Genomic DNA, 53,804 nt, shown 5'->3' on the forward strand with positions numbered 1-53,804 from the left:
TCCCAGGGCTGCTCCTTGCGACCCTGAGCAAGTCACTTAGCAAGTAAAATGTCATAATGTACTGGATTGTTGGTTCAACATTGCCTTGATAATGAATGTGACTTTTGGGCAGATTAGATAAGACTACGTAGGTCTTTATCTGCCATCATTTACTATGTTGTCATGTTAAATTATATAACAAAGGAAACTTACCACAGCCAGAATACGTGCATACAGGCCAAACCTACCCAGAGTAGAACAGTAATGCCCAACTTTCCAAAATGAACCTGTCCTGGGAGACCACCAGCCAGCTGTGATTTCATGACCTCTCTAATGAAGTGGAGCCGATTTCCGTCTTAAGCACCCAATGACGCCTTAGGCGCAGGGGTGTCCAACCTTGGCACTCGTCAGGATTTCCCAAATGAATATGCATGAGATCTGTTTGCTTGCAACGGAAGCAGTGCATGCAAATAGATCTCATGCAAATTCATTGGGGAAATCCTAAACACCTGACTGGATCGAGGACCAACATTGGACAACCCTGCCTTAGGGTGAAACACAGAACTATGTCGAGCTAAAACATACTCAAAGATCAAGTTTGATTGCATGAAAGTGGAGGCAAATCCAGTAGACAACGGCATGCCGAAGATAATTGAGAACTGACCCAGATAAGAAGATGAGGCACTGAAGACAATGTTTTATTGAAAGGATGAACTTTTCATGAATTTTAACTTTTTCTATGTGTTGGATAGATTGAGGGGGGGGGGGGTTGCTTCACTGTTTGGGAGAATAATTGTGTGTATGTTTAGTATGAAATAATGTTATGTTTTAAAGGTTTTGATGGTGCTATATTATAATAAATGATGAATTATTTATAAGCATAAGCAGCAGTGTGAAACATAGCTCTTATCTGGGTATTTTGTTCATGAAGAAGCATGAGAGATTTGCCTACAACAAAGGTAGTACTTATTCATTGCGGATATTCTGAATCCTCAGTTGGTTGGTGGTTCTCCAGAATGGGGTTTGAGAACCACTAACAAGACAGGTGAAATGAAAAAAAACAAAAGAAAAGAAAAAACACAAAATCTTCCTTGTTAGAGTCGCTTTCCCTCTTTATTTTAACATGGAGGTCAAAGAATAACTACAGAGTAAACTTCTGCATCTGACTCACCCATAGACCTACTGCATTTCTTAACTTCAACTGCACATCCAGATTGAACGTTATTTCTTTTAATTAAAGGAGGAAAACCCTGCAATGTACAATCCCATCTCTTCCAACCACTGTGCAGAACACATGCATTAAAGCATTAACTATGCTTTCTCAAAGGAGAGTGGCGTTTACGCGCGATATGCACATTAGAAAGCAAATGTGATCATTATTCAGGAAAAGGCATGAAACCCCTCCCCCCAATCACTTCTGCATTCGGGTCCTCAAACAGAAAGCACACGCTGGCGAGGTGACCGATCTGTTCTAGTCCTTCAGGACCAAGGGGGCCTTCACTTGATCCGCCACCTCCTTCCCCACCAACGTCTCCACAATCTTCAGACCAAACAGGAAGCTGGTGCCAGGCCCACGGCTGGTGAGGAGGTTCCCGTCCTTCTCCACTAGGCTCTCCGAGTACTTGTAGTGTTCTGAAGCAAAAAAGGACGAGGACGAGAAGACAGGCAAGGCTAGATTATTTTCACGTTCAAAAATTCCAAAAGCAAAAAAAAAAGTTCCACCTCCACCCTGATAGTCAGTCAGCAGCTGTCAGTGCTTTCAAAAGGACCTGGTTAAATGTGACCCAGATAATCCATGCTAGGCCTAATCAGGGCAGCAATACTGAACATCCGGGGATCAAAGGCAGCACACCAAAATGTCTAGGTCAGGGGTCCTCAACCCAGCCTGGTTTACAGAATTTTTACAATGAATATGTATTTGCATGCCGATTTTGCACACATTCATTGTGGAAATCCTGGAAACCAGACTGGGTTGTAGACCTTGAGGACTGGATTTAAGAACGTACTGGAAATATCTCGATTGGAACATTGGCAAGTGCCTGGATCACTGGTGTAGCAAGGGGGAAGGCAGTCCGCTCCGGGCACCATCCGCCCTCCCGCACCTTTCCCGCCCCCCCCCTACAGCCACAGGTGCCCACCGCTTCTCTTCCCCCGTATCTCTAGCGTTCCTGGCGCGAGCAGCAACGCTAGCGTCTGCTCTTCCTCTGACGTCACTTCCTGGAAGAGCCCATGCAGGTGAGACAGCAGGTTGGGGGTTACTGCTCACGCCAGGAACATTACAGAGGTACGGGGGAAAGGAAGCGGTGGGCGGCCGTGAGGGGGATTGGAAGGAGTGACACTGCCCCAGGCGCCTCACCCTCACTACGCCACTGGCCTGGATTAAGTCTGCATAGCCTCTCTTGATGTCCTTTCCCGATTAATGGACTAAGAACTCTACCAAACCTCCGGATTTCATACACAGTGCTCAAAACTGCGCATGCAAATTTGGGCAGGCACCCAAGTTGCATGAAGAGTTCAACTGAGTTGAGGTTGCTGAAACGATCTGAAGTGATCGCTTGTTACTAAACTAAACCTTAAGTTTATATACCGCATCATCTCAATTAAACCTTAAGTTTATATACTGCATCATCTCCACGGATGTTGTGGAGCTCGGCACGGTTTACAAGAACTTAAAATATAGGAAGAGAAGGAAAAAAAAGGTTTACATGAACTTATATATAGAAGAGAAGAGTAAGGGGGGATAGAATTACATTTTAGTGAAAAGCCAGGTTTTCAGTTGCTTGCGGAATAATTGGATGGAGCCCAGGTTCCGCAGCGGGGTAGTAAGGTCGTTCCAAAGACCTGTGATTCTGAAGAGAAGGGATTTTCCCAGTTTGCCTGCATAGCGAATACCGTGTAGAGAGGGGAAGGATAATTTATACCTTTGGGTGGGTCTGGTAGATTCAGAACTCGAGGATTAAAAGTTTATTGTGGGTTCTCGGAGGAAGCCGGTCTGGCGAAACGCATCGGAACCCGATACCGCTTGGGCTTTTGAAGATCATTTCGGCAAACTCGGCTAAGTGCCAAGTAAAGAGATTTTGAGAAAGTTTATGGTTCTCAAAGAAACAGTAATGATTTATTGACATGGTATCTCTAAAGACTGTTGTGCAATGATAAGACTAAGAAGCTGCATTTAGGGGGCTTGACCCCATTTGTGGTCTTTCTACCTGACTATGGTTCTGGGTACATCTGAGTCATCAAGAGATTAGTGAAAGTATAGGGGTGCCTTTTGTTGTTTGAATACAGTACTCCCCTGAAATTCGCAGGGGGTTACGTTCCAGGAGTGACCTGCGAATTGCGAAAAACGGCCAAAAATGGATGTGGTACAAAAAATGCCTAGATTCTTTTAGGGCCCACCTCCCCCGCTATGTTTGTGGCTTCTCGTTGCCATGGTGATGGCGCATCGTTCTCAGACAAGCAGCAGCTGCTGCCGCCGCCGCCATTGGCTGACATCGGCTGGAAGGCTCCATCACGTGTGCACATCCACCAATCGCCAATCTCTCTCTCTCCCCCCCCTCCTCAATCTCCCTCGCAGCGGCCACGCTAATAATAATCGACAGGATGAGGTGATGGTGTGTGTGGATCAAAAGCAGCAGGAGGAATAAGAAAAAAAAAAAAAAAAAATCCGCAAATGACCGAGGCCGCAAACTCTGAATTGCAAATTCGCAGGGGAGTACTGTACTTTGGTTACTTTACTTTTGGCTCACCCGTTCTTTTTGAGATTTTTTCCAAGTTTAGTTTGCTTTGGGGACAATGTTTACTTCAGCACAGATTTTATGAACAAATATAAGTCCCCAATGTATTGCATTATTGTTCTACTACACATTTAAATTTACACTTTACCAAAGGATGTGGCAAGAGCGGATAGCGTAGCTGGTTTTAAGAAAGGTTTGGACAAGTTCCTGGAGGAAAAGTCCATAGTCTGTTATTGAGAAAGATATGGGGGAAGCCACTGCTTGCCCTGGATCGGTAGCATGGAATGTTGCTACTCTGTGGGGTTCTAGAATGTTGTTACTCCTGGGATTCCAGAATCTTGCTACTTTTTGAGATTCTCTATGGAATGTTACTACTCCTTGGGTTTGGGCCAGATACTAGTGACCTGGATGGGCCACTGTGAGAATGGGCTATTGCTCTGGCACAGTAAGGCTATTCTTATGTTCTTATGGTGCTAGTGTGATTTATACTCCTAACAGGAGACAGGACTAAGAATTTGCCAAAAACTGTTACCTCCTTGCATCATCTTCTCTTTGGCCAAGGGGTGGGTGGTGACTTTGCTTCCATAACATATCCCATGAGCGAGAAGAGCGGTAGGACCTGCAAATCACAAGAGAAGCAGATGGTCGTCAGTCTGATCCATGTGTTATTGCCAGGGACACAGTTTGATTATACAGATTTCTCAGACTGCAAAAAGTCCACTTACATTAATAAGTATTTCCTTAAAAATAAAAAAATAAAAAAAGGATGAAAGGAAGATTTTCATCCACAAGAGAGGGAGATCCAATTCCTGGAGTACAAAATAATTCAGAAAGACAATAATAATGCCCAATAGGGAAATGTAAAATCCTGCTCTACACAATTTCAGCTACATGTTGATTTTGGCTGAAACCAAATCTCCCTTGACCAACGCCTAACTCTACAGTTCTGGTGGCCTAGTTGGGGCTGGGGCTGGAGCAATCCTCAGTTGTCCCTGCTCAGGCCTGCTGTGCTCTCTCAAGAGGGTTAGGCAACATGGCCAAGATCACAAGGAGCAAGTGCGGGATTTGTACCCTCACTTCTACCTTCTCAAAGCCTGTTTGAGTTTAGGTCACACCCGTCCCTGGAGGACTCATAATCTAAAGTCCTGTACCTGAGGCGGAAGAGGGTTCCATACTAGGCACACAAGGCTCACAGTTAGTGCAAGAACCTGGGGTATGGGCTATGAGAGAATGGGGAGTATGAATTAGAGAATGACACGGGAACAAAATCCGCCCCCCACACACCTTTTATCTAAGTTAGGAATTAAGATATTCAGCTATGCTGATAATATAACTATCCCGATTCCTATCACAGTCTCAATTTCCCATTCAATGCTTACAATTGCTGGGGTATTCTTTGAACAACGGCTGATAAGTTTTAATTTAAATTTCAAACTCAAAAAAAAAAAAAAAGATTCTTTTTTGCAATTCCACGTCAGAATTGCACCGAGACTTCTTTGACTTTGAACGCAATAACTTGCCCTATTCACTCTACCATTAAAATATTGGGAGTAATTCGGGATCAGAATTTAACCATGAAAGATCAGGTGGATGCTTTGGTACAGAAGGGTTTCCACACATTGTGGAAATTACGCACCATTAAAGCATATTTTGACGTCTCGTCTTTTAGATTATTGGTTCAGTCATTGGTTCTGAGCCCGTTGAAGTTTTGTAATATTGTCTGAAAAAGTCCATGTAAATTGCGCATTATTCAGATGCTGCCATTCAACTGATCTTTAATCTGAAAAGGTTTGATCTTGTCACCCCTTTTTTCCATGAATTGCACTGGTTGCCAGTCGAGGCTCGTGTGAAAATTTACATTTGGTTGCATTTGTTATAAGGTATTGTTTGGCCTTGCACCTAATTATCTTGTAGATTCATTCACATTTGTTAATTCAAAGTACTCTCAATGCACAAATACTGTATTTACCTTTCCTTCAATCAAAGGTTGTCAATATAAAAATATATCAACGTCTCCTGTCATTTCAAGCTGCATTATGGGATAAAGATCTGAATTCTCTAATAGTGACCTCTTGCTCATATCAGCATTTTAGGAAACAATTAAAAACGTTTACCAGATTCTTAGGAAGTTAATTTATTACATTCATCTGTATATTTGCAGTTTAATTCTATTTTGTAAACCACATAGAAATTAATGGTATTGCAGTATAGAAATAAATTTTTGTGTTATGTTCCAGTCTCGGCGAGTTATTTTCCTGCCCCATTGCTACAAGCTTTGCCCTTATCTGCACAAGCCTCAAATACTTTTAAATCATAAGTGTTTGAGGCTTGTGCAGTTAAGACAGAGCTCACAGGAATGGAACAGGGATATCGACAAAATTTGCGGGGTGAGGGATGGGGAAATTGAGTTCCTGCGGGGACAGGGAAAAATTTGTCCCATGTCATTCTCTACCTTGAAGTACAGTAGAGTCATCCAAGCATCAGTATTTTATTCAGTCAGGCTTCTTAGCTATAGGCCTGGTTTCCTGCATACAGGTAGTGGCATTTAGCTTCAGGTTTAGATTTTCCTGATTTGCAAATTGTTACATTTTATCTCCAGTCTAAGGAAAGAGGGTGGGGAGATGAAAGGACATGGTATTCCAGATGCTTGGTCACAAAGCAAGAGTCCTCGGCTCTCAACCCAGACTTTGCAAGCTACTACATAGAGGTGCCAAGTTTACAAACAGCATTAACTGCGCCAAGTCTAGTTTGAGACCAGAAGGTTAAAACTGTGAAGCTTAATGCAGCTGTAACACGATACCTACAGCCTTTCCGAAGCTGCTGCTAAAGGCCAACGGGTCAAATAGCTGCTTCTTAAGGTCAGAGATTCAGACTAAGGAGGAGGAGATGGCAGATTTAGGCCTTTAGAAGGTACAAGCAGCCAGACATTGTCAGAGGAAATAGTGCTTTAGAAGGGATTTGCAGGTTGTTCTCTGGCTGCCAGGGCTCCAAAAGTATTGGTCGGTGAGCCAAATAACATTCCCTTGCTTGCCTGCAAGCAGACTGAAAAATGTTAAGTGCCGGTATTCAGCACTTAACCACCAAGTTTAACGGTGAAAAATTAGACCATGTAAGAAGTGTTGTTTATGTGGATAAGTGTTCAATATATCACATTTAACTGCCTAAGAGATAGCCAGCCGCATAAACCCTGATTTCAATGCCAAACATGGCCTAGCACTGAATACCTGGGAATACCACCACCAGCAGGGTTGACCCTAGACGGATCAACTGGGGTTTATAGTACTGAACAATGAACGAATCAGGCAGATCACAACGTCAAATAGTTTTCATCTGCCATCAAAACTCAAAATATTGTATGGCTATTGCAGCAAAGCTATAACCCTATTCACATGACCACAGAAAAAAAGTGACCCCCCACCCCCACCGCAGGTTTCACACTTTAAGAAGCCCTTGACTAGTAAAACCTCAGCAACTCCCACGTTGCATAAATTCAGTTAGTCTGACACAGGGTAGAGCAATCTTTATTTTATTTTTAGGCCACCATTCCAAATGATAAATAATGAAGAATATAGAATTCAAGTCTCTCCCCCTCCCCCTCCAAAGAACTTACAATTGTAGAGGGTACCTGAGACAAATGGGGTATAATAAGACTTGGACAAAAATCACATAAGTATTAGAGGAAATGGGAAGAAAGCGCATTATGAAACCCACTCCAAAAGCGGCACAGCTCTCACGAGGAAGCCTGAATTTGGCTTACAAAAGAAGAAGATACAGAAAGAACTGCAGAATCAAGTCCTTTACCTGCACAGATTGCAGCGATGAGACGTTTACCACTCTCCTGTTCCTTCAGCACATCCTTCACAGCAGGAGACTGGAACAGAAAGCAACCATGCCAAATAAACACTTCTTTTTAAGCCCACTAATACAGCCCCAATTGCCTCATCTCTTGAAGTGCTATACGACCAAGAACTTCCTTCCCCCTCTAATACATTCTTAGATAGGAATATAGTCTTTTTCCCTCGTTTACAACCAGGAATACTGTGATCAAGTCATACAGTTTATTCAATGGAGCCAAGGTTTATCCCAGTCTGGTCAGTTCTTTTACCATTTCATTATCACACCTGTCCAGAGTCAGACATGGGCTACAGATTATGGGCTTCCACCGGGCTTCTGAAATCATGCAGTGAGGACTGGAGGGATCTGAGCTCAATGCCTGTTTTACTTAAGTGCTTCCTTGGGGTTGAGTAACCCATAAAACCACTGGGGCCAAAAGAGAGGGGGGTTCACCCTCTTTATACTCTATTATAGTGCATGCTTCTTGCTATGTGTCAGCAAGATGTATATAAACCTTTTGTGGTGTTTCCATTTCAGAGAATTTTCTGTTTCATATCTCCAGATTAGAGCAGTAAGGAAGTCAGCTCTCCCAGAAATACTTTAAGAATGAATGATATGTTATTTCTGGCACCAAAACTTATTAAGGCACAATGGCAGACACAAAGCATCATTCCTCCCTCTAACCCCCCCAAAATAAAACCACACACACACCCCTTTTACAAAACCGCAGAAGCAGTTTTTAGCATAGGCCTGCACACTGAATGCTCTGCGCTGCTCTTGAAACTCATACAAGCTCTATAGTGTTGGGAGCAGCGCAGAGCAGTAGAACATACAGACCGCCAGCCTGCGCTAAAAACCGCTTTTGCGGTTTTGTAAAAGGAAGGGTAAATCTTTGCCTTATTTTTGTCTAAACAGAATCTCTAGCCCACCCTATAAAATATGAATCTTCCACATTTAGATTAGGAATTTACCTCAGACAAATTCTGAGCTCCAAGGTTACCTCCTGGAAGAACCACCACATCATAAGGCCCCTGAAGAATAAAAAGCCAAACACATTTCAGATTCTTTTTAAAAGCCAAGGAGATTTTGTCTTTCTACCTTTGGTAAGGGGTCACTGCACCACCATATCCCCAAAGGGACCAGACCTTCATCCTCCCAAAACTGTAAGGTTCTAGATTTCAGCCAAAAGGCATCTACTTTGGGCCACAAGCTTCCCAAAACTTACCCTCACTAAAAAAAACCCCAAAAACAAAAATGGCAACCCAATCAAGACAGTGGTTAGAGCTACAGCCTCAGAACCCTGAGGCTGTGGGTTCAAACGCTGCGCTGCTCCTTGCAACCCTGGGCAAGCCACTTAATCCTCCACTGCCTCAGGTACATTAGATAGATTGCGAGCCCATGGGACAAATAAGGAAAATGCTTGAAGTATCTTTTATGTAAATCGTTTTTGAGTATGTTTGTAAAACTACAAAAAGGTGGTATACAAGTCCCAATCCCTTTCCTTAGGGCATATCTAACCAGTCAAGTTTTCAGATTATCATGACAAATATGCTCAAGATATACTGGAGATCTGTCAAATATAAATCTCTCTCATGCATATTTATCATGGGAATCCTGAAAATCTGACTGGGGGAAGAGGAGCACTGGTTTATATGGTTAACCCCGTCATGCTGTTTGGGCAGGGTTATATGGTCTTTACACCTAGGGCAGGGGTAGGCAATTCCAGTCCTTGAGAGCTGGAGCCAGGTCAGGTTTTCAGGATCTCCACCATGAATATGTACGAGATGGATTTGCATGCACTGCCTCCTTGAGATGCAAATCTATCTCATGCATATTTATTGCAGATATCCTGAAAACCTGACCTGGCTCTGGCTCTCGAGGACCGGAAATGCCTACCCCTGGCCTAGGGCCTAGCTTTTCTTCCATTCTCTGTCTGGGGGTGGAAATGGGACTTTGCAGATTAGGCCCTAAAATAGAGCTGAAATTATTCAAGGGGCTCAAGTTACTATGTGTAATAACGGAAAATACTTCCAAAGTCCAGGATTAGTTCCAATGTAAGATAAAGATACTCGTAAATGAGCAAACCTCCTTCCTGGCTTCTTCCAGGCTTGTGTCAGGACAGATAACGACATCTCTGCTGCATTGGACAGGATCCTTCCCTGTCAAGCCTGCAACCGTCACTTTGATCTGACATTTATAAAAGGAGAAAAATATTAGCTTTGAAAGCAATATGTGCTGGTCACAAGCTGGCTCATAGACTGGCCTCCCACTAGAACAGAAAAATTGCACAACCCATCGGATTACCCAAGTCAGCCATCTCCTATCACAGACCTCCACCTTTAATTTCATATTTATAATTCTACCCGTTAACCCATCCTTCTTTTTCTGCAGCCATATGGTAACCCTAGCAAGGGCCGAGTGCCATGAAGTTTTATTTCCACACGAGAGATTGATGAATAATGCATCCCTTGCAAGGGCTACCAAACCCTAAGGGTGCATAAAAACCATGCCTTGCTTAACAGTGCAAAGAGCTTTAGCCTCTGGACCTGTTAAGCTCGTGCATAAAACGCCTAAGGCGCGTCCAAAAGCCAAGCACTCACTCCAGCCCTCCTCATGAGATCGGTAGGGATCACCGTCTCCATTTCTTCAGCTCCCTTAGCCAGGATCACCAGAGCTTTCTTGCTCGCCATCGTTCAGGCTATTTTAAGCAGAGCCCAGGTCCCTCCTGCAGTAAAGTTCCCCTTCACAGTGCAATGTGGAGCTGGGGCTGACCCTTAATAACTCAGCGCCTTGCCAGGAGACGGGGAGCCGCCGGGGACAAACTTCCTCAACCTGAATATTTCACACTCTCTGGCAGGGGACAAACTTCCTGTACTTGCGCAACGCAACTTTGAAAGAGACGGGAAGCCGCCGGGGACAAACTTCCTCAACCTGAATATTTCACACTCTCTGGCAAGAGCTGGCTGTAATTATTCAATGCCTTGCTCGGAGACGGGGAGCGACAGGGGACAAACTTCCTCAACCTGAACATTCACACTCTCTGGCAGGGGACAAACTTCCTGTACTTGCGCAACGCAACTTTGAAGGAGACGGGGAGCCGCCTGGGACAAACTTCCTCAACCTGAATATTTCACACTCTCTGGCAAGAGCTGGCTATAATTACTCAGTGCCTTGCCATGAGACGGGGAAAGACAGGGGACAAACTTCCTGTACTTGCACAACGTAGGGCACTGACTTTGAAGGAGATGGGGAGCCGCCGGGGACAAACTGCCTCAACCTGAACATTCACACTCTCTGGCAGGGTACAAACTTCCTGTACTTGCACAACGCAGGGCACTGACTTTGAAGGAGACGGGGAGCCGCTGGGGACAAACTTCCTCAACCTTTCTAGCAGGAGCTGGTTGTAATTACTCATTGCCTTGCCAGAAGACGGGGAGCGACATGAGACAAACTTCCTGTACTTCCACAACGCAAGGCACTGACTTTGTAACAATCCAGCGCTTAGTCAGGAGCCGCCGGGATTAAACTGCATCTGCCTGCATAATTCAGCTTGTCAGGCCTGGATGTGCAAGTTTCTGCTAAGTGGCTTGGTCTCTGTGTTGGAAAACTTCAGTTCCATATCTTGATACCTGTGGTGCTGATTTCAAATAGAAAAACTAGGTTTAAAACAGTTCTCCAGTACAAGGGGTCTGAGCTGTCATTCACACATTTCTAAGAGGGAGACTTTTTTGGCCATGTGGTATTTCTGGTCCCTGACTTGTATTTATTTATTAGGATTCATTTACTGCCTTTTTGAAAGCATTCACTCAGGGTGGTGTAGTATACAGCAAGAATGGCTCCAGAAAAAGAACGGATTGGGACATCCAGGTTTTACTTTTTTTTGCTTTGAGTGGAAGTAAAACCCAGATGTCTCAAGCCATCCTCCTTTTTTTGGAGCCATATGGTAACCCAGGTTACCAAATTTCATCCTTAAAAAAAGAGGATGTGTCGCCATGCCCTGTTCTGCTGACCCTTCATCCAACCACGAGCGAGCCCTACCTTCAACCGAAGCAGCGTCGGGCCGGCAGCACTCTAAACAGGCTGCTTGGCCTTGTCCATCAGGGATTTCACTCTGCCGTCATCAGTAACGCGTGAAAGGTAGGGCTCACTTGGCAGGGAGGGAAGGATGGAGGGTCAGCAGGGGTTTGGCGTTCAAGGGTTCTGCATAAGGGATGGGAGGGGAGGAAAGATGCTGCACATGTGGGGAAGAGAAAGGATAGAGGGAGGGAGAGAGAGATGATCATGTGAATACCCCAAAAATAAGACCTAGTGCCTTTTTTGGGCCTGAAATTAATATAAAACAGTCTTATTTTCAGGGAAACACGTTACCACCTTATCATGTATTTCAAGGTAGTTGTACAATAAAAAAAATGTAGGGTAATACAAACAATCCTCTATAATAAAACACTAAGCGCGCATGCGAACTTAGGAGGCCATGATCCCTGACAGTGTGGTGTGTGCTTCCGTGGCCGTATTCTATTTGTGGCACGTGCACCGGCTTGAGCGTGTGCAGTGATTTTAGCAGCGGTGGCGGTTTGACTCCTGTACTGCCGGGATGCCTCTTCTCATTCCTGGACCAGCAAACGCAGCAGTAGCCGCGAGGCATTTGCTAGGCTGGCCCACTTCGATAATGCAAGGTGGGCTGGCCTAGCAAAAGTGCCCAGGCTAGTGGATGTTGGACAGGGGGGGGAGCAGGGAAAGTAGAAGGGGTACTACTGGATAGGGGGAGCAGGGAAGGGGTGCTGCTGGACAGGGGGGAGGTAAAAGGAAGGTAGAAAGGCTACTGCTGGACAGGGGGAGCAGGGAAGGGGTGCTGCTGGACAGGGGGAGCAGGCAAGGGGTGGTGGTGGACAGCCGAAGAGAGAAAGAGAAAGAAAGACAGACAGTGGCCAAGGAGAGAGAGAAAGAAAGACAAACAGACAGACAGCGGCCAAGGAGAGAGAAAGACAGACAGACAGCGGCCAAGGAGAGACAGAAAGAAAGACAGACAGACAGCGGCCAAGGAGAGACAGAAAGACAGACAGCGGCCAAGGAGAGACAGAAAGAAAGACAGACAGGCAGCGGCCAAGGAGAGACAGAAAGACAGACAGCGGCCAAGGAGAGAGAGAAAGAAAGACAGACAGACAGCGGCCAAAGAGAGACAGAAAGAAAGACAGACAGACAGCGGCCAAGGAGAGACAGAAAGACAGACAGCGGCCAAGGAGAGAGAGAGAGAGAGAGACAGAAAGAAAGACAGACAGCGGCCAAGGAGGGAGAGAGAGAGAAAGACAGACAGCAGCCAAGGAGAGAGAGAGAAAGACAGACAGACAGACAGCGGCCAAGGAGAGAGAGAGAGAAAGACAGACAGATAGCGGCCAAGGAGAGAGAAAGAAAGACAAACAGCGGCCAAAGAGAGACAGAAAGAAAGACAGACAGAGCGGCCAAGGAGGGAGAGAGAGAGAAAGACAGACAGACAGCAGCCAAGGAGAGAGAGAGAAAGAAAGACAGACAGACAGACACATCTATTCTAGCACCCGTTAATGTAAGGGGCTTAAAGACTATAGCATAAAACAGAGAACAAGACTGGACAAACAAGCACAGAAGGGAAATAGGGAGAAGTGTGATTCTGTGGAAAGAGAGGAGGATACCAGGAGGGCCAATTAAGATGGACTATGAAAAATGTAAACTTCCTTATAAGGACAGGGGGGCGGGAGAAGGAGAGACATAACAGAGTGCGAGGGTGGAGGGAGGGGCCGGCCCTGACTTTCAATCGTACGGGGTGACGCAATATGGCCTTCCCACGCCGTGCGTGACGTCAGGCGCGTGGGAGCGTGCGAGGTCTGGGCGCGCGGGCTCGCACGTCACGCCTGTGGTTTGGGCGGCCGCGCGACGGAGAGGCGGCCGGCGTTCTTGCGGGGTGGAGTGTCCCCGGGTTAACGGCCTTAGGAGAGACCCCCCTCCCCCCGCCGAAAGAGCGGCTCAGAGGGAGGTTATTTCGGGGTCACGTATGCCCAAAAGCGTATGGGGCGGGGGAAGGGGTTACGTATGAGCCGTGCGCGAGGAGGCCGCGGCCGTGCTGGACAGTGACTGCCATGGCTCACGGTAGGCCGCGCATGCTCCTTCCTCCAAGCGCAGCGCTGCTGGTCCTACGTCCTCCTGTGGCTTTCTGTTTCCACGTGGCATCTTGGCCTTCTCCCCAACAAATCAGAATGATTAGAAAAAAGAGGCTTTAATGTAAATGGGGGGGGGGGGGAGTAGAAAATTCAAAATGCCTGGCCCCCAGAGTGGAAATGATGTTCCCGAGATGGATTTTACTAAATCGTACTAAAACGATATTAAAACTTGGCAAACCACATAAAAACCTCTAGGACGCCGTCCGCTGAAAAGCTGTGGGCCCAACTCGCTCCGTGTTTCGACAGAATGTCTTCTTCAGGGGTCCCTAGGAAGTCCTAAAGATGGGATAAAAAGGCCAGTCGGAAATAAACTGATCCGCAAAAGCGGTGCGCGGGACATGGGCTCAAAAAGCACACCGCTTTTAGGGATCGGTTTATTTTCGACTGCGGTTTGCCGAGTTTTAATATTAATAAAGTCCATCCCGGGAACGTCATTTCTCCACATTGTTTTTTGTTTCTTCTTGGATTTCTCTGTGGAGATCATTGGGTCAATTCTCTCTGTTTTCCTTTATAATCTTTTTGTACCCCAGGCAGTGGGATTTGATTGAGCTTCAGCGCACACATTTCAAATGTACTCGTTGAAAAAAATTATTTTAGGAGTACTCCTGATGCAGTAATGGTATGCAAATGGCAGCAGCCTTAAAATAAAATGTGTGCTGACAGAAATTGGGTGTTCAGTCTTTCTTCCACTTGGTGTGTGAGTGGGAATTGTCTCCCTTTTCTGTCACTTTCGGTTTCACATCTGCTGTGAACGCCGCAATTCAGCTGCACTGTGTCCCCTGAGGAAGGCGTATTTTACACGCTGAAACAGGGATCCTTGTTGGGACCACTGCTTTGAATAAAGACTAATCATTGGTTGAAAAGACACCTCCCTTGCCTTTTTTGCTAGTCCCTTTCTGTCAAGATTTGAGCCAAAACAGGTCACACTTAAATATATATTTATATCCCTGGTGTCATAGTGGGTCTTGCATTCCTGAACCCTTCTTCTCATCCTCAACCTGCAGACATTACCTGGGGACTCAGTGGGTTCACTCCCACCCCTTTCCAAAGGATTGGCTGGAAAGTGGTTTCACCTGATTCCTTGCAGTATCTCGGGACATTCTTTTAGTGCAGTGGTTCCCAATCCTATCATGGAGGAACACCAGCCAGTCGGATTGTCAGAACAGCCCTAAAGAATATGCATTGGGCAGATTTGCATGCCTGTCACCTTCATTATATGCAAATCTGTCCTCCAGGACAGGGCTGAGAACTATTGTTCTAGTGGCAAGTCTGCCAAATAATGGGAGGCGATCCCTTATTTGATAAACCAGGGGTGGGCAACCATGGTCCTCTGCTGTACATTTCCTCCTTTTGTCGGCTGACAAAAGGGCAGTCACTCAGACCACTGCCTCTTTCCAGCTTACATAACCTAATGTAAAGTATTAAGAGAGAATTTAATTCACATACTACTAAAAAGGTATCTGCTGTCTTCTAGCCTATGGTGGCTCACATAAGTGCACCATGAGGTATCATTTACCAGCCCTTGCAGTCTGGCATAGTGCAGTATTAAGAGTCTTGCCGAGTGGGCAATTCTGATCCAAGGGTATTAGGCAAATCTTCAAATTTGCACTGTCCCACTACCTCCCCCTCACAAAAGTGAGGCTCAAATGTCATTATGATCCCATCATCACCTCTCCCAGACCAATCTTATAATAAATATCATGTGTTCAAATAAACATAATAAGAATATGTTTCAGAAATTTTAAAATTAAACACATATTCCTCTTGTTAAAGGTATTTGCTAAAGCATCTGTCTTAGCTGAAAGATGTTTCAGGTGCGTTGTGGTGTGTAACAAATCCTGCAAAACAACCCCTCAAACCTAATTATAACAAACCAAAATAGTACTAACTCAGAGCTCAAACAGAAGCAAGACTGCAAATATTCACCACGATGTGAGATAATGCAAAACGTGCCAGAAAAGGAGAATGCAGAAGTCAGATGCAGGCTGACTTTAGTAGTTCAACCGGTTCACTTCTACAGTTGTTAATTTGTAATTATCTGGGATTGCACAAAGCAAGGAGATATTTCTCCAATCCCAGTCAATTTTAAAACAGCAAAAACCCAAACTTAAACATATCTAAGAATGTAGTGTAAAGGCTGAGCATACATTAATGTATGTTCATTATTTACACAGAACAAGGTGCAACTTTTTAGAAACTGTTGATGATGCTTTTCAAGACAATAATACTTGACATATTCAGGTCATATTCCTTTGTGTTTTAAGTCTGAAACAGAGATTAAAGTGAGCATGAACATAAGACTAGCCTTACTGGGTCACACCAATGGTCCTTCTAGCGCAGTAGCCCATCTTCACGGTAGCCAGTCCTGGTCACTAGTACCTGGCAAAAACCCAAATAGTAGCAGCATTCCATATATACATAATTGAAGCAGTACATGCAAATTCATCTCATTTTTATTCATTGTGGAACTCTTGAAAACCCAAATGGACTGTGGCCCTTGGACTGTAGTTGCCCACCCCTGTGATAGACTGACCCCTAGCAGTGCAAGGGATCCAGTTCTGCCATATTTCAAGATAGGCAGCTGAAGGACAGGATTTTGGCATCTTCTGGACCAAGTATGCAGCATTGGTTCAAGGATACCACATCATTAATTACATTACATTAGTGATTTCTATTCCGCCAATACCTTGCGGTTCAAAGCAGATTACAAAAGAAGTTATCTGGCCATTTCCAGAGGAATTGAAGAGTAGAGCGATTTGCTACAGAGAATTGGGATAAGTCTTGCGGTGTTAGTTTGTCTTCAAGGATGCTCTCGTCTGTTGGGTGCCCTGATCCAGGATTTCTTGGGCTAGATTAACACAGGAGGTCAGGTAGCTTCCAGACCCACAGGCCACAAGTCTTCTTAAGTGGAGAGCAATACTTCACTTTAGATGACCCTGCTGCTCTCCCATAACCTTGAGCTGAGGTAGAGATTCTGTGCTAAAATGGAAGTTTTATGTTTTAAAAAAATGGGCAGCTAAATTTAGTGGAGGTGTTTTGTTTTTTTTTATTTTGGGTTTTTTCAAATGCATCAGGAGCACTTCCTTATTTTGCAGGTTTACATGCTGACCACACTACCATTTTTACTGCATTAGGAGTTAGGGTAGTGCAGGAAAATCAAGAGTATATCACCATGCTAAAGGTTATTACATCTAATCCTAAGTTTTATACATGAAGCAATGGTTGAGTGATCTACCCAAGGTCAGTGGGAGAAGTGGAATTTGAACCCTGCTGCCTGATTCTCAGCCTGCTGTCCTAAACTGATTTACTAAGCTTTCTTTTCCCAGGGAAACTGAATGGGGAAAAAAAGACTTAGTAAATCAAATCAATAAAGATCTGCTGCAGAAGTATCTTCCACTCCTTGAATTTGGATATGGAACCCTGATATCCTAAAAAGCAATTTAGCCCTTTTTGTTACTGGAGCATAAGGGAGCTCTTACCTCCTAGGTAAAATTTGGATCTTATAGCCTTGAACATCAGACTCACTCCGTGTTTAGATCTCTCATCTGCGTTCTACCTGAGAAAGGTCTTTTCTGCAGATCCAAGCTCCAGGATAATGGCTCTTATATTGTACTTTGGGCACAGACCCATATGTCTTTCCCAATTCAGACTCCTTTCAGGATGACATTCATCAGCCCAGTATCAGTAGGTTACTTTCTCTTTGGGAGAATGGAAGGAGCCTGAGCAGGTGACTTTTAACCGTTTTATGTTGCAAGGAAAGGATTTGAGAGCCTCTTCATTATTATTTTGCATTGTAGACTTGCCTGATAGGCTGGGAAGCAATCTGTGGTCTGACTCATTTGGCATGGTGATAGTAATCCTGGTGGATCAAGTTTAGGACAAGGGCCAGAATCTCTAGCAGTCCTCGCCTTTAGCTTGAGAGAAGGCAGGCCAGGTGATGCAGGTAAGACGACGACAGCTGAGAGTAGAGCTCACCTGCAGAACTCGGCAGCAGCTCTCATCAACAGCATTATTGGTCAGAGGAACTTTTGGAACCTTGACGTTTAAGGACTTGAAGTGACTGGCTGTACTAGGGGTCAGATGGAGCACCTCTCTGAGTGACCTCCTATTGGCTTGGTGAAACTTCAAGAGAAACAAGTTCTTTAGACAAAAAAAAAAAGCAAGAGCTAGGGGGCTCTATATCCTGGTAGAACTAGGACTGGGATCCAGTCTCCTGCACATGTTCCTGTATAATGCCCTGATCTTCTTGCTAAAGAAGCCAAACAGGGAGTGATATTTTACCTTTTTTTCTCCAGTCATATACTGTACTCCACCTTGAGGATCCCTTCTACTTTCATCCTTGGTTTTATTTATTTATTTCTTAACCGCCTATTTACAGCATAAAACATTCACAATGATTCAGAGAGCAACATATAACAATACTTTTAGTACACACATTTAACCCACTAAAAATAGCAGGGAACTACAGTAGGATTACATATTATCAATCGTTAATGAATCAAGAGCATTATTGATAGTTCAGATTCCTCTTTAAACATCTCTCTTCCACATAACATCAGAGGAAGGCATCTACATACAATTGAGTTTTTAGCATTCGCTTAAATTGTAATCGATCCGAACAGGTCCTCAGGATGCCAAGGAGGAGATTCCATTGTTTTACTCCTGCTATGGACATCATTGCTATTCTTGATTTTTCATACCGGACAGTATTCTTCTTTGAAATTAATCTAGCTGTGCCTTCAGACCTTAAGTATCTCCTCGGTTGGTATACCTCCCATAGAGTTTGAAAATTCAGAGGAACAAAAAACCATACAAACTCTGATGTACCACTGATAGAACTTTGAAGCAGATCCTTGGTTGTTGGAAGAATAGGGCGACAGCACGGCTACTTAGTGTAAGGTGTTTATTTATATAGTCTCTAGTAAAGCAAAAGAGAGGACCACATAGGAGACTTATTTTAGAGTTTGAAGCCTCTGAGTTCTATTTCATTTTTTTTTTTGGGGGGGGGGATTTATCAAAAAGAGAGCAGCTCTCTCTCTCTCTGGGATGATGTTACTATTTAGAACCTTAGCTTTGTCCTGAGGGTTCAATTCGCCCTTCTCTTAAACCGCGCAGGATAGCATTTCTTAAGTCTTGGGGCAGAAGGTGCTGTTAGGTAATTTTAAAAGAAAGGGTATTACTGTGCTCACCCTCTCTACCTTTTGAGGGTAATTTGCCATTCTGGCAGATTTAGATGTTTCTGATGGTAAGAGGACAAGTGATATAAGTCTGCAGGGGTGGTCACACTTGTCAGATGACGGTGGCCTTTGAGAAGAATGTAGGTTTTTGAATTATGGGATAGGTCTTTGGTCTATTGATGTGTTCTAATAAGGCACTATGGTCTTTAAAGCACTGAGTACGGGAGTCATTGTGATCAAGTTCCAGAAGGCCAGAGTCCTCACAGGCAGAGTTACAATCTTTCAGGCGATAATGGTAGGGCATTGTCCTTGTTTCTGTTGTACCCCCTTCCCTAATTGCCTCACTCTGGGTATGCAAGTCTAGGAGATTTGAAACTTTGGATGTAGGATGTCCACTCCTATGAGCTATTGTGGCTTCTTCCTGTCCAATCTGGGTAGAGCTTAGGTACTTCCCATTTGACTGGTCTGGCATAGATGATGAGGAAGGAGAAATTTGGGTTTACTTGTTAATTTCCTTTGCTTGAATCCTGCCAGACTGGTCCAGAACCTACCCATGGAAGCCATGGCAGTTGAGTTCTTGGTCTGACAAGTTCAGAAAGCCGTAAGTTGTAGCCCACTCTGGAAGTTAGTTGGTGTGTGTGGAATTCTCAATCCTGGGTTAGTGACCATGAAATGATTTGGACTGAACTAGGTTTTGGCTTTAGTGGTGAATTGGAAACCCAAAACATAATTGCATTCTGTTGTGTTAGCTTTGATGTAGGAAGATGAAAAGCTGAAGGCTGCACCAGCCCCTTTAAGGAGAATGAAGTGGACTCTACTTTTTCTCAGGGTCCATCTGCTAGCAGGGGGATTTAACCCACTTGTCTGGGCTGATCTGGCAGGACTCAAGGAAATTATCAGGTAAATCCATAGTTCCCCATGGTTGTTTAAACATCTATTTTTGTGCCTTTTCTTTCCCAGAATTCTCATTGTTGCTCATAATCTTGTTCTCAGTGAGCCATAAGGCATGTTTACTGTACAACCCCATGTTGCAATTGACTTTCCAGACCTGACTAGGTTTCAGTTTGTTCTGTCAGATCTCCACCCTGTATTTCCCCAACCTCACCAGATTGTTTGTCTCAAATGACTCGGTGGTTGTCTACTCTAGTTTCACTAGTTTCTTCAGAACTTGAGAATGACTGGATTACTGGTTGTATCGTTTGATAACTGTGATTTTACTGTGGTTGAACTTTTGCCTTTTGAATTACAACTGTGTCACTAGATTGGGAAATTCATTAAGAATGTAGTATTGAGAATAGAATAGCTTCTCATTGGGTCATCTTGATAAGATGTATGGGCAGTTGGGTGGAGATGTGATATTGTACTTTCCCTTTATAGATATAATAAATCTATGGATCTTGTGAATAAAGCAAATATAGATAGTTGCTCTGTTTCAGACCTGGGCATTGTAAGGCCCCCGGGCCATATCCAGCTCTTTGGCTCTCCCACTTGAGATCAATGGCAAATTAGGACTCAAACATAATAATTTTATATCATACATGCAATATTGTAGGGTCATGAAATAGTTAACTGTTGTTTAAAATATTGCTCTGGCCTACATAGCTAAAAACAGTGTATAATCTATTGACTGCATCTGCCTGAAATGTATGTCCTTGCCCTACCACATTGTAAGCTGAATAGATAAGAGTTTGAGCCATGATGTGCCCTGCCCTTCTGTACATGTAGCATTTAGACCTGTAAGATTTAGATAAGCAGAGAAATGAGCTAGTTTCCTATAGGACTATAAGTTGTATCCCTGAGCCTATCATAAGTGCTGGCTTAGGACCAATAATAATTGTAGAAAGTTATAGAAGTAACAAATGAAAATTGTAGTTTTTGCATATATTAGTTTGCGAAAAGGGCATAAAAGTCCGTGTATTTCCTGTTTCTGACACTCTAGTAGGCAGGCTATTAACTGCACTAGAGTCCCGGCATGCTGTGAATAAAAAACTCTTGTACTTTCTTCACGCCTCTGACATTGTGTGTCCAAGTGACCTTTCAATATAATTATTGGTGGTTTTTACTATGCCTGTTTCACATTTTCATAGCCTAATCATAACATCTACCAGTAGCAAAACCATACCATTTACTGCTTTTTATAAAGAGAAAATTAATGTGGAGCAGTCCCAATTTAATTGCCCACCCCTGCTCCATTTCATTATACTGTATACCTGACAATCAACCAAATGGTTAGGTTTTATTTACTCATCTGCCAGAACTAGGGTTTTCAGTGCTAAAGCAGACACTTTATTTATAAAGAGTTCCATAAAAATAAGGTGAAGCAGCATGTGGTTGTAACAACCAGCAATATCTCGCCCTTATATTGTGTTGCAAACTGTAAAATTGGACAGAAAAGTTGGATATTGTTCAGGTTGTCTGTTTTGCAATTGTGATAGAGCAAATCTTTGATGCAAGTGTGGAATGCAGTAAGTAGCTTTTGTCTTATTACTCTCACTACTGTTTTATTGTAGTGCTTGAACGTGTGGAGAGTTTGCAAATGTTGCTGCTGTTCTTTGGTGTGTGTATCACACTTTCTGGGGCTCACTTTCAACACTCACACAGTCCCAGTAGTGAAGAACATTATGTGGACGGAGCGCACAATGCAGAATATGATAGGGAAGCCTTCTTTGGTGGAGAGGTAAGTGGTTCGTCTTTTATAATGCACACATTTTCAATATGCAGCTTTTCATATGTCATAAGAATTGCCATACTGGTTCAGACTGAAGGTCCATGAAGCCAGTATCCTGTTTCCAACAGTGGCCAACTCTGGTCCCAAGTACCTAGCTAGATCCCAAGTAGTAAAACAGATTTATGCTGTTTATCCTAGGAATAAGCAGTGCATTTCCCCAAGCCATCTCCTTTGGACTTCTCTTTTAGGAAATTATCCAAGCCTTTTTAAAATCCCACTAAGCTAACGGATTTCAACACATTCTCCGGCAACTAATTCTAGAGTTTAATTACAGTACACGTTGTCTCCGGTTTGTTTTAAATTTACTTAGTAACTTCATCGCACACGTAGTATTTCTGGAAAGAGTGAACAAGCGATTCACTTCTACCCTTCCCACTCCACTCAGTATTTTATAGACTTCTATCATATCACCCCTGAGTCGTCTCTTCTCCAAGCTGAAGAGTTCTAGCCGCTTTAGCCTCTCCCTATAGGGAAGTTGTCCCAAACCTTTTATCATTTTTGTCACCCTTCTCTGTACCTTTTCTAATTCTGCTATATCTTTTTTGAGATACGGTGACCAGAACTGCCCACAGTATTCGAGGTGCGACCGTACCATAGAGCGATACAAGGGCATTATAACATTTTCATCTTTGTTTTCCATTCCTTTCCTGATAATTCCTAACATTCTATTTGCTTTCTTAGCTGTCACCGTACATTGGTTAATTTTGACTTATACCAGATCTAGCTACTATGCAGTCATCGACAAAATAGCAAAGATTTAATTGAATTAAAAAACCTTTTCTGCCTAGTGCATCATTTCATTAAATACAATAATAATAAAATCAATTTCTATAGCATCGTGTCTCTACCATCCTGAACTATTGGGCTGTTGTCCCCTCTACCGGCATGAAAAGAAGATGGAGCAACAGTTCAAATTGGGAGGGGGGGGTTCTCTGTTGCTGTAGGCATATAGGCTGCCATTTGAGATGGCTACGTGGCCGAGAGCCATGCTGTAGAGGTGACCTGTTGAAGTCAGGGGTGGGCCTTCTAACTGATGTTTTGTATGATCTGGTGTGCATCTCCTCTTGCTCAGTGACCTCCACCATGTTAGGCCAGAGATGACTTTGTCTGTGCCATTGATCTGCAGATGCTACTTCCCAGAAGCTTCTCAGGTAGCTACTCTTTAGGGGGGGCATTTGCTCTTTGGAGAAGACATGGGAAAAGCCCATCCTCTTTGGCTTCCTGAATTGCAGTAGAAGGGCTACCAGTGGGCCCCTGCGGCTAAAGTGTACATGCAGAAATAAGTTAATAAAAAATTATTTGATAAAAACTTGTGACTATTGGGGCGAAGTGATGCTACATTGCTGATATCCCTGTTCTGTTTCTGTCTATCGACTAGATTCTTGCATCAGTAGCTTTCTTAACTTGAGCAGATTTAATTGATATGTCACAAGTGTATCTTAGCTGTTCGGACTTGACAACATTTGCCTACAAACTGCAGAAGGGCCTAATCTTTCTTAGTGGAACAATATTAGAGAGGGAACATATATTTGATGTTAAAACTAAAATGTATGGTTGTATTGGATACCCAGTGCTAATGATCTATCTATCTATAAGGAGGGGGGCCCCCCACACACATATAAAACAGTCATATATGTAAAATTCTTACAAGCGAATAAATAAAAAATGGGGAAAAATTTGGGACTATTGAAAGCTATTTTGATTTCTGTGATAATTTATAATGGCCAACATCAAAAACATTGTTTTTGAGGAAAAGTAAACATTAAAAAATGTCATTTTCTTTCTTCAAAGGAAGAGTTAGAAGAATTTGCCAAACTCAGCCCTGAAGAGCAGCTGCTAAGACTGAAAAGCATCATCAAGAAAATTGATTCAAACTCAGATGGCTTTCTTACTGAAGGTGAAGTGGTTCATATCTTTTTCGATACTGCAGTAAGCAGCCTAGTATTTTTTCATGATGCATATTCTGGCATACCTCCCCTTTCTCACAGTACCTTTTAAGTGCACATATGCATGAGTTGTCTGAGTTTGCTCAAGGATTCCACCTTGGTTCATACTCGGTTGCTTTTGATTAAAGAAATAGATAAGGAATAGACTAGGGTATGTTGGTTAACTGGTCATTTATCATAACTCTATTTTCTTCCTCAAATTTTAAAAGGGAAGGCAAAATGATGTGATAATTTTTGCTACTTAGGAGTTATCCTGGATTCTCAATTGACTTTTTTCTTATGTAAAAAGATTGGAGAGCTTCACTGTTTAATATGCATCCATATACTTACTCTATATGTTAAGTGTTTTTCAAAGCCTGCAGGTTTAAAATAACCAGTTTGGATCATGGAATGTTTTCACAGATGAGCTGAGTTCCTGGATCCAGCAATCATTTAAACATTATACAGCTGAAGAAGCTAAACAGCAGTTTGTGGAGTATGATAAAGATGGCAATGGACTTGTAACGTGGGAAGAGTATAATATTCAAATGTATGACCATGTGATTGACTTTGATGAGAATACAGTCTTGAAAGATGAAGAGGAGGAGTCATTTAGGCAGGTAGGGAACTAATGTGCTTCATATCTTTCAATGATTTTAGTAACTAAATCTGGGTTATGGCCAGTGCAAAAGCCAAAAAGATTTTCAGTATTGCTACAATGAATATGCATGAATGTATTTTCATGGACTGCCTCTACTGTAATAGTGTCCACAAATCTTTTATTCTTCCAATATCATCATGGTACAATCAATGATTCATTGACTCGACACGTACAATTATTGACGTGAAATGCCACACTTTTTGCGATGTGAGACTGTTCATCAGCTCTTATTTCAAAATTGGTCGCATCCATGTTCTATGCAGTGACGGAACGGAACGGAAACCCCGCGAATATTGGGGGAGTACTGTACTCAATTTCTGCCATTTCTCCACTTCAGTTTATGTAAACTGTAAACCACCTCACTGTAACTTTATCTAAGGTTGACAAAGACTTTCAGTAAAGTAACTATTAAATCTTTTTCTGAAAGATTCACTTGAAAGACAAGAAACGGTTTAATCGAGCCAACAGAGATGGAGATCCTGGTCTAAATTTAACAGAATTTACAGATTTTGAACACCCTGAAGATGTTGATTATATGTCGGTAAGGTCAAAAGAAAATATTTTGTTTCGGTGGGGGGGAGGGGGGAAGGACTTAAGGGAAGTTCTATTTGTCTTGATTGAAAAATTTCTGCTTTATGAGCCCTGTTTCAGACTAATTTAAAAACCTGTTTTTCAAAGCATTCTGCCGTCAGTTTCTATGGAGTGCAGCTAGGCCTTACTCTACTAAGTATATGTAATCTCTTTTCCTTTACCTTAATCTTCTCTTTTGTATTATTTATCTTTATGTAAACTGCTCTGATGTCAACCAGATAGGCAGTATGACAAATAATAAGCCTGCCACTTGATATTTTATTATGCAATATATCACATATAAGGTCTTTGTGGTTTTGTCTTGAACTTTGTGCTTTCACACAGTTTCTTTGGAAATCTCACTAATCTGAGGACCCGCTGTTTTTCTTGAATCCATTTTCTTATGTTCTTTGTTACATTGCCTGATTGCAGACGCTTTTCTTTTATTCCTAACAGCTTGATAGGAGGTTATAAGTTTCTGCCAGATGCAGCCCATCATCTTTCCGAGCTAAAGCCATTATACTAGATCGAGCACTATATCTGATTCCTTCACAGTATAATAATAAAATTGATGCTCACTTCCAGTGGAAATTCAATTTTTCATCTTGAGTCCCTGAACCTTGGAATTAATTGTTTTGCTTAGTACAGTAAGGATGCTTTGGTGCATTTACTGCAGCAGCATCACTAATACAGGTATTCGTAACAAGCACACCTTACATAAATAATTCCATCGTCACATGTTATTCTTTGAACACATCCTGTTGTCTTGCCTAAACATCTTATTTTTTTTTTATTCCAACCTTTTATTTTTTTATTCCCTTAAAAGCAATAGCATAGCAGATGGGTTTACAAAAACAATGCAAAGAATGGTGAGAGAGGAGAAAGACAGAATGAGAGACAGAGGGGGAAACCTACATTGAAAAAAAATGGGAGGAGGGAATGGGATGGGACAGAAACTCAGGCACTCAGGCATCCCTGAAAACTTGCTATAAGAACCAGGTTTTGATTGCGTTTTTTAAATTTAGGAAAAGATGATTCAAACTGAATAGATAGCAGATGTGCATTCCAGAGTGGCAGACCTAGTAAAGGCTGTCTCTCTAGTAGTGTCTGATGTATTTGAACTAGCAAAGGAAGACTGGCCTCAGAGGAGCATAGCGCCCAGCCAGGATCATATGGGGAGATCAGTGTGGCCAAGTAAGTTGTTTTTTGTTTATTACTTAAGATGAGGCATAACATTGTTGTAACAAGATGCCTTGTATAAGGTTTTTACTGCTGCAAATTGAACTATCTGAAGACATTTAATAGATTTAAGAGGTAGGGCATGATATAGTGCATTTCAGTAGTTAACTGATTTCATAATTAGTGCAAAGATGAGGAATCTGAGATGTTTTGGAGTAAGAAGAGCTCGGAGGGATTTTAGCCTATAGAGGGCAAATAATGAGGCATGCAGAAGGGCAACAGTTTGTGGTTGAAACGATAGTGATGTGTCAAAGAATTACCAGATTTTTAATGCCAACGTCGAGCTAGCTAACTGAGCATATTGGACTGTATATAATATAGTCTTAACTATGCCTAGTTACCATCTGGCTAAAGCACTGGTTGTCAGCCGTAACTGGATAGCTTTTGGGTACTTTCAAACACCTAGATATTCAGTGCTGGTACCTGGATAGAGGCCGGCACTGAGTAACTGGAACTACCGTTGCTCACAGCTAAATATTGGGGATTTATTTTTATCAAGTTGACATTTGTACTCCTTTTCACTTACAAACTAAAACTCGCATAAAGATCGTGCCATAAAAAATAAAAGCAATAAGAAAATCTATTTTGGCAAAGGGGTGAGCACAAGACGAGCAGCTTCTAGACAGCACTATCAGTGTAAATTTTCAGAAAGTGTTAGCCACAGTCTATAACTTTTTTTTTAAATAATTTATATTCCGCTTATCCTATAATTCTATTTGGATTACAAATTATTCAGGCTACCGGTGGGCTCCCTGAGGCAATGGGGATTAAGTGACTTGCCCAGGGTCACAAGGAGCCCGTGCTGGATTTGAACCCACAACCTCAGGGAGCCAAGGCGATAGCTCTAACCACTTCAATGTGTTATTCTTTTATTTTGTATTTATTTATTTTTGCTTGGCAGTTTTTACTGCTGTATGTTATTGAGTTTAAGCTCTGGCAGCCTTTCAGTTACTGCACACCATTGCCCCCAACTAGAAACATCTTTTTTGTGTTATGTCCCACTCTCTGCTACCCCCACCCCACCAGCCATACCCATATAGTTCACTTGGCCATAGCAACAAATGTTCTTACCCAAGTGACCCAAGCTGCCTTTTGAAGGCAGGTTGAAGAATGCTCCATAGAGGCTTTTAGGTGTTGCTATTCACTCTCTCTTTCTCCCAGGGTTATGAGTAGAAGGAAGAAAATAAAAAACCCTGGGCTGTGCTTTGCATTGCTCTTGCTCCTACTGCCTAAGTACTTAAAAAAATATTTGGTGTGTTTGTGTTGTACATGCAGTAAAGGTAACATGTAATCTGGAACACTTGTTTTCTAAGATGAAATGTTACTTTATTTAGAAGATTTGCTAACTGATAGATTTGATACCTTTGATGTATGCTATAGGATTTTGTGATTGAGGAGGCTTTAGAAGAGCATGATAAAAATGGCGATGGATCTGTTGACTTGGATGAATTCCTTGGTGACTACAACAGAGATCCAGGCAAGTGACTGAAAGAAAACTGGTTAAAGGAAAGAAGCATCTCAGACTCTGAGATTGGGCTTAGGATGATTTTGGGCTTCTTTTCTTGTGTAGTTTATTTATTTATTTTAAAAATTTATATTCCGCATATCCTGCAATTCTATACAGAGTAGAATGAGACATCCAAATGAGAAATAACAAATTTACAACCTTCACATACAACACATATATCAATAAGACAACAAAACAACATGATACAATAAACATATTACAATACAACCCACAAGCATATAACAAAGCTACCGACAATAAACATACACAGAAACACTTATTTGACTGAAACTTGACTGCTGCTTCATTACTCGCTGTTACTGACTGCAAAAGCATGCAAGAACAGAGACGTTTTCAGCTTTTTTTTTAAACTGTAAAACCGAAGCTGCTTGCCTAAGATCCATAGAAAGCCTGTTCCAACAAATAGGGCCCTGAACCGAAAACATCACTTTCCGGTGACTCAAAAGTTTAACCAGAGATAGGGAGGGCACGTCAAGACAGAGCTGATCTCTAGAATATAAACTCCGTGCCGGAACATAAAAGTGCACCAATGAACGTAACAGCTCAGGAGCACCATCCTTCAAAAGTTTCAAAGTTAAACACAGAATCTTAAACTCGATGCGAGCCCTAAGAGGCAACCAATACAAATCCTTCAAAACTGGTGTAATAAAACTGGCGTTACTATATTTGGCAACTAAAGATCTGCGCAGTCCATCCAGCCTGCACAGCAGGTGGCCAATCCTGTCCTTAACTCCTTTTGCAAAAGACAATAGAAACATGGAAACATGATGGCAGATAAAGGCCAAATGACTCATCCAGTCTGCCTATCTGCAGCATCCTTCTCTCCCTATAGGCTGAGGCTCTTAACACTTGCATTGTGAGGTCATAGAGCTTTATGGTTATAGAAACATGATGGCAGATAAAGGCCAAATGGCCCATCCGCAGCATCCACTACCTCCTCCTCTCCCTATTGGCTAAGGCTCTTAACATTTGCATCTCCTCTTCCTATAGGCTAAGGCTCTTTACACCTGCATTGTGAGGTCATAGAGCTTTATGGTTATAGAAACATGATAGCAGACAAAGGCCAAATGACCCATCCAGTCTGCCCATGCCCATCGAGGGAGGGTTGGGTTTGTGGAAGATGATAGGAAAGAAGCAGCTTGCATAAATTTACAGGGAGAGTGTTCAAGGTTAAAGTACACCCACACTTTAAAAGATGCGTTGGTACTAGGACAGGGAATAGTATACACATACCATTTGCATAAACATGCAAATATAAAGTTAACCCTTTAATGCAGGGGTGTCCAACCTGCGGCCCTGTGAAGTATTTTGTACGGCACCGGTCGAGGGTGATGCAGTGTTTTCCTCTGCTGCCCCCGGGTGTTTACTGTCTTGCCGGCTCCCTCCTCTGTCTTGCTGCAGTGTTTGCGCATTTGTGCGGCCCCAGAAACATTTTTTTGGGCCATTGCAGCCCAGGGAAGCCAAAAGGTTGGACACCCCCGCTTTAATGTTTTGCTTAAAATAATCAGCCTTTTTTAATAGTAAGAAATTACTGAATTTCCTATTATTTTTTCCAGGCAAGGTGTTGTGAGTTTATTTTTAAACTTCTGATTCTGAGATGGCGTTTAATGGTCCTTTTTGGGTGTGTGTATGTTTGTTTTTGGAAGGGAGCTGTTTGTATCTGATTCATGTTTATGCATGGTATTTGGGCTGAGAGGAACACATGAGATTTTGATGCAGTCCTTTTTCTCATGATGCTTTTGATGATAAGAGAAATTTTCACGGATGTTTAATTATATGATTTGGATACGAGATAACATGCACAGGTACTCAGTCACTGACGTTCCCTTTCCACCTTTTATATCTGCCCCAAACCCTTGGTCTCCTGTAGTCACCCCTTTCCTTTCCATACCAGAACATTTCTTCCTCCCAACTTCAAAGGCAGCCCAGTATCGGAGGCTACTCATGCTATGCAGGAGCCAAAATCAGAGCAGGTTTGTCTTCAGCGGGCAGGATTTTGAGGCCATACCATGATCACCCAAATATTTAACCTCAGTTTATATTCGAGTCAATCATATTCCTCTCCCCCCTTTGAGGAGAAAACAGTTACCTCGGTTTATATTTGAGTATATACGATAACTCAGCTTCACTGTTAAATAAAATAGTTAAAAGTAAAATTATCTACCTGCCTTGAAAATGATAGTACCGTAAAACAACAAATTTAGTAATGTGATGTATACCTGATGTTGGAGAATGGGTTGTGTTTGTTTAATTTGAGGATTTGTAGTTTCCCTCAATGCCAAACCCATAGACCTTCAGTGAAATTTACCTTTCAAATTTGGTTATTGTCACGTTTTTATTTGAAGAATGTTTTGTCCTGTCGATCTAAACAGAGTAAAAATTTTAAAATATTAGAATGTGAAAAGTATATTTGCTTTTTGTTTTTCCAAGATACGCAGGAAGACCCGGAATGGATACTTGTTGAGAAGGATCGGTTTGTGAATGATTACGACAAGGACCACGATGGCACGCTCAACCCTCAGGAGCTTCTGTCTTGGGTCACTCCCAATAATCAGGGCATTGCACAAGAGGAGGTATGATGCTGGTGTTGAATCATTTCATATAGGCATGAATTAAAGAACATTTCTTTTCCTTTATAAGCTGTTCTGCACATTTCATTAGTATTCATTATTAGTATTAAATATAAGGTTATAATGCTTACCACATTCTTGGGTGGATTTGATATTAGGGTTCTGACTATTTCTCTGTCCTCTCTAGTCTTGCTCAAACCCTCTTTTGTCTCCACCAGTCTTCCCCTTTCTCAAACCTCCTCCCCCATCCCATCATTTTTATAGTGCTTTTCTAGTTGCCGTGTTGATATGGCACCTGAGATTTTTCCAGTTCTGTTCTTCTAAAGTTCTACAGAGTGCGGTGGGACATTAATAAACTTTTGCTGAGACTCATGCCTTGGTGCCTAAATAAAGCCTGGGCATAAAGACAGCTGACGAGTCCTCCAATGGTTCTCTCTGCGTACACCTCTCTATTTCCACAGATCACTTTACTTGTAGTAACTCCTCCCTGTTTTCTAGTGTAATAAGTATGAGCATTATTTGTATATTTTTTTTTTAGGCATTCCATCTTATAGAAGAAATAGACAAAGATGGTGACAAGAAGCTTTCTGAAGCAGAAATTCTTGAAAACTATGAGTTATTTCTCAGCAGTGAAGCCACGGACTATGGCAGGCAACTTCGCGATGAGCATTTCTTCCATGAGGAACTTTAGTCTTTCTATTATAGTCTTGCTACCGAAAGAACTTTTATTTACAAATACTTACAGTATTCTTTTACAAATTAATTTATAAGATTTTTTTTTTTTTCATTTTTGTGATTTCAAAATGCCACTGTTTGTGTTCACAGATGTTTGAAAATGTTTGATTTTAAGCTTTATCACACTGTTTAGTAGAAGCCTTTTACAGACCCTGTTTGTTGGGTTGTACATTAACTGCCTGACTTACTGTACTTGACTGAAAACACACCTTGCTCATCCAGTGCATTTAGGTTTTGAATCTGACACTGTGGGGTATTGTGATTTATTTTCATGCTCTTTCTTAAACGTTTTTTTACATGCTCTGTAGCAGTTATGGAATTCCACTAAGAAAGAGAAGGTGAAAAAATTAACACAAAAGAAACTGGAAGAAAATGTAACTACTGTATCAAAGAATATTTGAGTTGCACTATCATACTTGAAAATGCTGAGAGTTCAAAGAAAGGCTTAACATCTGACAACAGTGTAGATGTCACTGTCCATGAGTTACAAGTGGGTGTTTTTATTTTATGTAGAAGTCTTGATAGACAAAACTTCAGAGCAGTGTTTGGAGAGCAGAAGGCTTTATACCTCATGTAAATTGGAGGGTTTCTTTTTTTTAAAAAAATTAGTTTATTGGAGGAGTTTCCATTGTATGATATAGAACTTTATATTTTTTCATACATGTAATATTTATCATACTATCTTGTAGCATTATGTATGGTACTTAGCATTTTCAGTTTGGATCAGATTAAAAGTGTCATTCTGTCTATATGCAAGTTGTGTTGGGGTTTTTTTTGTTGTTGTTTTATTAACCCTTTCTACGAATATATAGAAATCTAGAATAATGAAGGTATGGTGTCTCTAGTCCACCCATCCATGTCATCTACAATCCCATGTACTTGTCCCAAGCTTTCTTGAACTCAGATACAGTTTTCATCTCCACCGGGAAGCCACTCCAAAAATTCACCACCTTTCCCTGAGGAAGTATTTTTTCAGGTTATTCCTGTGTCTGTTCCCTTTCACCTTCATCATATGCCCTCTCATTCCAGAGTTTCCTTTCAGTTGAAAGAGATTTGCTTCCTGTGTATTTATGCCATGGAGGTTATCATATCTTCCCTCTCTCACCTTACTTAAAAAGTATACAGATTGAGATCTTTCTATCCCCATTCACTTTATGATGAAAGCTGCTGACCATTTTAAGAGCCACCCTCTGGACTGACTTCATTCTGTTTATATCTTTTGGAAAGTGGGGTCTCCAGAATTGTACACTATATTCTGAATGAGGTCTCACCAGAGTCTTATACAGGGGCATCAATACCTCCTTTTTCCTACAGGCCATTCCCCTCGTCTGTGTCCCTCCCCAGCCCAGTCATTGCCATGTCAATCTTGAACCAGGCCTGTCAACCGGGGCTTCTTCCAGAACTCTGCAATTATGTGTCCTAAATGTAACCACTGGGGGGCAGATTCTCAAAACTAAAATCTTCCTTTTAATGTGTTCGCTAAACCGGTTCCAGCCGGTTTAGCGTACATGTATTTTAGCGGTGGATTATTAAAATGACTTACCGGTGGTTTTTTTCTGAGTTTTCTAGCAGTCTCCAATACGGCTATGCAAATCTAGTACAACAAGGTCATTAATATTAAAATGAGTACTCCAAGCGAAACTCTAGAATCGCTGAGTGATTCTCTAATCTCATTAAGCCACATTTGCAGCCAAAATTTGTGGACAGGTCTGAGCTGTTGTTGCCTTACTTTTTGATCAGTGCCTGAGTGCTGATAGCTCAGGCACTGACAGGAAAGTAAGGCTTGACAGCTCAGACCTGTCAGAAAATTTTGCTGCTGTCAAGCAACCCACTCTCTCCCCCCAACCCCGGCAGCGGAAGAGATGCCTACTCCCTCCTGCCACCATGCAACCAACCCCCAACACCTCCCATACCTCGACAACCACCTGCCCCCTCCCTCTTGTTTACGATGGCTGACTGGAAGGATGGCCTACTTCCTCCGGCCAGCAGGCCTACCTCTTCAAAATAGCAGGCCATCCAGGGAGGGGCCTAAGGCTCTGACTGGCCCAGGTTCTTTAAGGCTTCTTCTAGGGCAGGGGTGTCAAAGTCCCTCCTCGAGGGCCACAATCCAGTCGGGTTTTCCCCAATGAATATGCATGACATCTATTTGCATGCACTCCTTTCATAGTATGGTAATAGATCTCATGCATATTCATTGAGGAAATCCTGAAAACCCGACTGGATTGCAGCCCTCGAGGAGGGACTTTGACGCCCCTGTTCTAGGGTGTGAGCCCACCGGGACAAATAGGGAAAAATATTTGAGTACCTGAATGTAAACCACTTAGGCTATAAGTGGTATAGAAAGGCTATAAGTGGTATAGAAATACTAAAATAAAAAGAAATCTTCATACTGTTTCAGGAACTGGATCACAACTCAGTTCCTGAAAGTAAGCAAGTATTTCAAAGCCCAGCCAACCCCAAGAAGATCTCTCTTAGAGGAATAATATGAATTTGTAGTAGATATATCTGCCTTCTTTTACCCACATATTTGGTGGGTGATTTTCTAAAAGTCCATTTCTATGACTAAAGCACTATTTGACCCACTGAAAGGGCTGTTGGCAGAGCTGCTGCCTCAGCACGCTGAGCTTGTGAGATGAAATCCCAGTGCTGCTCCTTGTGACCGTGGGCAAGTCACTTATGAGGGGCTGCTAGTGACATGAGACGAAGGTCAAAGAAGACAGATACAGACTGAAGGGGGAGGGAACAAGAGGCATGGTTCCATGATCTCCATGGATAAGAAGTTAGGGTTAAAAAAAAGGAAGTGAAGATGTGCACGCTGCGATAGTGTTTTTAGCGCGTGCGGAATTTTAACGTGCGCTAAACCCGCGCTACGCGGCTAGAACTAACGCCAGCTCAATGCTGACGTCAGCGTGTAGCGCATGCGGCAGTTCTGCACGCGCTAGGCGCACGCTAAAGCCGCTATCGCAGTTTAATAAAAGGAGCCCATAGTGCGTGACTTAATTTTTTAACCCGTGTACTAGTTAAAACAGCGGGGACCCACTCTCATATCTTGCTCTATAACTCAAGCGCGCTGCAGTGTTTTGTGCAATTTGAAGTTTCATTAACACAGTATCTTCACAACCAATATATGCAGAATTGCAATAATCAATAACCGTATATACTCGAATATAAGCTCATCCAAATATAAACCGAGGTAACCTTTTGCTATAGTACCAATGGCTGAACTACAAACTACAAAGCTCTAACTGTTTTCAATTTCCATACTGGCCTAAAAATGTTGGTAATTACAGTTACAACTTGTTGCTCAAATGTTAAATGCTGATCAATGATTAATCCTAATACTTTCAAACTGGTTTCCAATTGACACACAAATGACTTTCATACTTGGTGGAGTGGGGGAGGATATAGAGGGGTCAGCATGCATGAAGCAGTAAGTACCACTCTGGTCACCTTTGTGGACAGACTGGATGAGCCATGCTGGTCTTTTATCTGTCTCACTTACATTACTTTGTACAGGATGAAGAGTGTTTTAGAAATGAGACAAGTTAATGCAGGGCACCACTGCTTTTTCAGCCTTTGTTCACAAGAACAGCCAGTGCAGAACAAATCAATAGCATTCCTAATGTGTCGCAAGTCTGTAATTTCTAGATGCCTTAACCTTAATTTTCTTCAGCACCGCTTGCCAAATGAGGTAATGTATTGTGTGTCTCGTTTTAACAAGACGCTGAAGACAACTCCTGGGAAAATCTATCTAGAAAGATGTGAATCTGCAGTAAACTCTAGTACAGAAGGTGACAACAGTGGGGAAGAATGAACCACCAAACCACCATAGCCACACTGGGATTACTTTCAACCTTCCTACAAACTTCAAACATTGGATGATTTTCAGCTCAAGTTAACTGGTTGGTGACCATTCCCAGCTGGCTAACTTATGTCATGGCAGCTAACTGGGCATTTTCAACAGCATTTAACCGGTTATTGCCGAAAAATAAGCTGGCGATGTTAGGGGCACAACCCCTTAAGTCCCGATATTCAGAACTTAAAAGCAGCCAGGCTTTGAAGGCAATTAAGACCACATAAAAAGCAGGCCTATCTTTGCCCTCTAAGCCATAGCCAGTTATGTCTGAATATCCCTTAAATTTAGGGTTACCAGATGTTTGGATTTATCCAGACATGTCCTCTTTTTGAGGACATGTCCAGGGGTCCGGACGGCTTTTCAAAACCCAGCATTTTGTCCAGGTTTTGAAAAGCATTCCTTCATGCAGGAGGGCATCCGACAAGAACAGGGATGGGTGGGTCTAGGGGGGTTTGGATTTTTCCAGACGGAAAATCTGGTAACCCTATCTAAATTGGCCATGCTCTAGTCTAGCCAGTGTTGAAAATCCAGATATTCAGTGCTGGTCATCAGAAATGGCCTAACCGAAAATAAAGGAGTCCATCAAAGGAGAGACCCACGGAAAAACAACCAACCGAAAAACCAGTGGGATCAAGCAATGGAGCGCCAATGAAAAGCCAGGAGGCTGAACAAATAAAACAGTGTATTGTGTGAAGTCTGCACGGCGCCGTGTTATGGCTTATAGTATGCTTTCCTTAGGGGTCAAAAACACTCTGTCAGAGCTCCTACACAAAATCAACCAACAAAAGCAAGGAACTAGTCAAACTTGTGGATCTTCAGAAGCTGAATCACAAACTTAGTAAGGAGGAAAAACTTCTGCTGGCGTCTGGCACCATAAAAGTCAATGCTACTGCTTCGCTTTGAAAGAGCGCATGCAGAAGATGACTCTAAATGTAGCTCGATTGATTACTCAAAACAACTGGCATTGAATATTTGGATTTAATGCCAACTGTGGGTCGTCAAAGGGCAGCTATCCAAAGTCATGCAGATAACGTGCTATGTGTGACTAAAACTGGAATTTCCCTTGGATTCTTCCAGAGAATTCCTGTAAATAGGGAACATTATTTTGATCTGCAACGATGTACATTTTTAGGCATTCTTCAACAAGGCAGGAAGTGATGCCCTGTCTGTAGCCAAAAGATGAGCAAAAGTCTGCAAACTGAAGACAGATATACAATTCTTTCCTTGACATTTTTTAATTGGGGAGGAAAAGAGTTCAAAAGCCACTTTGTAATGAAAGTTTCCAGCTCATCCATCTCTTTCATTAGCCAAAAACCTCCCTGCTTTTTCCCATGTGCAAATTTTGATTTGTGCAAAATTTTATTCTATACAAATGGCAAAATGGGTGCCATGCATAGCAGTATATCGCCAACTGGGTGCCGTGGCGAGATTCTGGGCGTGCTGTTGTTACTCATGGCGGTGAACAACGAGCTACGGGGGGGGGAGGAAAGGGGAGGCGCGCGTGGTGAGAGGAGGAGTGGGAAGAGGCGAAGGGGACGGAGCGCCCCCCTCACCACGCCACTGCCCATGGCCCCACCCCCTTTTCAGTTATGACCTTAAAGATTTGCGCTGTCTTTTTAGAATAGCATGTAGCAAGATAAATGTGCAAATCCAAAACTTGCCAATTAATGCCAATAGTTGTTGGCACCGAATTTTGGCACTAATTGACTCATCGCTCAGTTAAATTGCGTGTACACCCAAACACGTACAGTCAATGGCAGGTGCCATATATAGAATCCAGGGGTTTGTGGATGGGGCATCTGGAGGTTATTTACTATTGTTTATTGGGATTTATTAACCGCGTTTTTATGAAGAGCGGTTTACAATTCTTTGAATAGTAATCAGGAACACTTAAATGTTTTCTCTGTCTGTCGCAACAGGCTCACAATCTGAATGTGCTACTCGCAGTAATGGAGAGATGAAGGGGCAAATTCTATAAGAAGCGCCCAAAATTTAGGCGCCGAAATAGCCACCGTTCAGCGCGATTTAAGTAAAACTGTCCGCTGTTTAGTGAATCATGCTGAGCGTCACTCAGCGTAACTAAAAGTTAGGCGGCCATGCGAGCGCTTAAGAGCAAAGATTCTGCAACAAGGCGCCTAACGCAAAGCTTCCATGTCAAACGGTCTGTAATTAAGCGTACGCTAATCAAAAAGAAATAGTGTGACCAGTAAAATTGTCCAGATTCTTTAATTTCCCCTCCCTTCCCCCAAAAAATAAAATAAAAATAGAGACGACAGTTGAATAGGTTGACTAGTTTGCTCTTTGAACCATTAAGGCTACAAAAATGACCTAGAAATGATTCATGAATGGATATTCCCTACAGCATAAAATAAAAAGTCCCAAGAATTTGATTCATGTGAATTGCAAATAGAGAGGAACTTTTGTAGTTTTCAAGACATGGAGTCATGTTATTTCATAACCATACTCAAGAATTTCATTTTTCAATTTCACGTTATTGGTTCTTCATTTAGCCAATGGTCATTTTTTGCTATGTCATACTAGATCAGCGACTTGGAACTTTTTGCTTCATGTGACTGGAACACCCCACTTCCCCCAGCCATTTTGCTTTTCAGTGCCATGATACTGGTTCTTCATTTAGCCAGTGGTCATTTTTTTGCTGTGTCATACTAGATCAGCGACTTGGAATTTTTTTTCTTCTTCTGACTGGGACAACCTAGTTCCCCCACATTATAAATTTACCAGTGCATCTACCAAATAAATGTAATGATACCTTTGATACTTTTCTTAGTTCCTCTCGTCCTCCACTAAAAATAATATACTGTTTTAGGGGTGAACAAGAGAGCTTTGATCCATCTAAAACTTTTTGGGGTTATTGTTCTCGGGATGAAAGAGCTCATTTCCAAGTCAATCATAATTTGTCTCATAATACATCATCTTTTGGTTATTCATTAGCTAGGTAGGGTTTCTTTCTGTGACTATGGCACATACTTGAAACATTTTCTATCTAACACAATAATCATCCAGGAGGAAATGTCATCATTAGAGTAAGATTCTGAATAAATCTTAAATGATTAGATAAACCATTTATGGGGGGTCACAACAATTCTGTTTGATTAGAATATGTTTAATTGCCCTGGAAACCAATTTGGAATGTGCTTATTTTCAAGCACTCCAGCCGAGACATTGGGTGTTATTTATTTAGCTAGTTATTTGATTGATTTATTTGATTCAAGGAGCCCAGAATGGGTTACATGCATAACAGTTAGCAATAAGACATATTACAACGAAAAACAAGGAACAGAAGACTAAGGCAATAGGGTACTGTGAGATGCGCCTAGTTCAATTGTTCTGGATTAGCAGACACTTGGAGCCTGAAGCATTCACAGGAAGAGAGTCAGTGTGTGCAAAGGGAGAGAATCAGTTGAACTTCTATTAAGAGTACAATGGTCTTGGAGTAACAGTCTGAATGCTAGCTTGTACGGAGGAGTCAGGTGAAGAGGTGCTTTTCTAAAGCTCAACAGTCCATTAAGGGATTTGATGTTAGGAGTAGTTGATTCCAGTACTTTGGTAGGAAATGAGAGTATAACCTTTGGCACTTTCTAGTTGGAGGCTCCGACCAGGGGGTATTTGAAGACATGTTTCCTCCTGGAAGTGGAGGGGTCTGTTTGGGACATAAGGTGGGAGTTTGGCTGATATGTAGCCGGGCGCCATGTTGTGTAAGGACTTGAACGCAAGTCCTAAGCCTTTGATGATGCAGTATTTGGCTATGGGTAGTCAGTGGGCTAACGCTAGCGCTTGGGATACTGAATCGCGGATGCAAAAATTCTTCAGTAGTCTGATTGCTGCATTTTGTACATACATGTTGGAGATGCTTTATAGTTTTTGCCATCAGTCCCTGTCTGCAATGCCCACATGTTGAATAGTGCATTGCAGTAGTCCATGCGGGAGATGATGAAGGCATAGAGAAGTTGTGTAAAGTCTGGTTCAAAGAGAAATAGTTTCTTATTTTCCATAGCTTTCATAAATAGTAGAACGAAGATGAGACCATTTGCGAGATATGGTCGGTGAGTGATAAGTTAGAGTCGAGAAGTACCCCTAGGCTGCGTACTTGGTCTTTGGTCATTGATCTTTTTTTGTGGTATCTAGCTCCACATCCTTTAGATTTTTTGGCACATGTTTTCTGTCCCTTTCTAAAAATAACATGTTGACTTGAGGTGAGACCCATCACACACTTCCTTCCACCCTTGATGGAATCACATACTTTATCCTTGGATGGAAAATGCCCTTGAAGAAAACACACTTTATCCTTGGATGGAAAACACCCTTGATGAATCACACACTTTATCCTTTTTGAAGCTATCATGATTTCTTGATGGTCGGTTTTAAAATAGTAAATAACTAGAGTACTGTGTTCAGTTTTGGGGACCCAGTCTCACTAAGGGGATCTACATCGAAAGACAAATGAGAAGAGGCATGAAGATATGAATATGTTTATCCTAGGAGGGACAGGGGATATATGATACAGATGTTTAAATACTTGAAAAGGTATTAATATACAAACAGATCATTTTCAGTGACAGGGAAGTAAAAGAACAAGATGACCTAAATTGGTTACAAGGAGATAAACTTAAGAGTGAGGATCACAAAACAGAACTCCAGCAAACCAAAGCCAGCAACGTGGAGTAGATGATCTTAAAATTCCCAGGTTTATCAGAGAATAAAAACAAGAAACATTGAAAAGCAGTAAAAAGCAATAAAATCAAATATAGCTGGCAAATAGTCCCAGGTTTATTCCAGTTTCTAAAAGGAAGTAATCATCGTGGCAAGAGGCACGTCCTGTAGGCAGTCAGCTGGCATCGATGACTCCTCCTCGCCAGCGTCACTCCTCTTCTCCCCGCACCTCCCCTCCTCCAGGATCCCCCACCGGTGGAGTAACAGGTTCAGGTGCGCGGCCGGAGCACTTCCGGATGCCTTCCGGCCGCAGCACCGGGTTTAGTGTGCGGCGGTGCTGAAAACTTTGCAGGACACTGAACCCTAAAGTTAGAGGGACGTAAGAGAGGCAGATGATATGTGATGATTCGGGTGCAGAAGAAAGAGCAGCTCAGCAGACCAAACGAGTATATGGAACATAAAGACATTTAATGTCACATGTGCTTGACATGGTCACGTTTCGCCTGCGGGCTGCGTCAGAGGCAAAACAGAGAGCATAACAAATCCAGAGTATACAAACATAAAAAATCCACTTCTCACTGGTGCAAAAATACAGCAGCGGTAATCCTGCTGCTAATACTCCTTCAACCACTTCCTAACTTTCGGTGTCTCGATGAGAACCTGGGCCTAAGGGCTCCTTTTACGAAGGTGCACTAGCGTTTTTAGTGCACGCACCGGATTAGCGTGGGCTAGCCGAAAAACTACCGCCTGCTCAAGAGGAGGCGGTGGCGGCTAGCACGTGCGGCATTTTAGCACGCGCTGTTCCGCGCGTTAAGGCCCAAACGCACTTTCGTAAAAGGAGCCCTAAGTGCTTTCCTCAGGAGCCGAGGTTGCATGACGCACATTGATTGCCCAACTATTGTTTAGATGCCATCTTGACTTGAGTTCAACAAAGTGATTTCACTGCTACATCCCTGGTTGAGGCATCGTGTTTTTCCCGACTTTGTTAGGACTCGCGTCGGTGAGGATTGCCGAGTTGGAGCTGAAGCATGCGGGCAAGGAGATGCCTCCGGTGCAATCGCTCACCCAGCCCCTCCATCCCATCATCGCCGTCACCCCTGTTGCCGAGAAGCCGGCAGCCAACCCGGCGCTCGCCCGCCGCTAGAGGCACCCGGCCCTGACGCCAGCCTGGGCCTGCTGAGCAGCGTCGACTCAGAGAAGGCGCTGCAGCCGCTAGCTTCGGCCATGATGAGGAGCGACCCCCACGACCACCACCGCCACCACGAGGGGGAGGCCATTGTTGGCGCCGCAAACAGTCAGAGAGACGCGAGCGGTGCCTGTCCTGAAAGGAGACAGATTCAGCGAATTTGACATGCAGGCGCAGAGAGTGAATATCTTAGACGAGTTGATGACCGGAGACACTGGATTTGGGGCTTCCGGTTTGCTGACAAGGATCGGATGACATCTGGAGAAGTTTCGCAGCCAAAGCAGTGAAGTCATTTCAAGCTGGACTTCAGTCTCGGCTGTTTGTTTTTATTTTTTCACTTTCTTTTTTAGTTTATGATATTTTATTTTTAAATCTCATTCATTGTTTTGCCACTTGGTTTTTGTTTCCTACTTTATTATTTAAATTTCATTTAAATTTCCCAAGAATTCTATAGTTTCAATGGTTGTAGATCACTGGAACAAGCTTCCAGAGCAGGTGATCAAGGCCACCAGCGTTATTGACTTTAAGAATAAATGGGATGCCCTAGTAGGATCCTTACGAGGGTCGAGTTAAGGAACTAGGTCATTAGTACTCAGACTTAATGGGGTGGGTCAGTAGAGTGGGCAGACTTGATGGGCTATAGCCCTTTTCTGCCGTCATCTTTCTATGTTTCTATGTTTCTATGTTCTGCTTCTATTTCCTATCTCCCCTCTTTTTCAACCTTTCAAAGTCCTTTAGACCATTGTAGTCTTATTAGAATGTTTATTTTCTTATTTTTTCTCATCTATCTCTATTTTATTTTTTCATTACTCTACTAATTGTCATTTTTCTAGGTACTTTAGTTAGATTGTGAGCCTTCGGGACAGTAAGGGAATATCTAAGTACCTATTTTACTTATAATTTTAATGCACCCTATTGTCTGTTTTTTCTGTAAACCGCTTAGAATCCTAACGGAGTTTAGCGGTATATAAGAAATAAATTACATTACATTACATTAGATGCTGGCTGTGCAATTTTTTTTACTGAGCTCCGACAGAATACTTCATTCTCCTGCCGACTGATGACATCACCCACTTATCTTCGCTCGCCATCTAAGGAGATCTCCTGTTACAGGTAAGTGGTTTAAAAGCTCTCTTCCGAGTTCTAATCTCAATAAAGCCAGTGTCTTAATGCTACAATGACCAGCGCTAGACGTGCTACAAGGTTCTTTTCAGTTTTACCCTCTATGGGGAAAACATTATCTTCTCTTGAATACTACCTACTGGATAGTTTCCCCCAAACTGAGCTTTCCAGGAAAGATTGACGAACGCTATCTGATCTGGGGAACTTTTTATATGGTTTAATTCCTTCCCAGAAATGCTTATTCATAGCAGGAAGAGTTCACGCAATTAATTCAGAATGCTGCAGCTTAAGTGAGAAAGAGAGCTGCAGGTGAAGGAGTGGCCGAGTGGTTAAAGCTACAGCCTCAGCACCCAGAGGTTGCGGGTTCAAACCCCACACTGCTCCTTGTGACCCTGGGCAAGTCGCTCAATCCTCTATTGTCCCAGGAATTCTGGAGCTTTTCCTGCACGGCCGGCAATATAATAAAACCCTAACGCGGCACAATAAAAGGGGGCCGTTGTACGGTAAAAGACAGCGTGGCCAAACATCATCAGACAGAAATGGTACAACATGGTTAACAAAGCATGGTAAGTTTCCAAGTTTAAGATTTCATGGATCGCTTAATCAAACTTCAAAGCGATGTACATAACTAAAAAACGTACAACTTTCAGGGGGACAAAACATGCCACATAGATCCACAAACAAGACTTGCGCATAGTGAGGGAAGAGGGAAAGAAATACCATATTTTTTTTTAAAGAAAATAAGACAAAAAAGGAAAGGACAAAAGGGAGGCTGACATTATAAGAAAGAAGGTCGCAGGGCAGACCCTAAGGAGTGATTCAAGGCAAGAGTGCTAGAAGTTGAGGGCATCTTTAAAAAGAAAGCATTTCAACTTACTCTTAAATCGGTCTAACATGCGGTCTTCCCTTAAGTGAGTAGGGAGAGAATTCCACGGTGACGGGACAAAAGCGCGAGAGACTTCAGCGCGCCGACATTGCAGTGCCGACACCAGCAAGCACAAGAGACACCAGCGCGCCGTCTAAAAAGTGACTTTTAAAGAGCTCCGACGGGGGCGTGGGGGGGAATCCCCCCACTTTACTTCAGACTGTTTGCGCCGCCATTGGGGGTGTGTGGGGGGTGCAATCCCCCACATTATAGAGAAAACTTAACTTATTCATAAAAATCGGGAAATAGTTAAGTTTAATCTATAATGGAGGGTTCCAACACCCCCCCCCCCTAACGGCAGCGCGAAGAGTATGAAGTTCCCCACACACACCCCGCATTGGAGCTCTTTAAAAGTCATTTTTTAGGTGGCGCACTGGTTGCGCCGAATTGTCGGCACTGCAATGTCGACTCGCTGAAGTCTCGCGCGTGAATGACTATGAACCGAATTCCACAGATGTGGAGCCGTTACAGAAAAGATGTATTGTCGGCGCGTATTGATAACTTTGAGAGAGGGAACTGTAAATACATACTGATCGTTAGATCTAAGAATTCTTGTAGGGGCATAAGATGTCAAAACATGGCATAGTAAGGGCAGGGGAGACCACCCCGGGTGCCATCTTGGTGGGGGCACCAGCAGCTCTCCACCCCCCAAGCCATGCTTGCACCCTCCCTTCTCCGCCCCCGGTACCTCTTTAAAATCTTTGCCAGTGCGAGCAACTACTCTGGCCTGCTGCGCGCGCAGGCCTGACTCCCTCTGAAATCACTTCCGGGTCGCAGTGCCAGGAAGTGATGTCAGAGGAAAAGTCAATGTCAGCTCTCGCTGGTGAAGATTTAAAGAGGTGCGGGGTGGGAAGGGAGGGCGTGAGTGTGGCGTGGGGGTGCAGAAGGAGTGTGTGTGTGTATGGGGGGGGGGTTGGCACAGAAGAAACAAGGAGGTGGAGAGGAGGGCACAGGAGTGCTGCTGTTCCAGTTGCCTCCCACCCAGCATAGTGTGGCAAACATAGTATTCCAAAGCATGGTTAACCTAGTATTTATTTATTAAAAAAATTTCTATACAGTAAAATCTCATTATAACAGACTCGCTTATAACGGAACCTTGCCTATAGCGGACGAGGTCCGCTGGTCCCAGCCGTGCGCCATTATAAACATACAGAAAATCATCGCATGTAGTGGACTCGCATATAACGGACTTTCGGATATAACGGACAACCAATTTGGTCCCCAGATCCGCTTTTAGCTGTAGTTTTCATTGGCTATAACAAACATGCAGGCTCCGCCTACAAGCCGCGTGGCGTGCCGGTGGTATAATATCAAAATGCAGCCCAGAAGAAAATGACAGATTATTTTTCTTTCCAGTACAGTATGACATAATGCTTTAGCACATCTTTTAGTGTTCTGGTTTTGCAATTGTTTTGTGCCATACCAATGTTTTGCTGAGTTTTGCTAATATGTTTGTACAGTGACTGTTGTTCATCGATTGAACGTTGTTTCAAGCTGACCTAAATAAAGTTTTTTAAAAATGCAACTCTGGATATAATGGACCATTTTTCCAGGTTCCTTGAAGTCCATTATAACGAGATTATACTGTACTGTCTAAAACCTAAATGGTTTACAGTACACAACAGTTCTTGCTCTAGGGCAGGGGTAGGGAACTCCGGTCCTCGAGAGCCGTATTCCAGTTGGGTTTTCAGGATTTCCCCAATGACTATGCATGAGATCTATTTGCATGCACTGCTTTCAATGAATATTCATTGGGGAAATCCTGAAAACCTGACTGGAATACAGCTCTCAAGGACCGGAGTTCCCTACCCCTGCTCTAGGGGCTACATTTCTTGTTAAATTTCCCTCAAAATGTTATGTGTTATTTCAAAATAATAATTTTTTGATCTCAAACAGCTTTTGGAATTTATTGGTTCTAAAGAAGGTTTGGTAACCATGACTAATGAGGAATGACCTTCCATCTGGCTGTGGAATAGGATATCTGATGTCGTTACTCTAATATAATTTAAAAGTTGATTTGAAGTTGATTTCCTTTCTTGATCTCATAAATACATAAGAACATAAGAAGCGCCATCTCCAGAACAGACCCTAGGTCCATCAAGACCGGCGATCCGCACACGCGGAGGCCCTGGCATAGTTTTGGTCCCCATATCGCTCCAAGCTTCTCGTAAAGAGAAGTGCATCTAGCCTACCCCTACCCATGTCACTTCATGCCACTCATAAGGAGATGGGCTAAATAAGAGTTAATATTACTTGTTTATATTTTGTTTTTCTTTGTTAATGTTAAATTTCTTCATCTCTGATCTGTATCAAGTTATGATTGTCATACTTGTGTTATATAAAAAATTCAATAAAGAAGAAAAATTTTTTTTAAAAAAAATCTGGTAACCCTATGTATATGGCATGGTAGGACGAAGCGCACAAGTGCGTAAAGCTATTCAATCGTATTTTGCTTTTGTGTTTTATTCTGTTTTTGCATTTCAAATATTCAAGAAAGAAACACAAGCATTAAGTATGTCATCTTAAAAGATTCCTTGAACGAACCTTCTCTTTTCAAGCGGCCAAACTAAACTCATGGCTCACCCAAATTATACTTGACGCCTCTTCATACCTCCACTTTAGAAAAAAGCTCAAAACTCTACTTTTCAATGGACCAAATCCTTAATGCTCCCCTCTTCCGCCTTAACGCTCCCCCTCTCCTCATTAGTAAACAGATCGAACTCTCTTCTCTGCATCAGACCAATTCCTTCTCTCCCCCCCTCAACACGGCCCACCTTTCTTTACTTTTTCCCCTTCCTCCCCCCCCCCTCCCAATGATCCCTGCCCCCTCCTCTCATACAATATGCTTTGCTCCCCCTTCTCACAAATTCAATTGTACTCTTTTACGGTAAATACCGTTTATGCTCTGTATTAGTCCTTCCTTACTTAAATTGTCAATGTAAACTAGTTTGACCCTTCGATTGTCTTGTTATGTTCTTCTTTTTCAACTGCACTGTATGTAACTCATCTATTTGTTGTGAACCGCCTAGAACTCCCTGGGTATGGCGGTATACAAAAATAAATTATTATTATTATTATTCTCAGATGCTAAATAGGAAAAACTTAGGGCTCCTTTTACAAACCCACGGTAGCGTCTGCTGCTATGGTAGTCACTCTGACGCCCATAGGGATTTAATGGGCGTCAAGACTGTTTGCCACGCGGCAGCCACTAATGTAGCTTTGTAAAAGGGGGAGGAGAAGTTAGTGCTATATTTAGATCCACAAAAGAAAATATCTCTGGAGCTAGGGTAATCTAGGTAAAGGTATTAGGCATTGCAGAAGAGAGAAGCATACCTACACTAACATTTTACAGCAGGGGTGTCCAATGTCGGTCCTCGAGGGCCGCAATCCAGTCGGGTTTTCAGGATTTCCCCAATGAATATGCATGAGATCTATTTGCATACACTGCTTTCATTGTATGCTAATAGATCTCATACATATTCATTGGGGAAATCCTGAAAACCCGACTGGATTGCGGCCCTCGAAGACCGACATTGGACACCCCTGTTTTACAGCATTTCACAGCCCAGCGATGGAGTACCTATCTTCTAATCTCATCTAATCTCTAATTTGTGAGTTTCTCTAGGCCTAAATAGGTTCATGACAACGTATGATTTGAGTAAATGTGGAGAAGTAGAGGAGGAAGAGGAGAGGGAGGGTGGAAGGTCTTCAGGGAGAAGTGGAGAGCAGAATTAACGATACATTTAACACTGAAGATACTGAAATCGCAGTCAAGTAGGTTATTGATTGCCGATGAAGTGTGTTGCCCCGAAGAGAAGAGTCTTCAGTTTGTTTTGAAACTTAAGATAGCTGGGTTGGGTTTTGATAGCCGTTGGGAGGTTGTTCCAGGGTTTTTTTTTGCCAAGGTAGGTGATAAATGTGCCATTTCATGGTTAAGAGGCTGGAGGAGTTGCCATAGAGTGAGAGATTAGAGAAACTGGGCCTCTTCTCCCTTGAAAAGAGGAAACTGAGAGGGGACATGATCAAAACATTCAAGATAATGAAGGGAATAGATTTAATAGATAAAGACAGGTTGTTCACCCTCTCCAAGGTAGAGAGAACGAGAAGGCACTCTCTGAAGTTGAAAGGGAATAGATTCCGTACAAACATAAGGAAGTTCTTCTTTACTCAGAGAGTGGTAGAGAACTGGAACGCTCTTCCGGAGGCTGTTATAGGGGAAAACACCCCCCAGGGATTCAAGACAAGGTTAGACAAGTTCCTGCTGAACCGGAACGTATGCAGGTAAGGCTAGACTCAATCAGGGCACCGGTCTTTGACCTAAGGGCCGCCGTGTGAGTGGACTGCTGGGCACGATGGACCACCGGTCTGACCCAGCAGTGGCATTTCTTATGCTCTTATGAATATGCATTTGTATTTGCTTCATTAAAAGTTTTCAACTGATCAGGGTCATAAGACATATCTATACAATCCCTGAGTCAAACATTTACAAGGAAATTGTAACATATATTTTGCCTCATCTTCAGAAATACTTGTTCTTTGTTTCTGTGTACTCTGCCAAATCAGGACATTTCTAACTCCCATCAGGAGTTTCCGTCTGTGTATGGCAGAAATATAGTTCAATCGTGTTTTTACTATCTGAGGCTGATTGTGAAATTGAAACCTATGCTGAAATCATATGATTTTAGGATGGTTGGGCAGTATTTAACTGTGATGAGATGAGATTTCTGTAATATCCTTCATTTAGGACTGTCACCATCTAGAATCAACACAAACTGAAGAAATTGACCCCAAGAATCCACAGAGAAAGAAGTCCAAAGTAAGCCAAAAGAGCACTGTGGTATGGCAATGATCCCGAGATGGACTTTAACAAGAGAAACCAAAGTTTCAAATGTGCAATAAAAATACAAGCTCCAAATATACATTGTCTTGATTTTCAGCAGCGGTTGTTTTTCCACATTTCAGTTTTTTCCACGTATTCGTCATTAGAGGACTATTAGGGACCCCCGAAGAAGACATCCTGTTGAAACGCGGACCGTGTTGGGTCCAGAGCCTATAGTGGACTAGAGGTCCTTTTGATTTTTATGTGGATTTTTACTTCTTATCTGGATTAATAATAATAATAATAATTGTATTTCTTATATACCGCTGTACCGTGAGGTTCTAAGCGGTTTACAGTAGAAACAGAAGAAATGCAATAAATAAGATTAATTAAGATGAAGAGAGAGTACTTAGAGTTCCCTGACTGTCCCAAAGGCTCACATTCTTGCTAAAGTACTTGAGAAGAACAAATTAGTTAGGTTATAAACATAGAGTAGCAGAAGGTAGGAAAACAGTTCATAGGAAAATTAATTTTGAATACTTTATACATTATATATTATTCAAGGCGGAATACAAATTATAGGAATTACCAAAAGAATTGCGTAATAAAGATTATCTAGATAAATTACATAACAGTGATTCGTGTACATTACATTATTATTTTTATGTAAATTATTTTACTGTATATTTGGAGCTCTCATTAAAGTCCATCGCCATACCACAGTGCTCTTTTGGTTTACAATCTAGAATCAATGCATTGCAGGCTATTCAAAACGCTTGGGCACCTACGATCTATGAAAATTTGAGCATATTTTATCAATATTGAAACAATTACATTGGCTACCAGTCAAATATCAAATACAATGTCAAGTTATGGTTTTGATGCTTCAAAGTCTAATTTTGTACTGCTCCTATGTATTTGAGAAATGTAGTGCAGGTTTACAGTAGAGAATGACACGGGGACAAATTTGTCTCAATTTCTCCGTTCCTGTCCCTGCCTCATTCCTTTAAGCTCTGCCTTAACTGCACAAGCTTCGAACACTTATTATTTTAAAGTGTTTGAGGCTCGTGCAGATGAGGACGGAGCTTGCAGGAATGGGGCAGGGACAGGAAAAGAACCCACCGGAAATGGGATGGGAAAATGAGTTCCAGCGGAAAAGGGGAAAAATTTGCCCCTGTGTCTTTCTTTAGTCTACAGATCTAGTAGGTCGAGAAGAAGTTAATGGTTCCAGATCTAAGACAGGTACATTATGCGGCTACGAATATGAGTGCTTTTTCTATTGTGGGGGTCTTTATTATGAAATGCTCTTCTTGGTCCATTGATCTCTTTCATAGTTTAAAAAGATATTAAAAACACCTCTCTTTTTGCAGACTTTTGTGACTGTATAAAGTATCTTGTGATAATATGAGAATGTATTATTTAAAATGTGTAGTAGGGGGGTTGATTTGGGTCATATGGAAATATATTTTGAAGGAATGATAGAAATATATATGTAAATATTATAATTGTGTATCTATTTGTATTATATTATATTTAATTATTTCCTTCAATAAAATGTTATAAATTAAAATAATTTTTGATTATTTTAAATTTGTTTTAAAAAATTTATGAGCATCTATAATATGATGATGTGTTTATGTAATGGATATTTAGGTCCTCTTTTGCTAAGCCGCAGTAGAGGCTTCTACCGCAGCCAGAGCGCTAAATGCTCTGACGCTTATAGGAATTCTTGGGTCCTTTTATGAAGGTACGCTAACCGATTTAGCACGCGCTAAAGATTAGCGAGCACTCAATGCTAAGACGCCCATCAGATATAACGGATGCCTTGGCATTTAGGGTGCGCTAATCTTTAGCACGCGCTAAATCGGTTAGCGTACCTTCATAAAAGGACCTCCTCTATGAGCATCGGAGCAGCGTCAGAGCATTTAGCGCTCTGGACCACGGTAGAAACCTCTATTACGGCTTAGTAAAAGGGAGGGTGATTTTGTGTATTTTTTTTTTTTTGTAAGCTGCTTAGCTTTCTTAAGGGAGGAAGGTATCAGTTTTACTAAACTAAACCTTAAACCTATACTAAACTAAACCTTAAACCTTATATACCGAATCTTCTCTATAAAAATAGAGCTCGACACACTTTACAAAAAATTGAAGAAAAAAATACAATAATAATAATAATAACTTTATTCTTCTATACCGCCACAATCTTGCAACTTCTAGGCAGTTTACAAGAGAGCTGGACATTCAGCGAATTACAATATGCAGATAGTCAGAGGAAATACAGAGTGCAGAGACTTTAAGAAAACAAAATTATAGAAATACAATTTGCTGAGCAAGAGTATAAGATATACAGTTTGGTAAGTGATGTCTGAGAAGACCTGTTTGGAATAGGCCACACATTTCAAAAAAATACAGCGAAGAATTACGATATGATAAAGATAACAGTTTGTAGGTATCACAGTACCGTGAAATTATATGCGGGCTTATGAGGGGAGAGAGGATAAGGGTAGGAGGTCGGGAGGACCGTTATTGAGGAGAGAGAGAGAGGAGAGCGGGTCAGTTGTTTAGGTATTTCAGGAACAGGTATTTTTTAGGCGCTTCCTAGGAAACAAAGATCACAATTTCGAAAAATGCCAAGTTTTCAGATGTTTACGGAATAATTGGAGAGAGCCCAGATCGCGCAACTGGACAGGAAAATTATTCCAGAGCTCAGTAATTTTGAAAAGAAGAGACTTCCCTAGTTTTCCAGTATAGATTACGCCTTTCAACGTAGGAAAGGATAGTTTAAGTTTTTGAGTAGGTCTGGTAATCTCAGATCTCGTAGAATTCCAGAATAGAGGAAGTAGGGAAGGAAAAAATGCCATACAAGATCTTAAATGTAAAGCAAGCACATTTGAAATAGACTCTAGAAATGATTGGAAGCCAGTGAAGTTTTAGCAAAAGCGGAGAAACATGATCAAATTTACTCTTTGCAAAGATCAGCCTAGCCGCAGTATTCTGGATCAACTGAAGTCTTTGAAGACTTTTCTTAGTCAGGCTTAAGAAGACCGCGTTACAATAATTCAACCTCGAAAGAATAATTGATTGTACAAGAACAGAAAAATGTTGTTGGTAGACGCAAGATCTCACTTTCCTCAACCTATGGAGATTAAAAAAGCATTTTTTCACCAGAGAGTTTTGAAAATAAATAAAATGAATTCTGTTCAAGCAAACAATTTGTATTAGGACATCCTTTTATGTGAGAAAAAAAAAAGTAAGTTACAGAAGATCAGACATGTGATGACTGCTCATGGACCCATGACATGAAAAATCTCAGCATTTTGGATCCGCTGCTTTAGTCATCTTTTCCCAGAAACAGTCACATATTTCTGTTATACGATTGTTTTACAGAACTGTTAAATGTCTATATTCTGTGACTGTATCATATTCTCTTTTTACTAGGATTCACATTGCCTCGTTCATCATATTTATGCTTGTATTTGGGTATTTTGCTATTATTATGGCGTTTACAAAATTGTAAGCTTTAGGTCAAGTTGCCGCAGCCTGGAGGTCCAGGATCTTGGTTGAAGAGAGAAAGGGGATGCTGGAGGACAGTGCAAGACTGGAGGAGGGTTAGAAGATGCTAGGGAGGAGAGGGGGGAGGCTGAGGTAGAGGCAGTGGCATCGTAAGGAGGGTGCGGTCCGTTCCACGCAAAGTCTTCTTAAGGACGCAGCAGCCCTCTTCCTCACCGCCCCCCCTCCCCCGCTCCTCTTCTTGCCATATGCGCACGCCCCTTGCCTTCCCCCCACGGGAGATTGCTGCCCATGTCGGCATTGGCGCTCTCTCTGACGCCACTTCCAGGACCTGTACCCAGGGAGTGACATCAAAGGGCGAACCAAAATGATTAATGGAAAACGTCAAATACCCGAAGAACCGATACGGATATGACAGTGTATCTCAAACTGTGTGCCTCCTGACATTCCAAGAGTGCTGTGGTACACTGAGGAGGAAGAGAAGCGCCTGCCAGCTGACTTTCAGAAAATACTTTTTCACGGAAAGAGGGGTGAATGCTTGGAACGGCCTCCTAGTGGAGGTGGTGGAGACAAAAGGTTTGGACAAGTATGTTGGATATCTAAGGGAGAGGAGGAGATGGTGGATGGCATGGTTTGGCAGACTAGATAGATCTTTATCTGCCTTCATTTTTCTGTGTCTATAACATTTGTAAAACCGACAACTATTCCCCCGAAATATTTACAATGCAAAGTCCATCTCTACCCCCACCCCACTTTATAATACTTTGTACTTTTCTACCCCATGAAATAGTAATACTTTTAAAAAGAAATAGGAAAAAATATTTTTTTTTCACTCAAGTTTACCTGGGAAGGCCAAAGAGAATGCTGATCACCATATAAATATCTTATCACTAACTAGCTGATGCCCCGGCGTTGCACGGGTATTTAATTATAGCAATAACACTGTAAATGGATTCAAATAAAGATACTTTATAGTGGTGAATGAAATTATTTTTTTACAGCTTAATAAAAAGTACAATATTCAAATTATAATGTGAAATATTTGACAAAATGAATACAATACAACTAACGCAAAACGTGATTATAAACAACAATTTTAGTTTCACCTCCTGGAGCAAGAACATATAAATTCTTGGGTGAACCCACCCTTGAGCAAGCAACATAGAGTTGTGGGCCGCGAGACCCCCAGAACATATCACCCCAGGTAGTGAGGGATCTGCATACCAAGTTTCGTTCAAATCGGTCAAGCCGTTTTTGAATTACAGTGAGAATGCCAGCTTTTTACATTTTTTCCATTGACATGAATGGGTGAAATCTGATTTTCTGTTTGTAGCTCCGCCCACGTGTGCAGGTGGGCCGCGAGACCCCCAGAACATATCACCCCAGGTAGTGAGGGATCTGCATACCAAGTTTCGTTCAAATCGGTCAAGCCGTTTTTGCGTGATCGCGGCACATGCACACACACATACATACATACACACATACATACCTCCGATTTTATATATATAGATAGAGTAGACAACAGCAATGCACTTCTCTAGGGACTACCGAAGAAACTGACAAGAGCCTCTAATTAATACAGAACACGGCGGCATGACTCGTGTTCTACAAATCAAAATTCGACCATGTCACACCATTACTTAAAGGGCTCCTTTTTACTAAGGTGCGCTAGCGTTTTTAGCGCACGCTAAAGACTAGCGCGTGCAAACCACACGCTAAACAAAAAATACTAATGCAAGCTCTATGGAGGCATTAGCGTTTAGCGTGCGTGGCATTGTAGCGTGCACTAAACGCATGCTAAAACCGCTAGCGCACCTTGGTAAAAAGAGCCCATAGAGTTACACTGGTTTCCAATTGACAAGAGGATCGAATTCAAATTATGCAAACATTCAAAATAATGCATGGAGAGTCAAGTTTCAAGTTTATTGATTTTTAATATACCGACCATCAACGAGTATCTAGCCGGTTTACAATAAAATACTAAAATAGAGATAAAAATAGTACTTAAAAGTAATGTCTATGGAAAGAAAGGGAGGTGAACATTGAAGACATCGACGAGACAGACTTGAAAGTGATGATCGAAAGGGAGGAGTGGGGTAAAGTTACATTAATAGAGTTTAGAAGGGGGGGAAAAAAAGAGGGTAGAAAGGAAATGGAAAGAGAGGGGATAAAACATTAGGGGTAGGATCGCTTCTTGAAAGCGGTTGGTGGATTTAAGAAGAGGAATTCAAGAACGGTTGAATGCGTCTTGAAATAAAAACGTTTTTAGGTTAGCCTTAAATTTATCGGTAGATTTTTCATGACGGAGATGAGAGGGTAAAGCATTCCATAGAGTTGGGGCTACCACTGAAAAGTTTGTTTTCCTAGTATAGAAAAATTCCTTTATAGAAGGAATGAAGAGTAAGTTCTGATCAGCTGATCTGAGAGTTCGTGAGGGACGCAAGAGAATAAGGAACTTATCGAGAAAAGAAGGTTGATGGGAAAGTTTAATTTTAAAAACCAACAAGATGGTTTTGTAGGTAATGCAATGTGTGATGGGAAGCCAGTCCACATAATTCACTGAACTACTTGGAAGACCAGCTGAACAGCGAAACACCAACCACAAAATAATAATAATAATAATAATAACAACTTTATTTTTGTATACCGCAGTACCAGAATAGTTCAATACTATTCTTTCTTTTCTAAATTGAAATTTTTTCATTTATTACAAAGTAACATTTAGGAAATTCAGAAACAAAGAATATAATTAACAAGACAAAAATACAAATCATCCTTTTACGGTAAGTCCACATCATGGGGACTTGGACAAAATTTTTATACAAGAAATCTTTTAACTTCTATATT

The 53,804-nt window shown here is 42.1% G+C and overlaps 2 protein-coding genes across 2 annotated transcripts; one reads left to right on the forward strand and one right to left on the reverse strand.

Moving 5' to 3' along the window:
- Positions 1–1,066: 1,066 nt before the first annotated feature.
- PARK7 (Parkinsonism associated deglycase) lies at positions 1,067–10,370 on the reverse strand. Its single transcript, XM_033922979.1, has 6 exons — positions 10,148–10,370; positions 9,633–9,734; positions 8,519–8,578; positions 7,515–7,584; positions 4,246–4,332; positions 1,067–1,611 (listed from the first exon to the last, which is right to left on the reverse strand). The coding sequence occupies exons 1-6, from the start codon at positions 10,235–10,237 to the stop codon at positions 1,451–1,453; spliced, it is 570 nt and encodes a 189-aa protein (XP_033778870.1). The 5' UTR covers positions 10,238–10,370; the 3' UTR covers positions 1,067–1,450.
- A 3,003-nt stretch (positions 10,371–13,373) lies between these two features.
- Positions 13,374–31,622, forward strand: RCN2 (reticulocalbin 2). Its single transcript, XM_033922532.1, has 8 exons — positions 13,374–13,667; positions 21,426–21,592; positions 23,435–23,540; positions 23,992–24,188; positions 24,657–24,770; positions 27,419–27,515; positions 29,997–30,139; positions 30,675–31,622. The coding sequence occupies exons 1-8, from the start codon at positions 13,658–13,660 to the stop codon at positions 30,825–30,827; spliced, it is 987 nt and encodes a 328-aa protein (XP_033778423.1). The 5' UTR covers positions 13,374–13,657; the 3' UTR covers positions 30,828–31,622.
- The last annotated feature ends 22,182 nt before the right edge of the window (positions 31,623–53,804 follow it).

Source organism: Geotrypetes seraphini, chromosome 15 (assembly GCF_902459505.1).
Source record: "Geotrypetes seraphini chromosome 15, aGeoSer1.1, whole genome shotgun sequence".
In the NCBI taxonomy this organism is placed as follows: Eukaryota; Metazoa; Chordata; class Amphibia; order Gymnophiona; family Dermophiidae; genus Geotrypetes; species Geotrypetes seraphini.

Excerpts from the sequence above, each read along its gene's own strand:
- PARK7 (XM_033922979.1), bottom strand. The coding sequence starts at position 10,237 with ATGGCGAGCAAGAAAGCTCTGGTGATCCTGGCTAAGGGAGCTGAAGAA. Across the intron at positions 4,333-7,514 it reads CATCGCTGCAATCTGTGCAG|GTCCTACCGCTCTTCTCGCT; the intron begins GTAAAGGACTTG and ends TGTGATTTGCAG. Across the intron at positions 1,612-4,245 it reads AGAGAAGATGATGCAAGGAG|AACACTACAAGTACTCGGAG; the intron begins GTAACAGTTTTT and ends TTTTTGCTTCAG.
- RCN2 (XM_033922532.1), top strand. Across the intron at positions 24,771-27,418 it reads AAGATGTTGATTATATGTCG|GATTTTGTGATTGAGGAGGC; the intron begins GTAAGGTCAAAA and ends TGTATGCTATAG. Across the intron at positions 30,140-30,674 it reads AGGGCATTGCACAAGAGGAG|GCATTCCATCTTATAGAAGA; the intron begins GTATGATGCTGG and ends TTTTTTTTTTAG.